The 72,089-nt window shown below is 41.6% G+C and overlaps 1 protein-coding gene across 1 annotated transcript; it reads left to right on the forward strand.

The window, feature by feature from the left end:
- The first annotated feature begins 24,485 nt into the window (after window positions 1-24,485).
- LOC122925822 (lysozyme C-like) lies at window positions 24,486-39,218 on the forward strand. The gene is made up of 4 exons (XM_044277178.1): window positions 24,486-24,662; window positions 29,966-30,130; window positions 32,515-32,593; window positions 38,904-39,218. The coding sequence occupies exons 1-4, from the start codon at window positions 24,521-24,523 to the stop codon at window positions 38,968-38,970; spliced, it is 453 nt and encodes a 150-aa protein (XP_044133113.1). The 5' UTR covers window positions 24,486-24,520; the 3' UTR covers window positions 38,971-39,218.
- The last annotated feature ends 32,871 nt before the right edge of the window (window positions 39,219-72,089 follow it).

A 72,089-nucleotide genomic window follows, 5' to 3' on the forward strand; every position in this document is an offset into this window, starting at 1 on the left:
GTGGGTCTGTTTGATTTTTATGAATTTTAGGGACACAGTAAAATACTGGTAGTCTTTTTTGTGTTCTGATAATATATCTGTATTCTTGTTCAAATAGAAAATCTTTATCACGCCCCAATTGACTATAATAGACATTCTTTATAAAATTCTATAGTTGGATCTTTTAAAAAAAATTGTATATGTCGATTGATCCGCCAACTGTATCCTACATTCTTTGTTAGAATTTTCATAGTCTAGAATCACAATGGCACCACCTTCATCTGCAGGTCTGGTAACTATATTTTGTAAGGTTTGTAGTTCTTTAATTGCTTTTATTTCTTCCTTATTAAATTTCTTATGTGGGAGTATTTTTGATTCTCCTAATATCTTTCTACATGTTTTTTCGAAAAGTGGCTATTTTGGGGCCCGTTTCTTGTTTAGGGTATTTTTTTTATTTTTTTCTCTAGGTCTGATGTGTGTTGCTACTTAGATATATTTGTCATTTCTCTAGTAACTGGATTTTTTATAAAGTATTTTTTCAGACATATGTTTCTTACTAATTTTTCTACCTCTATAAATGTGTTAAATTTATCTAGTTTAGCCGTCGGAGAGAATTTTAGTTCCTTGTTTAACAGATTGATTTGTGCAGCTGTTAACGTGATATTGCTGAGATTAATGGTTATATCATCTGATATCGTGCTCTGCAATGTCTGTGTTGATTTCTTCTTTCGTTTTCCTCTACTTGTCTTTCTATAGAGTTGTATCCCAGTGTCCTTGTTGTCTCCAATCTCTGATTCCTCTCCTGTGGGTGTTCCCATGATAATAATGATTGTGCCTGGTGTTCGGTGACCGTGTCTCTGGTCTGTCTCTCATCTGTTTCTCTGGTTGAGGATTGTGTTTGTGTCTCAAATTGTACCTGTGTGTGGGGGATTGGGTTCTCAAATGCCTTCTGGGGATTGTGAGTGTCGTCTGGTTCTCGTTCTGTGGTGAGGTGAGGTGTGGTCTAAAAAAATGTGGTGATGAAAGTGTCTCAAATCGATTTGTGATCTGGATATTATATTGATTTTGAATATCAACTTCCAAATTTTCATTCTTCTTTTCTTATGATCTACTTTTTTATGTTTCATTCTGTGTCAAATATGTCATTTGTGCCATATTCTTTTGGTTATAAAATTAAAAAATATATATATATTAATAATTTCACGTTCTAGATTGTCTAGATTTTTACATATTTTCTCTTGCCAGCTCATAAACTCAGCATCTTGTGGTAAAATGTCAATAATTTCCTTCAGTTTAGTGATTTGAGTGATATTGTCTTCTAGAATCTGCGTACGTCTCTTTATTATCATCTGTATGAGGACACACGATTGGGCCTTCAGAAAAACATCCCATTCTCTGTTGAATTCTTCATTACAGAGATCTTGGGCTGGGTGTCAGACCAAAATGACAAACTAACATGCAATCTGCAACAAAATGGCAGTCCTGAATCAATGTTCACTAATTGCGCTGCGGTCTTTGTTGTGAGGTGGGCGCCTTTCACAATTAACTGAAAACCAAACAAAAAGAGAAAACCACGCTGCTCAGAATTGGTATAAGTTCTCATTAGGAGTAAAAAAGGAGTATCTTTGCAATGTTATTAATCAGTATCCTGCATGGATTATCACAAAAGTTGATACTCTTATCTCCTAAATAAATAGCCCGACATAGTGAAGTACTGCCAACTGAGTTTAAATACAAGGATTTATTCTACTCACAAGATCCATAAAACAACAATCATATAAAATGTGCACGTCCTCTCATCAAATGCCCGACCCGGGTTTCACCTCCACTTCGTCAGGGGCACTTGTGGACTCATTTAGATTGCTTCTTTTTCAAGATAATGTGGGCGTTACCACAACGTGGATTCACATTATTATAATATAACAAAATTCCCCATTCCCCATACCCTCTGTAATAAAATCCCTTTGTGTCGGCGATGTGTCCATGCGTGTGTGCCGATGTTAAATGACATGTGTGGAACGCCAGCCAATAGAATCGCAGCGCACCACACAGCCGTCTGGACCTCCCACATCAGCGCGCTGCTGGCCAATACAAACACGGTACACCTCAGGCCTCCTGAACCGCCCATAGCAACAGTGAGGTTACATCAAAGCCACCCCACACGCCGCAGGTACCACCCACAATTGCACCGGCCGCCCAGACCGCCCACATCAGTGCGCCGGCGGCCAATAAAAACACGGTGCACCTCAGGCCACATGGATATTTATGTCAGCTGTTTGTCCCTACAATTACATATTTATAAATAACTAGACAATATGCCTGTTACAATTGAGGGCATTAGAATTGGCCGGCGCGCAGAGCGATCACTCCGGCCTATCAATGCCGCCTCTTTTAGTCATATGGTTGATTACTCCCACTCATCTTCTACTCCATTATTCTCTCCTACACCACAAAGATTTTACCTATACTCCCCCACCGTCATCTCAGCTCCACTTATCGTTCACCACACTAGAGTCAATATGGACTTTAGTTTTTACATTTTTCTACACTTATCTCCTTCTAATAGATATCCAAATATACATAACTCTACATAAAATATACATAACCTAATTTTCTTTTTTTATTGCATAAAATAACCCACATTATGATATCTATCTTGCAAGTAAGAAAATTTCACATCAACTTCCCCATATTGTTGCCAAAGTTTTATATTTACAGTCACAGATTCACAATTCTTGAATGTGCTGCATATCAATGGCAAACCAATATTTTATTTATCTATTATACAGGCTTTATATCAAATTTAACATTCAAACCATCAGGCTACAAAGTCCCCAATTTATAGATCCATTCTATTTCTTTTCTATTTATTCTTTTCAATGGATCACCCCCTCTCCAGTTTTTATGGACTTGTTCAAGTGCAATAAATCTTCTGGGTTTTTGTCATGTATTTTTTTTAAATGTGCAGAGACACTGTGTGTATCTAATCCTTTTTTTATATTTCGTATATGATCTTGAATTCTGACTTTTAGTTTCCTAGTAGTCCGTCTTACATACTGGAGGCCACATGGACACTCCAGCATGTAGACAACACCCATATGTTCACACGAAAGTTCTTCCATTATTTAGTGTAGTAGTACCATTGCTTCTAGAAACCACTGTCTCTTTTTTGCACTGTTTATTTTCTTTCAGACGATTCTTACATGGTAAGCAAAAGCAGCACCATGTGAACCGATGTTTATTAGTTTTACCAGATTGTGTGAATATGAAACTATGTACAAGTTCATTCCTTAGATTAGGTGCTTTTTGAAAATAACTGTAGGATTTTTGGGGATAATAATTCCTAATATGGGGATAGTTTTAAGGACAAACCAATTCTTTCTCACAACTTCCTTTATTTGCCATTCATTATTGTTGAATTGTGTAATAAAACTCAAGCAAAAGTCTTTTTCTTCCTTCTTCCTTCTATTCATTTGCTGCATCTTACCCTGTTCCAAATTAACACTTTACTCAACCACCTTCTGTGAAACTCTCTCTAGTCCTTCCTTCTTATAGCCTTTTTCTAAAAACCTGATTATTATCATGCTACTCTGCTCCTCATAGTCATGCAAATTGGTGCAGTTTCTATATACTCTCTTAAACTGTCCCTTAGGGATATTCTTAATCCTGGGTTTGTAATGACAAACTGGTCGTAGAAATATATGCATTTCTGTCTGTAGGTTTAAAATATGTTTTTGTTTTTAATCTCCCTTCATAAACAAAAATGGTAAGGTCCAAAAAATCAACACACTTGTGGCTAACGTTCCATTCGTTCATATTTTTTGTCCATCACAATCTCTTTTACATATCAGCAGGCAATCATCAATATATCTTTTCCACATAATCAGTTCTCCTTTTCTATCTTTCTTACTCAACCTTGGTTTTATAAATTCCTCTTCCCATGAACCCATAAATTGGTTGGCGAAACTGGGGGCGAATTTCGCACCATCACTGTCCCGATGCACTACAAGTACCAGCAACCATCAAACCAAAAAAATTGTGACATAAACAAAATTCTAAACATTCTAATATAAATGTCCCCTGTTCAATTGTAATTTCTTGATCTTTATCAAGACAGTCTTTAATAGCAGTTTGATAAAGGCAGATTGTATGCCGAAACACGTCACTGGAATGTGACAATAAATCAAAACAAGATTATCTACTAACAGCGAGTGCTGGTCCTTTTTTCCTTTTAGTCTTTAATAGCATTTATACCCTTGTCTTTGGGGATAACAGTATACAAAGATGCAACATCTACAGTGGCCAGTATCATATATTCTGTACATTGGCCCAAACCCTTTATAAGTTTTAACACATCTCCTGTATCTTTAAGATAAGAAGGGGTTTTGCTCACATATTTTTGCAGGACATATTCAGTTAGCTGGCTAGTCAGGGAATTGATCCCTGATACAATAGGCCTAGGGGTGGGGGATCCATAACATTTTTATGAACTTTGGGCAGATAGTAGATCACTGGCATAGCTGGGTATTTAATCTGAAGAAATTCAAACTCTTTTACATTCAAAATACCCATTTCCTTGCCCTTCATATATATATATATATATATATATATATCTTTTTGTTTTTTATATTCCAGGGTAGGATCCTTCCTCAATTCTTATACATGGTTTTATCCTGCAGTAGTTTATACATGACTTCCTTGTATCTTCTTTTATTGAGGATCGATAACCCCCCCCCTTCTTATCAGCCGACTTGATCACGATATGTTCATTTTTCTCTAGTGATTTTAATGCCTTCCTTTCTTCATGGGTTAGATTATAATGAACAGGTTGAGAATCTATTTTTCCTAGTTATTTCAAAAGGCCCTTTTTAAAGGCTTCAATACAACGAGAGAGAGGTTCCACGCTTCACATTTGGTGGGGCTGTCCTCTGATAAGTCCTTTCTGGGAGCAGGTTTTAAAGATATATGCTAGCTACTCTAGTACATCCATACCTAATACACCACAAATCACTCTGCTCTCACTTCTTCTGGGATCCATTTCGCAGGTCAAGAAGGGGGCTCTACGTCTCTTTTTGGCTGCGGCGCGTATGGTAATTCCAAGACATTGGAAATCCAGTTCCTCCCCCACTTTGATTGAATGGGCGAGTGAATTGAAGCTCATCTTGAGGATTGAAGAGTTGATAGCAGATTGACAAGAAAAAGGGGAGTTGTTTCAGAACAGATATACCCCACTGACCTTATTTTTGGATTCTCAGGGATTTAGAGATATGTTATGAATCTGTGGATATTGTACTGCATTTTTCTGCCAGTATGCTTTGGTACCCCTCGCCCCCCCCCCCCCCCCCACTCCTCCCCTCCTTACCCTCTTTCCTTCTGTGTCCTATATGTTTTGTTTGTTCTGGGCGTTAGCTATATTGAAGCAGAACAATGCCTGGTGCTTTCATACCCAGGCTATGCAAGGCTTGTGACAAGCCTTTTGTTGCTACAAGTTATTATTTCTTCCTTACTTAAGGTCCCCTGTTGCACACGGGATGATAATTGTTTTCTTTAGCTCTATTATACACTTATAGTATGGCTGTATTATGAGGGTCCTGCGAGACCTACTGTTGGGCAATAGCCCTTACTCTGTTTTCTAATGTCTTTTTCTGTAAATTGTCATTTGAAAAAGGAAAATGAATAAAATCAGATTACATATAAAGGCTTCAATACACAAATTATTTTTGGGCTGGGGAAAATTTTTTGATTTATCTCGCAAGTTGGTACGTATAATACCTCCAATACCTTCATCTGTACTCTTCATTATAGGGTTTTAAGTAACATATTTGGCTATATTGAGCTTTCTTATAAAGCTATGAATATCCAAAAAGGTCTCAAACTTGTTAAGTTGTTTTGCGGGTGCATATTTTAACCCATTAAAACCTTATTTTCGTTATCACTCAAAACATACGAACTAAGATTATAAATCCCCTTTAGTTCCCCTTTACCTTCTTGTTTCTGGGGCTGTTCCTTTCTTTTATCCCCCCCTCTACATCCTCTGTAAGATTTCTTTTCTGGGGGGTTCTGGGGGGTTCTTGTCTTTTCTACCTGTGACTTTATTTTGAATGCTTCTTCTCTTTGGATCCCCTTTATTCTCTGATGGGGAAAATGTTGTACCTCATCATCTGAAGACCTGTTGGGATTATTCATAAGTTCAAATAAATTCTCCTTTGCACGTGGGTAATGCTGATAATATTGAGGTTTATAATTACCATATCTATGATAACGCGGTCCTCTTGGATGTTGATTATTTGGCGAATTAAACATATGTGATCTATATCTCCCTGCTGGATACATCCTTTGTTTATAAGGGGGATAACGGTAACTGGAGGGATTACGTGGTCTGGAATAATAACAATACCTTGGGGTCTAGTTGTTTGTTGATAATTATCTCTATGTTCATAGGATCTCTGCTGAGGAGGAACCCTTTGATGACTCTTACTGTGAGTATGAAAATTCTCCTTGTTGGATCCCAATATCTCCTTTTTTGGCTCCTCATCATGTGAACCCTTCTCTAGCATTACTTTAGATTTCCATTTATATACCTTATTATGTCGATAATCTTCAGATATTTTGATATATTTCCTATGTTTTTTGTTTTTACATCAATTTTTTTACCAGATTTTTTTTACATAATTTAGATAATAACTTCTCTTGAATCTAATTTATCGCTTTGTTAATACATTTCAATTTATCTTTTCTTCTTCTAATAATAATAATAATAATCATAAAATGCATAGCATTAAAGCCACACTGATTAATTAATTTATCCTATTCTTCCAAATCATTAGCATCCTCTGAACTCAGAGGCAATTGCCATCTTAAGCCTTCTAGAATTTTTTCCTCGGCTAAATATCTCTCCAATGTGATCACATCCCAAGTAGTTTTCACCTCCTTAATCATATGTTTCTCTAATTCTGAAAAAATACCCTCTAAATAATTTGGTTGATTGCTTTTATATTCTAATGTGAAAACTTCCTCAGTGTTACATTTAAAACTTGCTCTAAATTCAAAAATATCCATTAAAAACTTGATCAGGAATCCCACCAAAACACCTTACAGATAAAATACAGTGACAAATACACCCAATCCTAACTAAATAAACAAAAAGAAAAACTGAATAAAAAAAACAACAAAAAAACAACACAAAAACAAAAAACAAAATGACAAACTAACACGCAATCTGTCGCAAAATTGCAGTCCTGAAACAATGTTCACTAAATGAGCTGCAGTCTTTGTTGTGGGATGTGCACCTTTCACAATTAACTGAAAACCAAACAAAAATATAAAACCGCCCTGCTCAAAATAGATATAAGTTCTCATTAGGAGTAAAAAAGGAGTCTCTTTGCAATGTTATTCCTCAGTATCCTGCGTGGATTATCACAAAAATCGATGCTCTAATCTCCTAGAGAACAGATGAGATAGCCCGACATAGTGAAATACTGCCAACTGAGTTTAAATGCAAGGATTTATTCTACTCACAAGATCTATAAAACAACGATTATATAAAATGTGCACGTCCTCTCATCAAATGCCCGACCCGGGTTTCGTCAGGGGCACCTGTGGACTCATCTAGATAGCTTCTTTTTCAAGGTAATGTAGGTGTTACCACAACCTTGATTCATATGATTATAACAAAACAAAATTCCCCATATCAGTTATAATATTCCAATACAATCATATTCACATATTCACCACAAAGATTTTACCTATACTCCCCCACCGTCATCTCAGCTCCACTTATCGTTCACCACACCAGCGTCAATATGGACTTTAGTTTTTACATTTTGCTACACTTATTCCCTTCTAATAGATATCCAAATATACATAACCCTACATAAAATATACATAACCCAATTTTCTTTTTTCATTGCATAAAATAACCCACATTATGATATCTATCTTGCAAGTGAGAAAATTTCACACCAACTTCCCCATATTGTTGCCAAAGTTTTATATTTACCGTCACATATTCATAATTCTTGGATGTGCTGCATATCAATGGCAAACCCATATTTTATTTATCTATTATACACTCCTTTTTTACTCCTAATGTGAACTTATACCTATTCTGAGCAGTGCGGTGTTCTCTTTTTGTTTGGTTTTAAGTTAATTGTAAAAGGTGCCCACCTCACAACAAAGACCACAAAGCAATTAGTGAACATTTATTCAGGACTGCAATTTAGTTGCAGATTGCGTGTTGGTTTGTCCTTTTGTTGTTGTTTTTTTTAATTCAGTTTTTGTTTTTTGTTAATTTAGTTAGGATTGAGTGTATTTGTTTATTTGTCACTGTATTTTATCTGTAAGTTGTTTTGGTGGAATTTCCTGATCAAGTTTTTTATGGATATTTTTTATTTTAAAGCCAGTTTTAAATGTAACACTGAGGAAATTTTCCATTAGAATATGAAAGTAATCAACCAAATTATTTAGAGGGTATTTTGTCAAAATTAGAAAAACATATGATTAAGGAGGTGAAAACCACTTAGAATGTGATCATATTGGAGACATATTTAGCTGAGTAAAAAATCCTGAAAGGCTTAAGATGGCAATTACCTCTGAGTTCAGAGGATGCTAATGATTTGGAAGTATGGGAGAAATTAATAAATCAGTGTGGCTTTAATGCTATGCGTTTTATTATTAATAGAAGAAAATATAAATTTAAATGTATTAACAAAGCGATAGATTAGATTCAAGAATAGTTAGATGACTACAGTATGTGGAATTATCTAAATTATGTAAAAAAAAAAGGAGTGCTAGAGAAGGGTTTACATGATGAGGAGCCAAAAAAGGAGATATTGGGATCCAACAAAGAATTTTCATACTCACAGTAAGATTCATCAAAGGGCTCCTCCTCAACAGAGATCCTATGAGAGGCTTTTTTCTCTCTCAGGCTATGAGCTGAGCGCTGTGATTGGCCAGCGCTACAGCATGGGAGAATGAGCCGACGGCAGGTTCCCCTGGGTGGAGCCTAACTGTGAAGATACCAGAGGCAATAACGGGAGAACGGAGCGGCGCCCAGGTATAACAGTAAGTGCAGGGGGGTCCCTGGGTGCCGCTCTACATGCCTGTATAGTTACTTTAGAAGTTTTATTCTGGTGAAAGGTCCTCTTTAAATATACAGGAGATGTGTTAAAACTTATAAAGGGGTTGGGCCAATATACAGAATATATGATACTGGCCACTGTAGATGTTGCATCTCTGTATACTGTTATTCCCAAAGGGTATGAATGCTATTAAAGACTGTCTTGATAAAGATCAAGAAATTACAATTGAACAGGGGACATTTATATTAGAATGTTTAGAATTTTGTTTATGTCATCATTTTTGGGGGGGTTGGATGGTTGCTGGTACTTGTAGTGCATCGGGACGGCGATGGGGGTCGAAAATTCACCCCTAGTTTCGCCAACCAATTTATGGGTTCATGGGAAGAGGAATTTATAAAACCAAGGTTGGGTAAGAAAGATAGAAAAGGAGAACTGATTTTGTGGAAAAGATAAAGTGGGATGCGAAAGTTTAGGCAACCTTGTTAATCGTCATGATTTTCCTGTCTAAATCGTTGGTTGTTACGATAAAAAATGTCAGTTAAATATATCATATAGGAGACACACACAGTGATATTTGAGAAGTGAAATGAAGTTTATTGGATTTACAGAAAGTGTGCTATAATTGTTTAAACAAAATTAGGCAGGTGCATAAATTTGGGCACCACAAAAAAGAAATTAAATCAATATTTAGTAGATCCTCCTTTTGCAGAAATTACAGCCTCTAAACGCTTCCTGTAGGTTCCAATGAGAGTCTGGATTCTGGTTGAAGGTATTTTGGACCATTCCTCTTTACAAAACATCTTTAGTTCATTTAGGTTTGATGGCTTCCAAGCATGGACAGCTCTCTTTAAGTCACACCACAGATTTTCAATGATATTCAGGTCTGGGGACTGAGATGGCCATTCCAGAACGTTGTACTTGTTCCTCTGCATAAATGCCTTAGTGGATTTTGAGCAGTGTTTAGGGTCGTTGTCTTGTTGAAAGATCCAGCCCCGGCGCAGCTTCAGCTTTGTCACTGATTCCTGGACATTGGTCTCCAGAATCTGCTGATACTGAGTGGAATCCATGCGTCCCTCAACTTTGACAAGATTCCCAGTCCCTGCACTGGCCACACAGCCCCACAGCATGATGGAACCACCATCATATTTTACTGTAGGTAGCAGGTGTTTTTCTTGGAATGCTGTGTTCTTTTTCCTCCATGCATAACGCCCCTTGTTATGGCCAAATAACTCAATTTTAGTTTCATCAGTCCACAGCACCTTACTCCAAAATAAAGCTGGCTTGTCCAAATGTGCTTTAGCCCACCTCAAGCGGCACTTTTTGTGCTGTGGGCGTAGAAAAGGCTTCCTCTGCATCACTCTCGCACACAGCATCTCCTTGTGTAAAGTGCGCCGAATGGTTGAACCATGCACAGTGACTCCATCTGCAGCAAGATGATGTTGTAGGTCTTTGGTGCTGTTCTGTGGGTTGACTCTGACTGTTTACACCATTTGTCGCTTCTGTCTATCCGAGATTTTTCTTGGTCTTCCCCTAAACCATGATGGTGAACAATCTTTGTCTTCAGGTCATTTGAGAGTTGTTTTGAGACCCCCCATGTTGCTACTCTTCAGAGAAAATTAAGAGGAGGGAAACTTACAATTGACCCACTCTTTCTCATAATTGGATTCACCTGTGTATGTAGGTCAGGGGGTCACTGAGCTTACCAAGCCAATTTGAGTTCCAATAATCAGTTCTAAAGGTTTTGGAATCAATAAAATGACAACAGTGCCCACATTTATGCACCTGCATAATTTTATTTAAACAATTATAGCCCACTTTCTGTAAATCCAATAAACTTCATTTCACTTCTCAAATATCACTGTGTGTGTCTCCTATATGATATATTTAACTGACATTTTTTATCGTAACAACAAACGATTTATACAGGAAAATCATGACGATTAACAAGGTTGCCCAACCTTTAGCATCCCACTGCATATTATATTATAAAAAACAGGTTTATAAGAAGGAAGAGCTAGAAACAGTTTTGCAGAAGGTGGTTGAGGAAAGTGTTAATTTGGAACAGGGTAAGATGCAGCAAATAAATAGAAGGAAGAAGGAAGAAAAAGACTTTCGCTTGAGTTTTATTACACAATTCAACAATAATGCATAGCAAATAAAGGAAGTTGTGAGAAAGAATTGGTCTGTCCAAAATAGAGATTATAATGTGGGTTATTTTATGCAATGAAAAAAGAAAATTGGGTTATGTATATTTTATGTGGGGTTATGTATATTCAGATATCTATTAGAAGGGGATAAGTGTAGCAAAATGTAAAAACTAAAGTCCATATTGACGCTGGTGTGGTGAACGATAAGTGGAGCTGAGATGACGGTGGGGGAGTGTAGGTAAAATCTTTGTGGTGTAGGAGAGAATAATGGAGTAGAAGATGAGTGGGTGTAATCCACAATATGATTAAAAGAGGAGGAGACAGAGGTATTTTCATGAATTTTAAAGTTATGTCAGAAAAACGTTTTTTAAATGCAGTATTTGTTTTTATGTATGTGAATATGATTGTATTGGAATTTTATAACTGATATGGGGAATGGGGAATTTTGTTATATTATAATCATGTGAATCAAGGTTGTGGCAATGGGCATATTATCTTGAAAAAGAAGCAATCTAGATGAGTCCACAGGTGCCCCTGACAAAGCGGAGGCGAAACCCGGGTCGGGCATTTGATGAGAGGACGTACACATTTTATATATTCATTGTTTTATGGATCTTGTGAGTAGGACAAATCCTTGTATTTAAACTCAGTTGGCAGTACTTCACTATGTCGGGCTATTTATTTAGGAGATTAGAGTATCAACTTTTGTGATAATCCATGCAGGATACTGAGGAATAACATCGCTAAGACACTCCTTTTTTACTCCTAATGTGAACTTATACCTAATCTGAGCAGCGCGGTTTTATATTTTTGTTTGGTGAAAATTATAATTCCCCTTTTCTCCACATTTCAATTGGCATCCTAATATAACCCATAACAAAGTTCAAATTTCTCATTACACCCCTAAATGAATACCTTGACGGGTGTTGTTTTATAAAAGGGGACTAGAACTTTGTTCTGATAGCTCAGAGCCTCTTTAATGTGATGACATATAATATACAACATATTTATTTTATATAATTTGAGACCCTTGTTTCTTTTAGCTGCTATATTTAGCGACTATGTCCTACCATATAAAGCTTTTACATCTATATATATATATTTATATACAGTACAGACCAAAAGTTGGGACACACCTTCTCATTCAAAGAGTTTTCTTTATTTTCATGACTATGAAAATTGTAGATTCACACTGAAGGCATCAAAACTATGAATTAACACATGTTGAATTATATACATAACAAAAAAGTGTGAAACAACTGAAAATATGTCATATTCTAGGTTCTTCAAAGTAGCCACCTTTTGCTTTGATTACTGCTTTGCACTCTTGGCATTCTCTTCAGTGTGAATCTACAATTCTCATAGTCATGAAAATAAAGAAAACTCTTTGAATGAGAAGGTGTGTCCAAACTTTTGGTCTGTAGTGTGTGTGTGTATATATATATATATATATATATATATATATATATATAATGAAAAGATGGCAGCACCGGGAAAGTAAAACAAAAAAAGGAAAAATATGAAAAATACTAAAAGCAGGCAGCACTCCAAGGTAAAGATGAAAAAATATGCAAGACTTTATTCACCCATGTGACAAGGCAACGTTTCAGCTCAGTATGAGCCTTTCTCAAGCTAAATTACAAAACCAAGTGAGCAGTATATATAGGGTGAAAAACATGTGACACAATTGGATCAACCTGTGTTCAATTATACAAATGAGATAAATCACTCCCAAAATTAAAATCCAGACCTTGCTCATACATATATGCACAAACATAGTGGTAATACATGCAGTAAAAATAAGATTTTTTATTTTAGCAGTTTATATAAAACAACAAATATCCAATAGATGTATACATTGCTGTGTAAAGTGCATCAGTGCAAATAAACATGATTAGGTATCATAAAGTGTCAAATGTGATCAATAAAAACAACGAAGGGGGAAGGATCGGGGATACAATATAGACCTGCTGATCAGATGGGATGCGGCCTCATGTAAACAAAGCCACCATTCCCGGTGTACCTGTGATTGCATCACGCATGCCCAGAGTTGCATGTATGACAACCGAAGTCATCCGATCTTAGTGCGCCCACCACGCATGCACCATGTCTCCCAGCGCGCACGTCGGTCATCGACACACCCAATGGCCCCACAGAACATCCAGGCCGATCCACCATCAGATGCTGGATAGTGGATCATGCCCATGCCCAATGCCCAGAAGAGGGGGCAATAGGATTTATCTCCTCCAGAGAAAAGAGTTACAATGGATTTATAAACTAAACGGCCTTAGGCCTAATGGCCTCAATGTGGATTTTAGGATCACAAGGGTATAGGGATTGTGTGGCCTGCCCTTTTCTCCTGGCATTTGGTCAACATGCCCACTGGTGATATAGGTAGTAATACTAAGATGAGTATATGTTTTTAACATGATTTTTATTTATTGGCTATACTCATACTCTTTTTCTTTCTTTCCCTAGATGAACTATGGAAGAGGGATGGAGATCGTGAATGATCGGTGTTTTATGCTGACAGATAGTGAATGTGACTCCCTTTAGTTATGTATTATTTGTTTACTGTATAGCATGCCCAAGTTGCGTTATGAATATATTAGTACAATCTTATGATGAGTTGATATATGTCATAGTATGATTAATTTGAGGAGAACCCTCTGGGGTGCTATGGGACTGGACGTCCGGGATGTAGCGGCTCTGCCCCTTTTTTCTCGGGTGGTGAATGGACCACACCTGGCGGTGTGCTCTTTTACCATTATGTCCATGTAGTCCTTTGGATATGCATGGTGGCTCAGCCTGGATGTTCTGTGGGGCTATTGGGTGTGTTGATGACCGACATGCGCGCTGGGAGACATGTTACCCGTAGCCCTCTTCCAATATGGCCACTGGAATGAAAAATACACTATGGCACATGCACGGTGGGCGCACTAAGATTGGATAACTCCGGTTGTCATACATGCGATTCTGGGCATGCGTGATGCAATCACAGGTACGGCGGGAACGATGGTTTTGTTTACATGAGGCCGCATCCCATCTGATCAGCAGGTCTATATTGTATCCCTGATCCTTCCCCCTTCCTTGTTTTTATTGATCACATTTGACACTTTATGATACCTAATCATGTTTATTTGCACTGATGCACTTTACACAGCAATGTATACATCTATTGGATATTTATTGTTTTATATAAATTGTAAAAATACATTTTATTTTTACTGCATGTATTACCACTATGTATGTGCTTATATGTATGAGCAAGGTCTGGATTTTTATTTTGGGAGTGATTTATCTCATTTGTATAATTAAACACAGGTTGATCCAATCGTGTGTCACATGTTTTTCACCCTATATATACTGCTCACTTGGTTTTGTAATTTTGCTTGAGAAAGGCTCATACTGAGCTGAAACGTTGCCTTGTCACATGGGTGAATAAAGTCTTGCTTTTTTTTTTACCTTTGCCTTGGAGTGCTGCCTGCTTTTTGGATTTTAATATATATATACCGTATTTTCCGGCGTATAAGACAACTGGGCGTATAAGACGACCCCCAACTTTTCCAGTTGAAATATAGGGTTTGGGCTATACTCGCCGTATAAGACTACCCCTCCAACAACATTTACTTTGGCATCAAGATCTGCAGGTAATTGTTGTGCAATTTTCGTCTTTTGCCTCAGTACCATACTATGCCTTTCCAAGAATCTAGAACACCAGGATGCAGTGGCCTTAAATCTGTTGCTGTGATCTGGGTTAGATTTGGCCCACTGAAGTGCAAACAAACGTATTTAATTTTGTGTCACTACGTGCGATGCTCATTCACCATGTCTGCTACATGTTTTTCGAGTTCTGGCCAATGTGGGGTGCCTCTCCTTAATGCACACTTACCCCTTGGCATACTCTTTAATGCTTTTAATTTGCATTCCAGTCGCAAACCATCTTTTCTGTTACTCCATATTGTCTTGCAGCAGCACAGTTATTATGTTCCATGGCAAAGTTTACAACTTTAAGTTTGAAACTGGCTTCATATTTCTTTCTTCTTGCTGGTAGAGCCATGATGGGGTCTTGACTGTTAGCCATTTGTATACTGTACTGTATGTACTGGCGCTATACTGTATGAACCGATGCAGATACTGGTGCTGTACTGTATGTACAGGTACAGATACTGGTGTTGTACTGTATTCACCACCACATGTATCTGCTCCCCAGATAGACTCTGTTTTTTCACCACAGATAAGATGCACACCAAACTTCATTAGAGATCCGCCAACATTAGAATTGGCTGAAGTGCATATGCTCCTGCTCCCCCCCTGCCTTCCCTCAGAATCGCCAATCCAACCCAGTATACAACAACCAGCCAATCACAGCAAGCGATGTACCGGTATTTTCTGTGCACACTGCATACAAAGCCTGCTTGGATTGGGTGGGTCAGCTATCCCTGCCCAGCCCTCCCTGTCTTCAAAACGATCTGAGCGGTAGTACGCAATGTGATACTGCCGGCATGAGAACACCACTGAGAGCAGGAAGAGGGGGCTGCTTCAGGAGCGGCTGGCCGGGATGCAGCACACGGTGGCTCAGCTAGAGGGCACCTGTCCCTGAAGCTGGAGAAGGACAGCTTCTCCAGTCTTGCTAGGAAGTAAGTTTCAGAACGCTGTATACCGGCATATGAGACGACACCCGGCGTATAAGACAACCCCCGACTTTTGAGAAGATTTTCATGTGTTAAAAAGTAGTCTTATACGCAGGAATACACAGTATATATATACATATATATATATATATATATATATATATATATATATATAATTTGTAGGATACCGAATACATAAGCTGTTGCTTATCAGTACACTGAACTTTACAGTGTGCCCATACAGCAGTTCACGACCACATGTGTAAAGTGTTGCCATATTCAGAAGAAAATGGGTAACAAATTGTGGGGGTAATTTACTCTTTTACCCCTTGTGAAAATGAATAATGTGGGTCTAAAGCGACATTTTCTTGTAAAAAAAGAAATTTTTCATTTTCACAGCCAAATATTTCTAAATTCTATTAATCGCTTGTTGGGTCAAAGTGCTTGCTACACGCCTTGAAAAATCCCTTGGGGGTGTAGTTTTCAAAATGGGGTCACTTCTTGGGGGTTTCCCCTGTTTTCAGGGTGTTCTCAATTGAGACATGGCACCTGAAAATTATTCCAGTGAAATCTGCCCTCCAGAAGCCATATCGTGCTCCATCTGTTCTAAGCAAAGCAGTCGGCAACCACATATGGGGTGTTTCTGTACACTGCAGAATCAGGGTAATAGATATTGAGTTCAGTTTGGCTGTTAACCCTTGCTGTGTTACAGGACAAAATTGACTAAAATGGAACATCTGCCAAAAATTTTGAAATTTTATCTCCATTTTCCTTTAATTCTTGTGGAACACCTATAGGGTTAACAAAGTTTACTAATTCATTTTTGAATAACTTGAGGCGTGTAGTTTCTAAAATGGGGTCATTTTTGGGTGGTTTCTACTATGTAAGGCCCACAAAGTGACTTCATACCTGAACTGGTCCTTAAAAAAGTGGGTTTTGGAAATGTACCTAAAAAATATAGGAATTGCTTCTAAAATTCTAAGCCTTCTAATGTCTTAAAGAATTAAAATGACATTTTCAAAATGATGCCAACATAAAGTAGACATATTGGAAATGTAAAGTAATAACTATTTTGTGAGGTATCACTATCTGCCTTAAAAGCAGAAAAATTCAAATTTCGAAAATTACAAAGTTTTCCAGATTCTCTGTACATTTTGGATTTTTTTTATTATAAATAAAGGTAAAACATATTGTTACTCATATTTACCACTAACCTGAAGTACAATGTGTCACAAGAAAACAATCTGAGAATGGCCTGAATAAGAGAAAGCATTCCATAGTTATTACCACATAAAGTGACACAAGTTAGATTTGTAAAAATCAGTCTGGTCATGAAAGAGGCAAAATGGCCCGGTCATTAAGGGGTTAAATAAACACATAGTATAAAGCAATCCCTTTGACCTGTGTACAAACCAATGAGCAAGCTTCACTTGGCCACACTACCAATGTAGCTACTAATGTCTCCCATCTGAAGCAACCAAAAGGCGCTCTACAGTGCAAAATTGTATGAACTTTAAAGTATTAACGAGAATAATATTTCTGACCACAATGTTACCTGTATCTGTGGTTTTCCCCTCTGCAGTCTCCATCTCGGTCAGTTTTATCTGGGCTTAGCTGCAGAAGGGGTTAAGACTAGGTGCTGTAATGTCTCTCATACACAGCACATATACAGGAGACAAAATCCTGCTCCTCTCTCTCACACAGGAGCAGCATGTAGGACATTTTACTGCAGTAATGACCAGTGTTGCTATAAATACAGTATCGGCTCTGATAGCAGAGTAGTACCATATCTGTATGCCTCTCTGAGCATTTCCAGTGCCACTTTCTTCAAAATGTATAGGACTAATGAAGACATCTGTGCATTTTACTTGGCTATCTCTCTCAGTCCCATAGACTTCAAATTGATCAGCAGCCTTCAGCTGCATTCACTCCATGCCTTGTGATCAGAGGGGCACCAGGTGTGGGGCCTGCAGAGATAAGTCACATCTCCAAAAGCAACACCACTTGTCAAAAGAGAGTGGATGGTGGGGGGGTGTGGCCTCAGAGCGCATGGAGTAAGTCGCACCGCTCTTAGCTCCTGCCAACATCCTGAGTAATAGTGTGGTAGCAACCCCTGAATCGCTGTTTTTACCTTACCTGGTGGGTGAGAGGTGACCGGAGGGTGCGGCGACGAATCTGTGTACAACGACATGCCGAGGAAGTCCAGCAAGGGGCCGCGATCCGACATGCCCGAGGTGAGCCAGCATGGCGCCGAGGAAGAAGAGGGACCGGCCTTACAGCCGAAACTGAGCCAGAGTGCGGCCGCAAAGCTGAGCAGGTTCGCTCGCACTGACAGTGGTGGGGGCGAGGGAGCCGAGGGAAAGGAGGCAGACGCACATACCTCCTCTGAACAGGAGGATGGATCCGTTGATGGAGAGGCCCTGGATGCGGTGGACTGGCCGCCATTGACTGCTGCACTTCCAGCTAAAAGCGCGGTAGGCCCTAAAGCTGTGGCCAATGAGGAACCTACTTTAAAAGATATCATGGCTGCTGTGGCCAGCTGTAACAGCACCCTGAAGGTGCTTACAGTGCAAGTTGGCAGCCTGAGGTCGGATGTGTCTATAATTAGGCACGACCTACACAAGATTTCTGAGCGCACCTCTGAGTTGGAGAAGAGGGTGTCCACCATAGAGGATGATATTCAGCCTTTGCAAATGGCGGCGAAAACGACTGCTAAAGACATAGCTGCTTTATATGCCAAAACAGATGATTTGGAGAACAGGTCCAGAAGGAATAACCTGCGGATTGTGGGAATGCCAGAAAAAACGGAGGGGGATAATGCCACTGAGTTTGTGGAAAACTGGTTGCGTCAGCTATTTAAAGAAAAAGGTTTATCTTCCCTGTATGCGGTGGAGCGGGCGCACAGAGTCCCCATGCGGCCGCTCCCGCCGGGCAGGCCTCCCCGTCCTATACTGGTGAAGATCCTGCATTTTAAAGACCGGGACACTATCCTGCGGCAATCAAGGGACAATGAGGAGATGGTCCTGAATGGGGTTAAAGTGTCCATATTCCCGGATTATTCCAACGAAGTGCAGCAGGGGAGAAGTAGGTTTCTGGACATAAAGAAAAGGCTGAGAGGATTACAAGTCCAGTACGCTATGTTGTTTCCTGCTAAACTGCGTGTGGTGGCCCTGGGATCCACCAGATTTTTTGAGGATCCGGAAGAGGCCGCGCAGTGGCTGGACGTCCACGAGCGACAATTGAGAAGTGGGGCCCTGGACACTTGAAGGAGGCAAAGATATGGTTCTTATGTTTACTTGATATACGCATTTGCACTCTGGGGTTGTTTTTAATGTTGCACCAGTTAAGGAGTGTATTATGCAATGCTACCAATAGGTAGATCCTGTGGAGGGAGTAGGTGGATGAGAGGGGAGAAAATGTTTTTCTCAGATGTGGGGAGGATTCTCTACTTGAGGAGTTGTGTTATAATCTGTTATGATTACTATATGTTGGGGGACAAGGCGCTCTCGGATTGCCCTGTTTTAAAGTGTGAGGTTGATGTCAAAGGGATAGTGATCACCAGTTACAGCAATCTGATTATGAGAGGGAGGGAGGGGGGTGGGAGGGTAGGGGGACAGTTGGGGGGAAGGGTTAAGGTCTTAAACTATGAGCAGAAGAAATATGAGTGGGATGTGAGATTCAAGTATGGTTTAAAGTTCTATCATGTCACAGGGGATTAGAGTTTTAAGTTGGAATGTGAGAGGAATGGCAGATGCATTCTTCAGTACTTAGGGCGGTTTCAGCCGGCTATATGTTGTCTCCAGGAAACGCATCTGATTGGAGATAATCTACATTGGATGAGTAAAAATTGGGTGTCCTATGCGCTACATTCAACTCATTCCTCTCACTCTAGAGGTGTGAGCATGATTGTGCACAGTAGCATTAGGTATGAGCATATGCGGGACTGTGTGGATGCTGATGGTAGGTATGTGTGTGTTGTGTGTAAGGTGGATGGAATACAGGTGGTGCTGGTGTCTGTGTATGTGCCCCCGCCATTTGCATCCCCATTGATGAGAGAGATTATGGACTTTGTGGTGGACTTCCCTGGGTTGCCGTGGCTACTGGTTGGGGACTTCAATTGCACGCTGAATGACTCCCTGGATAGATGTAGGGTGGAAGGAGCTGGTGGATCACCGGGGAGCGTGGCCCTCAGGAATATTATGTGTGAAATAGGAGTACATGATGTATGGAGATTGCGTAACCCTGATAAGCGTGAATTCTCATGCAGATCAGCCACGCATCACTCGCTATCACCTATTGATTTGGCCCTTGTTAATGATATCATGCTGCCACTGGTGGGGGATGTTGTCTATCATCCTCGGTCGTTGTCTGACCATTCTCTGGTGCAGATTGACTTGTGCCTGGGGGTGCTCAGACAGGGACCTAGGCTGTGGAAGTGTAACTCGCATTGGCTGAATGTGTTGGGGGACTTATCTGGGATTTCTCTGGAGCTTAGGGAATTTTTTGCTATCAATACTGGGACGGCTTTGATATCGGGGGTCTGGGATGCCATGAAAGCATTCCTGAGGGGAGTCTTGATGAAAGAAATTAGCAAGCATAAATCTAGGTCTAGGGAAGCGGATGTTAAGGCACATGTATTAGTGGCTGAGGCTGAGAGAGAGTTTGGTAGACTCCCCACCCTGGGTAATAGTGAGGCGCTGGCGGTAGCTCAGGAGCAGCTGAGGTGTCATTTAGTGCAGGCCGCAGAAAGAAAGAGCAGTTTTTATCGTCAGAGATCCTTTGAAGAGGGTGAAAAGGTGGGGCATCTGTTGTCGGTGGTTTCACAGGCCCAGAGAGGCTCCTCTTGTATTCAGGAACTGAGAGATGACATGGGGAATAGTAGTCAGGACACAAAAGGAATATTAGATATTTTAAAACGTTTTTATATATCTCTATACGCTTCCACCGGCTCTAGTTCTGAGGAGGCGCTGAATGACTTCCTGGTGGGGGCACAGTTAAAGGGGCTGTCGGAGGAGGATAGAGAACGGCTGGAGGAGCCGATTGCTCTTGAGGAGCTGGAAGCTGCGCTTGGGGGTATGGCGAATGGTAAGGCGCCTGGAGCAGATGGCCTACCTGTAGAGGTATATAAAAAGCTGCAGGGGATATTACTTCCGGAATTACTTAAGGTGCTTGGGCACTCATTGGAGGCAGGTTCGCTACCACGTTCAATGCAGGAAGCTATAATTGTGGTTCTACCTAAACCTGGGAAGGATCCTAAAATGCCGGATTCTTACAGACCAATTTCGCTTCTCACAGCTGATGTTAAGCTCCTGGCGAAGGTGTTGGCGAACAGGCTGTCCAGGGTGATTCTGACTATCGTGCACCCGGACCAGACGGGTTTTATGCCTGGGAAGTCGACGGCTATTAATCTTCGTAGGCTATATGCTAGCTTAAATATTCCTGCGGATAATTGTGGAGACAGGGCCTTGCTCGCTCTTGACGCCGCCAAGGCGTTCAATAGTGTGGAGTGGAGCTACTTGTGGGGGGTCTTGAGAATCATGGGATTTGGACCGCGGTTTGTTCAGTGGGTGAAGGTCCTATACTCTAGCCCCAAGGCGAGAATCAGAGCTAATGGAGGGTTGTCAGACTGTTTCGCCCTGGCCAGGGGCACCAGACAGGGATGCCCATTGTCGCCCTTATTGTTTGCTCTTGCAATAGAGCCGCTTGCGGCTTATATCCGCTTATCAACAAATATAGAGGGGTTTAGATACGGTGGGCTGCACAATAAAGTGGCTATGTACGCGGATGACACTCTGCTTTTTTTGGGCGATACTGGTGCATCCCTGGATGCGGCCATGGCTTTGATTGACAGATTTGGTGGCTTCTCTGGGCTTCGGATAAATTGACAAAAGTCCTCTTTGATGCCAATTGATGGGCAGGCCCTGACGGGTAGACATGTAGATAGTTTGGTTCCTTGGGTGGATAAATTTAAATACTTGGGACTGTATATAACACCTAGACTGTCGGATTTTGAGGACCTTAATTTGTCTCCGTTGCTGGCTGCTTTTAGGCTAAAGGTGAGGTCATGGTGTAGGCTCTTTCTTTCGGTGGTGGGTAGAGTGAACCTTTTAAAAATGGTTATGATGCCCCAGTTGCTCTATGTACTGAACAATGCTCCCGTGTGGATACCCCTGGACAGATTTAAGAAAATTCACTCTATATTCAGGGATCTTACTTGGAAGTATGGTCAGGCTAGGATTAAACTAGAGACATTGCAGTACCCTAAGTCTGAAGGCGGCCTGGCTGTTCCTAATGCATGGATTTACTTTTTAGCTTCCCAATGTCAGCATTTCAAGGGTTGGATTAGCTTCCAAGTGCCGGATATGACAGGGCAGATATTGCAGCATTGGTTGGGCAGTCGTGACCTCATGGGTATTCTGGAAGGGTCAGGTATGCATGCTGGGAGGGAAAAACTCCCTCTTATTGAACTTATGAAAAAAGTTTGGGCAAGGGTGAAGCAGCTGAGAGGTGTAGGTGGAGTCAGTGAGCTTTCCCCTATTAGAAATAATCACCTATTGCCTGAATTTTTTGCCATGTCAGGACTTCGGAACTGGGAAACTCATGGAGTGATGAGAATTGGCCAATTGATGGAGGGTAAGGTATGTAAGTCGTTTCAGAACCTGCAGCAGGAATTTAATATACCTAGGGGATGGTTTTATAAATATCTTCAATTGAGGCATGCTCTGGAAGTCACGCTGCGGAAAGGTTGTGTGATAGCCCAAATGGAGACGGTTCATAAGCTTGTTCTGCCGACAGGGGGGGGGGGGGGGGAAGAGGGCTGATATCACAGGTGTACGCTCTTTTACTTGATAAATTCTTAGAGGGGTTTCCGCTCTTGAGAATGAAGAAATGGGAGGCTGACTTGGGAGGTATGTCTAAGGATAAGTGGGATGATATACTGGAAGGAGTCCCCAGGGTGTCCTTGAGTGAACAAGGTAAATTGTCCCAACTATTTATCATACATAGAGTATACAAAACACCGGTGTTCCTAAAAAAGGTTGGAGTAAGAATTGATGACAAGCGTCCAAAGTGCATGGAAGATGGTGTGGATTTGTTACATATGCTGTGGGCTTGTCCAGTAATTGGTAATTACTGGGATGCTGTAAGGAATATGATTAACAGTAAAATGACTTTGCAAATTCAAAATGACCCCAAGGTGTGTGTATTGGGGTATGTGTCTGAGATTGGAGGGACTGAATCGGCTAAGGTAGCAGTGGGGAGGTTGTTGTATGTGGCCAGGAAGTTGGTGGCGATGAGGTGGATCCAGGGAAGTCCGCCTACACTGGAAGAGTTTGAGCGGAAGGTGCATGACATGCTGATATTGGAAAAAGGGGTGTATGTGAAGAGAGGGTGTCCTCAGAAATTTGATAAATTGTGGAGTGACTGGTTATCTCATACTCACGTCGTTATATAGGCCTTCGATGGTTCAGGACTAGTTTGTAGGGTGGGGAGGGGTTAGGGAAGGGTGGGGGGGGAGGTTGGGAGGCGGTCTGGGTTTGTTAGGTCTTATACAAATATTTGTCTCAATATTTGATTTTACATGTGTACCAGCTGTATACAGATATCTGATATTAATGTGTGTTGGTATTTCTATTAACACTGCTGTATACTGATTCCACAAGGTGGATAAAGTAAGGAAAAGCAATGTATTGTTTTTGTGATATTCTGCATTTATTGGTTTAATAAAAACGATTTGATTTAAAAATAAAAGAGAGTGGATGGTAATGGAGCCTAGATGCAATGTCACACACAACCCATGTGTGGCAGTATTTTTGGAACAAAGCCGCCCTGCTAGTCTTATTCGAGAAAGATCCTTGAAGGCATCATGCTGCACATCAGGATGATTTTGGCGACAAAGAAGTTCTGCATTTGTGATCACACATGATAGAGTGGCTGTAATTAGCATGTTTGTAAAAAAAAATGTAATCCCAGTAATTTAAAGGGTATCTAAACTTTTGTAAAACAAAGAAGGCAGATGGAGGCTCTGAGTACTGTACGTCTTTGGCTTTCATCATCTTTGCTTGCTGTTCGGGAGTGTGGTGCACGGATCCATAAAAAGTATATGGTGGCCATACTCTATACACTCGGCGGGCGGAGGAAAGCTGAGCAAGGCCAATGAAAGCCAAAGAGGCACAGCACTCGGAGCAGCATTTCTGCTCTTCTTTTATAAAAGTGTAGCTGCCCTTTATTAACTTAGATGCCATGACACTACTGAATAAATATTGAATACAATGACTAGTTTCATGCTAACTGCTAAAGGAATTCAGGGCTGTGCTGTAGTAATACTACTGGGATAGATATTCCAATACTGTACTGTTAAACAGTTATCAAATTAAAAAATACTAATAAATATAATATTAATAATTGCAAAATTAATAGAAAAAATAATTGGGCCATATTATTCAGGGAATTTCTCAACAAAATACAAAAAAAATCACTTCACTATTGGATTAATAAAAAATAAAAGTAGGTGCATGGGTAAATCCTATTTCACACAGGAACTGGATGAACTGAAATTAATTATTGGTTTCTCTTGAGTAATATGCGTTTACTTTGGTCATGAATGAGGAAGTTGTGTGTAACGCCTGCAATATAAAGGGCATTGTATCTGACTGGCATACCTCAGTCTCTAAGCTTAGCTATGAAGTGGCAAATACATATCTTGGGAGGACTCCTGCTCCTACTTGCAATTGCAAGTGGAAAAAAGTATGAAAGATGCGAACTTGCTAGGGTTCTGAAAAAGGGAGGACTTGGCGGCTTCAGAGGTTACAGTCTGGAAAATTGTAAGTATATTTGCATTGTGGAATTTTAACCTGTGCCCATCACAGTTCCACTACTTGGAGGGGGGGCATGGGTGCTGCATCAAATGCCTTGCTCCTGCTGCTGCTGCTCTCCGATGGTCCAAACCTGTTGGCTCTGGCGCCAGAGTTTTGTGCCCTCATCCTCTGGTGCATTTTGAATTTTTAATAGAGATACTCCCCCCCCCCCCCCCCCCCAAAGCGTACTTTCCCTTGTGCGCTTAAAACCGACTTTTCTGTACAAGTCAGCTGTGTACGGACTCCGGAGTATGGGCTGTACACTTTATGAAGGGGGCCGCAGCACATGGAGTATGGGGAGGAGCACACATTGCTGCTCTTGCCTGGGCCCCCCAGAGGTTTACTAAATCCTTGCATAGCACATGGATACCTTGTACTCATGTGCTATGTCAGGATTAGCTGAGCGGAGCGGGCTCCTGCCTGTGCCTGCTTCGCTAAAGCTAAAAACTGACATGACATGCGGGACTCTTAGCGAGGCAGGCACAGGCAGGAGCCCGCTCCGCTCAGCTAATCCTGACATAGCACATGGGTACAAGGTATCCATGTGCTATGCAAGGATTTAGTAAACCTCCGGGGGGCACAGGCAGGAGCAGCAATGCCCCTACCCTTACTCCGTGCGCTGCAGCCCCATTGAAAAAGCGTAAACTCCGCATTCTGTACACCGCTGAGACGTTTAACTGGTTGTACACTATTGGTGCACCGAAGTGTGAGTTTTTAATTTAGTTTATTTTATTACACTGTTAGATCATGTAGGGATAATAGGCTGAAACTATGTCATAGCTTTAGAGACCGAACACAGCAAGGTCTTCTCCAAAGGCACACTCATTTCCATCACATATCTTGGATCTTGTGCTTGTAGCATGCCTTGTGTGGTTCCAGATTCCTTGAGAGGCATATTGCTCCTGCTCCTGACACTTTTGTTGGTAGTATACATCAAGAAGATTTCCTAACATATATACCTCTGATATCCAATGTATGCCACTGTCTAGAAATACATTGAGATATGTTGCCCCTATGGTCGCATTTTAAAACAAAAACGTAGGGCTCTGGTGTAATATTCACAGAGCTTTTGGTTGGCTGTATGTGTGGGAAGGATTTCCTTACATATACCTCCATTGTATGCTACTGTATAGCCATACGTTCACCTTAGTGTCCCATTGTAAACAAAAATTTGGGCTCTGACATAATGTGCACAGAGCCTAAGGGCTGTTTCAGACAAGCGTGTGCAGTGCGGGAATCATGCTCCTGCCCCAGGAGAAAATCGCAGCATCCTGCTCTGATTTTGCCACAAGACTCAATCACTCAAGTTAATGGGTTTATGAGAAAAACAGATCACACACAGATGACACCCATGAGCAGTGTGTTTAAAAACTAGTCTGTGTTCAATGTCGAGAACACTGCCGATTTTACTATTGCCTATTTGCATTTGGCTTAAAGGGGTTAATAGGTGATAAACGTATCATCGTATCACCAATCACTAGAACATGGTTCCCATTCATTTCTATAGACATTGAATAAAGTGGCACAGCGACTGGGGGACCACCACTCCATTCAAGATCCTTTTCACTGTTGTACAGTGAGGAGGAACGTGGGTTTAATTCATTTACATCTACTGTACCGTATATATGTTTGTGTGTGTATATATATATATATATATATACAGTCATGTGAAAAAATTAGGACACCCTTTGAAAGCATGTGGTTTTTTGTAACATTTTTAATAAAAGGTTATTTCATCTCCGTTTCAACAATACAGAGAGATTAAAGTAATCCAACTAAACAAAGAAAACTGAAGAAAAGTCTTTTCAAGATCTTCTGTAAATGTCATTCTACAAAAATGCCTATTCTAACTGAGGAAAAAGATAGGACACCCTTGCCCCTAATAGCGAGTGTTACCTCCTTTGGCTGAAATAACTGCAGTAAGACGGTTCTTGTAGCCATCTACCAGTCTTCGACATCGGTCTGAGGAAATTTTACCCCACTCCTCAATGCAGAACTTTTTCAGCTGTGAGATGTTTGAGGGGTTTCTTGCACGTACAGCCCTTTTCAAGTCACCCCACAGCATCTCAATGGGATTCAAATCTGGACTTTGACTTGGCCATTCCAGGACTCTCCATTTCTTCTTTTTCAGCCAATCTTTGGTTGATTTACTAGTATGTTTTGGGTCATTGTCATGTTGCATGGTCCAGTTCCGCTTCAGCTTTAATTTTCTAACTGATGGTCTCACATGTTCTTCAAGCACCTTCTGATACACAGTAGAATTCATCGTGGATTCTATGATGGTGAGCTGACCAGGTCCTGCTGCAGCAAAGCAGCCCCAAACCATGACACTTCCACCTCCATGCTTCACAGTTGGTATGAGGTTCTTTTCTTGGAATGCTGTGTTTGGTTTACGCCAAACATGTCCTCTGCTGTTGTGTCCAAATAATTCAATTTTGGACTCATCTGTCCAAAGAACATTATTCCAGAAGTCCTGGTCTTTGTCAACTTTATCTCTGGCAAATGTCAGTCTGGCCTCGATGTTTCTCTTGGAAAGCAAAGGTTTCCTCCTTGCACACCTCCCATGCAAGTTAAACTTGTACAGTCTCTTTCTGATTGTAGAGGCATGTACTTCTACATCAACAGTAGCCAGAGCCTGCTGTAGTTCTCGAGATGACACTTTAGGGTTTTTGGAGACCTCTTTTAGCATCTTGCGGTCTGCTCTTGGGGTGAACTTGCTGGGGCGACCAGTCCTGGGCATGTTGGCAGTTGTTTTGAAAGCCCTCCACTTGTAGACTATCTTCCGGACAGTGGAATGGCTGATTTCAAAATCTTTTGAGATCTTTTTAAATCCCTTCCCAGACTCATAGGCTGCTACAATCTTTTTTCTGAAGTCCTCTGACAGCTCTTTTGCTCTCACCATGGTGCTCACTCTCACTTCAACAGTCAGGAGCACACCAAACTAAATGTCTGAGGTTTAAATAGGGCAAGCCTCATTCAACATGCAGAGTAACGATCTACTAATTATGTGCACCTGGTGTGATATACCTGTGTGAGATCTGAGCCAATTTAAGAGGGAATACATGTGAGGGTGTCCTATCTTTTTCCTCAGTTAGAATAGGCATTTTTGTAGAATGACATTTACAGAAGATCTTGAAAAGACTTTTCTTCAGTTTTCTTTGTTTAGTTGGATTACTTTAATCTCTCTGTATTGTTGAAACGGAGATGAAATAACCTTTTATTAAAAATGTTACAAAAAACCACATGCTTTCAAAGGGTGTCCTAATTTTTTCACATGACTGTATATATACAGTACAGACCAAATGTTTGGACACACCTTCTCATTCAAAGAGTTTTTTTTATTTTTATGACTATGAAAATTGTAGATTCACACTAAAGGCATCAAAACTATGAATTAACACATGTGGAATTATATACATAACAAAAAAGTGTGAAACAACTGAAAATATGTCATATTCTAGGTTCTTCAAAGTAGCCACCTTTTGCTTTGATTACTGCTTCGCACACTCTTGGCATTCTCTTGATGAGCTTCAAGAGGTAGTCACTTGAAATGGTCTTACAACAGTCTTGAAGGAGTTCCCAGAGATGCTTAGCACTTGTTGGCCCTTTTGCCTTCACTCTGCGGTCCAGCTCACCCCAAACCATCTCGATTGGGTTCAGGTCCGGTGACTGTGGAGGCCAGGTCATCTGGCGCAGCACCCCATCACTCTCCTTCATGGTCAAATAGCCTTTACACAGCCTGGCGGTGCATTTGGGGTCATTGTCCTGTTGAAAAATAAATGATGGTCCAACTAAACACAAACCGGATGGAATAGCATGCCGCTGCAAGATGCTGTTGTAGCCAGGCTGGTTCAGTATGCCTTCAATTTTGAATAAATCCCCAACAGTGTCACCAGCAAAGCACCCCCACACCATCACACCTCCTCCTCCATGCTTCACGGTGGGAACCAGGCATGTAGAGTCCATCCGTTCACCATTTCTGCGTCGCACAAAGACACGGTGGTTGGAACCAAAGATCTCAAATTTGGACTCATTAGACCAAAGCACAGATTTCCACTGGTCTAATGTCCATTCCTTATGTTCTTTAGCCCAAACAAGTCTCTTCTGCTTGTTGCCTGTCCTTAGCAGTTGTTTCCTAGCATATATTCTACCATGAAGGCCTGATTCACACAGTCTCCTCTTAACAGTTGTTCTAGAGATGTGTCTGCTGCTAGAACTCTGTGTGGCATTGACCTGGTCTCTAATCTAAGCTGCTGTTAACCTGCAATTTCTGAGGCTGGTGACTCGGATGAACTTATCCTCCGCAGCAGAGGTGACTCTTGGTCTTCCTTTCCTGGGGCGGTCCGCATGTGAGCCAGTTTCTTTGTAGCGCTTGATGGTTTTTGTGACTGCATTTGGGGACACTTTCAAAGTTTTCCCAATTTTTCAGACTGACTGACCTTCAATTCTTAAAGTAATGATGGCCACTCGTTTTTCTTTACTTAGCTGCTTTTTTCTTGCCATAATACAAATTCTAACAGTCTATTCAGTAGGACTATCAGCTGTGTATCCACCTGACTTCTCCACAATGCAACTGATGGTCCCAACCCCATTTATAAGGCAAGAAATCCCACTTATTAAACCTGACAGGGCACACCTGTGAAGTGAAGACCATTTCAGGTGACTACCTCTTGAAGCTCATCAAGAGAATGCCAAGAGTGTGCAAAGCAGTAATCAAAGCAAAAGGTGGCTACTTTGAAGAACCTAGAATATGACATATTGTCAGTTGTTTCACACTTTTTTGTTATGTATATAATTCCACATGTGTTAAATTATAGTTTTGATGCCTTCAGTGTGAATCTACAATTTTCACAGTCATGAAAATAAAGAAAACTCTTTGAATGAGAAGGTGTGTCCAAACTTTTGGTCTGTACTGTATATATGTAAAAACTAAAATGAAGTTGCTTTGAAAAAAAATCTTAAACAAAATTAACTTAAAAAAATTAATAAAAATACTTTACCTGACATCTTGTGACCCAGCACAGCTCTAAATATGAGATTTTTTATCTCCTTACCAATTATATGTGCAATATGACAAGAGGTGAAAATAAGTTCACTTCATTTACCGGCCAGTGCAACAAAACGAAAAAGAATGTGGTTGTTAGGGTTGACAATAATTTTTTGTATAAAGTGGTTAAATAATTTATATAATTTTCTTTCAGCGCTGTAGCTAATAGTTAAATTAATAATGCCGTATCAACATTTTGCTCTTTGAACTAAACCCTCTACAGGGATTTGTACCGCATACTATGAGAGTGGCTTCAACACAGCCAGCACAAACTACAATCCACCTGACAAGAGCACTGATTATGGCATTTTTCAAATGAATAGTCGATGGTGGTGCAATGATAACAAGACCCCCGGAAGTAAAAATGCTTGCAATATCAACTGCAAAGGTAAGTAAACTGAAGTGAGACAACTTATTCTATTTTCATCAAACAGGGGTCTTTTCTGGACCATTGTATCTGGAAACCATATTCAATATATAATGCCACAAGTACAGCAAATGAGCAAAGGCATCTGACTGATAAAACTGAAGTGCATGCACTAATACGGTATCTAGTAGCACCTCTCTACTGTACTAGTGTAATACTACATGTCCTGTACTACTCTCTACCTGTGTCGGGATGAGCTGGCCCATGGGACACCATTTTATTTCTCTGATACACTGTGTGAAAAAGCTCCTGCCCTTAAAGGGGTTCTGCACTTTCAGTTAACTGATTATCTATCCTCTGGATAGATCATCAGCTTCTGATCGGCGGGGGTCCGACACCCGGGACCCTCGCTGATCAGCTGTTTGAGAAGGCAGTGGCGCTCCAGCAGTGCTGCGGCCTTCTCACTGTTTACCGCCGGACCACTGACGTCACGACTAGTATCAACTAGCGTGGGCGGGGCTAAGCTCCATTCAAGTGAACAGAGCTTAGCCCCGCTCACGCTAGTTGATACTAGTGGTGACGTCAGTGGGCCGGCGGTAAACAGTGAGAAGGCCGCAGCACTGCTGGAGCTCCGCTGCCTTTTCATACAGCTGATCGGCGGGGGTCCCAGGTGTCGGACCCCTGCCGATCAGAAGCTGATGATCTATCCAGAGGATAGATCATCAGTTAAATTAAAGTGCAGAACCCCTTTAAAGTTGACCTGTCTGTTTTAGTAACTACTGTACATGCATTCCCCATGTAATAAAAATTCTGGAGCATCTATTCTTATGGCTCTGTGTTGTGCTATTCCTTTATTATTTCTACTATATGTTATGAATGGATTAATAATGAATTGTAACAAAGCTCTCTAGGGAGTTTAATATTGATGACCTATCCTCAGCTGATATGTGGGGTTCCAACTCCTAGAGCCCGGGTTGACTACCCATTAGAAGAGGTCAAGGCACTCCAAAGAGTCATTGATCACATGACCTAGGAGTAGCTAAGTCTCATTCCAGTGAATGGGCCTGGTCTACAATCAGCGGTGCACCACCGAGGTGAGGCGACTGCCTAAGGAAGCATCAGGTGGGGGAAAGAGGGGGGCAGCGGAAGGGGGATTATCTGTTTCTGCAGTATACTATTAGGAAGCATAGTGGGCACAATATGTGGTGCTGTATTACCCTGTATGTTTTATAGCTTTGTATGTAATGTTTTCCAAGTATGTCTTTAACAGTAGGGCTGGAGGGAAGGGGTTCGGTTAAGAAATTAGCATTGGGGGGTTAGGGTGCCATTTCAGGTTGATGTGCTGAGACTTGTTGTGCCGCAATACCATTGTGAAAAATGCAGAATCAGACAACAATCAATGTGAAAAGCTGTCATAGCACATTTTATGGAAGTAGTGAGTGCCATGAATTCTCTTTACACTGATTGTGGTGACTTCCATTTTCCTGTGTCACATGCACATGATATTATGATGTAATGAGTCATGCACAACAGTTATCGCCCCTGTTGCCACAGCCTAAATAATGCCTTTACAGTGTCAGAGCAATTCAATGCCAGGTGCTCTCCCATCCTGTCATACAGACATGAACATAAGTCATATGGAGGCACTCTTGTAAGCGTATTCTATGTAGTCCCACACAGTAGTAGTCCTACTCAGTGAGAACGATGAATTATCACCATACTACTGCCAATCCGGACTCTGAGAAGCTCCGGCCAAGAGAGTTACCAAACGACCACTCATGCCAGATGAGTGACGGGTAACAAAAATAGAAAACTAATTAAAGAGGACCTTTCACGGGGCCAGACATTATAATATAACTAGTGCATTCTGTGGGGCATACTTATGGCATATTACAGCGCTTGCTATTTTCTGTATGCGCCGCTCTGCTTGCCCGCTGTGCCTGCCGTTCACTTTTTCCACCTGGTATGAAAATTCATACCATTGGTACAGGGAGGAGGAGATGGTCCTGTTTCTCAATGGGTGTCTCCTTCTCTCAGGAGACGCCAATTGAGAAACAGGGCCATCTCCTCCTCCCTGTACCGATGGTATGAATTTACATACCAGGCAGGAAAAGTGAACGGGAGGCACAGCGGGCGAACAAAGTCTATCCTAGAAAAATCTAAGCAATAGTCTCTGCTATTTCTCACAAAAGAACTCCAGAAGAAATTGTTCCCTCAACTGCAATACATTTAGTTGAATACATAATGTCAGGAAACGGATAATGGGCAATAGTAGGTAATAATTTGAAGTGCAGGTTAGGATAGAGGCTAATGAAAACTGGAAAGTTTGCTTGGAAATGTTACAGCTTTTAACAAAGTCATAATGTGATTTGCAAAGTCTAACTTTTCTTTTTACTATTTAACAGCACTGTTAACTGACAATATAAGTCAAGCTATAAAATGTGCAAAGCGTGTTGTGAGTAATTCCAATGGCATGAATGCATGGTGAGTATAAATCACTGAACACTAAGGGGTAGATTTATTCATAGCCTAGAATGCTGCAGGCAGGGGCAGATTGGCCATAGACTCTACAGGCCACCCAAGCCATCCTCAGGGCCGTGAGCCGGGTACATAATGATCTGACTGTCTCCTGAATTCAAATTTGCGGCAGGTCACAGTATTTTGTGCTGCACCGTGGTATTTGGTTCAGCTAGGGCAGTATATTGCTTTGTACTATGGTATTGCTGGCCCTGCCTAATTATGCTGCCCCGCTTTCTGTCAGTTTGGACCTACCTACAACATGGGGCCACTTTTAAATGTTTTTTCCATAGCCACTTTTAGTTCCCAATCTACCCCTGGCTGCAGAATGCCCGCCTGATTTATGATGAGGTGTACGCCTCCTAATAAATTAGGCACAGCATCCAGCACTCCGTGCGCCTGAACTGTAATCTGTCTGACAGAGATGTCGGTGTTCTTCTATGTTAAATGTGATGACAAATGTGGCTGGGCCACTAGTCCTGCCCACTCCCTGCCCTTGTCACGCCGCCTTTTTGGGAAAGTGGCAAGGCCGACAGAGTAACGGCACTTGCGCAAAAATATTTGCACAAATGCCATTGAAAAAGTCTCAAACATGCAGTTGGTCTTTTTTTTTAAGGGTGCATTCACATGACAATATGTATTTTGTAGTCCGCAAAACGCAGATCCACAAAATACGGATGCTGTCCGTGTTGCATCTGTTTTTTTGGAGGACCCATTGTTACAATGCTTACAGACAAAAACAGGCAAGAATAGGACTTGTATCTTTTTTGAACGGGTCCGCATCTGATCCACAAAAAAGGCTGATTAGCTGTGGACCAAAAATATGGTTGTGTAAATGTGAGGCCTAAATTGGAAAAATTGCTTTTTTTTCTTGGTATCAGTGTTGTCATTTCATCACATTATATATCATTACAGTCAGGCATTATTTTGACCCCATCATAATGGTGTACAGCCTATGAATATATACTAATACAATACAGTAACTACAATAGTGCATAGATACACAAACGCGTATCTATATATTGTGAAATCATAATACAGGGTGGGCCATTTATATGGATACACCTTAATAAAATGGAAATGGTTGGTGATATTAACTTCCTGTTTGTGGCACATTAGTATATGTGAGGGGGGAAACTTTTCAAGATGGGTGATGACCATGGCGGCCATTTTGAAGTCAGACATTTTGAATCCAACTTTTGTTTTTTCAATAGGAAGAGGGTCACGTGACACATCAAACTTATTGGGAATTTCACAAAAAAAACAATGGTGTGCTTGGTTTTAACGTAACTTTATTCTTTCATGAGTTATTTACAAGTTTCTGACCACTTATAAAATGTGTTCAATGTGCTGCCCATTGTGTTGGATTGTCAATGCAACCCTCTTCTCCCACTCTTCAAACACTGATAGCAACACCACCGGAGAAACGCTAGCACAGGCTTCCAGTATCCGTAGTTTCAGGTGCTGCACAGCTCGTATCTTCACAGCATATCACCGAAGAATGTAACCTCTAAATACTCCTACATTATTGTGACGTCACAGTACAACACAGCCTATAAATACACATACAGTGCTGTAATATCACAGTGAAGAGCATTCAGTAAACACCTTGTGTGCCTCAATGTGCCATCATTTCCCAAATATTGTCACAGTGCCCTTTGATACCAAATAGTACCCTTGAAACTACACCAATCCTCTTATTGCATTAGTGTCCCACTTATCTATTCTTACCCTAATTACAAGAGTTTTTCATAAAATGATGTCATATCGCTTGGATGTGACATGGCTTTTATGATCAGGGGGTCAGAACTTTGCTTCCCCTTCTAAGTTTTCCTTGCACTGTGGCACTCATTCTGCTGTTACCGGGTACTGCAGCATGGCCCTGCTCACCTAGATGGGACTGTGCTGCAGTCCTCCACACGTCCAGTGGCTGGAGTGCTGCTGTACAGAGGAAAAACTGTGAAGGGTATACAGCGTTATAACAGAGCTGAATCTCCATGTTAAGGGCCAATAAAGATCCTAGATGCCCCCTCGCCCGATCATTATTATAGCGGTATGTCATTCATTTAGAAGTTTGAAATAATAACTTAGAAAATTGTGTAGAAGTTTGCGCCTATCTGTATTTAGAACTATTAGCTTTATTGATTAATAGCGCTAAAATAGAAAAACAAAAAACTTTATTAGTCTCAGTTTAAAACATCAATATGAAATGGCTATCTGCCTCTTATAATCATATTACTCTAGGTGTGGGGGGTGGGGGGCCTCCACAATATCTACTAATCCTACAATCCCGCCAAAACAGCATGGAGTGTTGTTCAGTAGTGTGGTTCTTTCGGTCCCCACCTCTATGGGGGTAGGGATACACGGCGCACCAGGACCCCGTGTAGCTGAACTGCCAATACTAGTCAAGCTATGATCACCCGATCCTATACCTTTGCTCACTTCAATCAGCGGCAATATTAGCTTGCTACCTCTAACCTAGTGCTGCCCTGTAATGAGTCCCTACTGCGTTCCCCTCAGCACATATTACAGGCTACATACCTCTCCTTATGTACAGATAACCACTCCCTCTGGGTGGAGCCTCACAGCGGATCATGCAATGGACGGGGAGGCATATCCAAGTACTCCTCCACCCGTTGTGTTCATTCATCACAAAATCCCAGAAGGTAAGAAAGGATACATAATTATCTGGTGATCTCAAGGCGGCTACTATATGTCCTCCTGGGAGACATAGTACATTACTCAACTAGGTCCACTTATCAATAGATATATTTACTTAGCTGACAGCAACCACGCTGCCAATGGATGGATGTTATATCACATGGCTGGGTATCTTTACATCCCTTTAGAAAAATGAAATAAACAATAAAAGGGTATCACTGTGCGCGCAAGTAAATCATAGCCCGCAATGACAGATGAAAGCATGGATCAAGTAACGACATATACAGAGTTGGATACACCAATGTTATGGCATGAACATAGTTAAATACATCAGGGTCATAGGCAAATGTCCCATGACCCAGAACTATATAAACCAAAAGTCACTCAGATAAGGAGGTCTCTTATGAGATGGGTATGTACCCGCCAATCACCTAATTACATGGCCCCAGATCCACTATTATATAAAATAAGTATATGATATAAACTGATTTAATCCATTAGGTTTGCCGGTCTGAAGCCTAAAGTCCATTCTGTCTCTTTTAGCAGCAGGAGGTTATCAATGTCCCCCCCTCTTGGGGGCGGCTTCACGTCCTCCATCCCCTGAAAGCTGATGCAATTATGCATTTCTGCATTATATTTAAGCAAGTGTTGTGCAATCGGGGAATCATCCCGCTTACTGATGTTAGATAGGTGTTCCCCTATCCGTCTCCTAAACTCCCTCTTGGTCTTGCCTACATATTGCTTTTAACAGATACATGTGGCTATGTACACTATGCCTACAGTTTTGCAATTAATAAATGATCTAATACTTTAGCTGCATCCCGTCATAGAGCTGGTTACTTTATTGCCTTTTTTTTATATCTTTACATGCAATACAGCTAACCGCACTTTTTTTAGGGAGCCAGTTTTCCTTTGGTGGGGGTCTTGAACACACTATGGACCAGTCTGTCCCTCAAACTGACACCTCTCCTGTAGGTGATCAAAGGATAATCACCCACCAGGTCTCCAACATCCGGGTCCGATTTCAGGATTCCCAAGGAATCTCACATACCTCTTTGTGTCCCAGGTCAAATGTCCCAATGATCCGTATTTTCTCATTCCCAATCTCCCGTTTCTTGGGATGTAGCAAACTATCCTTATTGCAGCCTGACGCATGCTGGTATGCTCTCTTAAGGGAAGACAAAAGATAGCCTATTTGCATGAACCTCCTTTGGAGGTCATTTGCGGCCACCTTAAAGAGGACCTTTCACCGACCCTGACACTGTGAAATAAGTATACAGACATGGAGAGCGGCGCCCGGGGATCTCACTGCACTTACTATTATCCCTGGGCGCCGCTCCGTTCTCCCGGTATGCCCTCCGGTATCTTGTCAGTCACTAAGTTATATTAGGCGGAGTCTGCCCTTGTTCTGCTGTAGCGCTGGCCAATTGCATCACAGAGCTCACAGCCTGGGAGAAAATAACCTCCCAGGCTGTGAGCTCTGCGATGTGATTGGCCAGCGCTACAGCAGAACAAGGGCAGACTCCGCCTACTATAACTTAGTGACTGAAATCTATGCCTACTATAAGTTAGGGTCCCAAGATACCGGAGGGCATAGCAGGAGAACGGAGCGGCGCCTAGGGATAATAGTAAGTGCAGTGAGATCCCCGGGCGCCGCTCTATATGTCTGTATACTTATGTCAGGATCGGTTAAAAGGTCCTCTTTAAAGTCTTCCCAATCTGAACAATTTCATCGTGCCCTTAAATATTAGCCCTTGAGGATGCCCCGTTTAAGTAGGGTTGGGTGTCCACTATCCTATTGCAATAGGGAGTTGGTGGCTGTGGATTTGCAGAACATCTTGGTGACTATTTTTCTCAACTGGTTAATACTGATGGAGAGGTTCAGAAATGTGAGATGGGTATCACTGATTTCATATGTGAAATATAACCCCAAATCATTCACATTCAACCAGGAAACAAACCCCTCGAATTCACTGCTCGTGCCTCTCCAAACAATGAATACATCATCAATGAACCTCATCCATAACAAAATGGATGAGGTCCACCAGTCCATGACTTCCCCAAACACAATCTCCTTCTCCCACCAGCCCAGGTACAGGTTGACATAAGTAGGGGCACATGGGCTCCCTATCGCCACCCCCCTGAGCTGGTGGTAGATGTCACGATCAAAGAAGAATATATTGTGCCTCAGGATAAATTGTAGTAGCTCCGCCACAAATTCATTATGCATCAAGAGATGTGTTCCTCTTTCGCCAGGAACGCTCTTACCGCCTCACATCCTTTCCCATGCGGGATCGAGCTGTAGTGAGCCTCATCATCTAGGCCCACTAAGAGCGTATGCTCTTCACAGTATACATCATTGAGGCGCCTTAACACGTCCATTGAGTCTCTTACATAAGACGGCAAGCTAACTACAAATGGTCTTAAAATCCTGTCCACGTAAATGCTGATCTTTTCTGTCAGGCTGCCATCCCCGATACAATTGGTCTCCCTTTCCAAGGGGATACCCCCTTGTGGATCTTAGGTAGACTGTAAAAGGATGGTAGCACCGGATATTGTGGTAGCATAAATGCATATTCAGCCTTACTGATCAAGCGCTGCTGCCTTATCCAAAAAGCTGTGCCAACCCCTTTTTGAAGACATCAGTGGGATTGCTATCTAATCTTCTATAGCATGTTTTGTCATCCAAAATCTGTTTACACATGTGTGTGTTTCTGTACATATGTGTGATTATCTGTACACAAGAAGAGGTATGCGGAGGCCGTGCTACGGCCGTCACAGTGCCGCTGGCTACGTGTAGCTACACGCACCATATCAGAGGCATGCAGCACCTTATCAATTTGTTACTTTGTTTCACTTCTGCGCTGGCTCCTGATGAAATACTGGCCATCTGTGAAAAGCGTTGAGGAGAGTGCTAGATAGGAGTCTTTAATGTAGCCTGTAATATGTGCTGAGGGGAACGCAGTAGGGACTCATTACAGGGCAGCACTATGTTAGAGGTAGCAAGCTAATATTGCCGCTGATTCAAGTGAGCAAAGGTATAGGTTCAGGTGATCATAGCTTGACTAGTATTGGCAGTTCAGCTACACGGGGTCCTGTTGCGCCGTGTATTCCTACCCGCAGAGAGGTGGGGACCGCAAGAACCACACTACTAAACTTCACTCCATGCTGTTTTGGCGGGATTGTAGGATTAGTGGATATTGTGGAGACCCCCCCACACCCAGAGTAATATGATTATAAGAGCCATTTCATATTGATGTTTTAAACTGACACCCTAATAAAGTTTTTTTTTCCTATTTTTAGCGCTATCAATCAATAAAGTTAATAGATCCCAATATGCACACAAAAAATGCCTAATATCGAATTTATTAAACACTGGGCCACATGGTGGTCCAGTACTTTTGCATTGAGTTTGTATGTTTTCCCTGTGTTTGTGTGGGTTTCCTCCAGGTACTCCAATTTCCTCCCACACTCCAAAGACATACTGATAGGGACCTTAGATTATGATCCCCATTGTGGACAGTGTGAAGTTAATGTCTGTAAAGCTCTGCAGAATATGTCAGCGCTATATAATCAAGAGAAATGAAAAATAATAATAAACCTATTTCTTTTACAGGGTTGCATGGAGAAAGTACTGTAAGGGCAAAAAGTTAGCAAAGTGGACTCAAGGATGCAAACTTTAATACTGAAGATCTATTGTGGCCGTCTCATAGCTTTTGCTCAGTATATTTTATAATCAATAACTAAACTTATGCAATCGCACATTGTCTACATATTTCATTGATTTCTATAGCTGCAAAGACTCATCACAGTGGATTAGAGGATACAACATTTATCACTGAAAATTTATTGTAATTTTTTCATAGCTTTTGCTCAGTATGTTTCATAATTAATAACTAAAGCTTCTAATAAACTGACTAAAGCAATGGCATATTATCTGTGTTTCTCCATTTATTTCTAACAGCATAAGAATTCCACAGTATAGGGGATAACTATTAGATTGTGGGGGGTCCTACCGCTGGGACCCTCACCGATCACAAGAACGGGTGTCCTATGCCCCCTGGAACCCTCTTGAAATGAAGAGAGCGACCGGACGCTCTGTTCATTTCAGACGGCTGCAGGGGGTACAGGGCACCTGTTCTCATGATCGGTGGTCGTCCCAGTGGTAGGACCCCACCGATCTAATAGTTATCCCCTATCCATAACTTCAAACAACTGGAATACCTGTTTAAAGTCATAACTACTGTATTAAAAACATTTCCATGAATGCAGTTTGTGCTAAAACAGTTAAATGTTCTAGCGTCTAGCCTGTTAAAAATAGCTTGAAGGAATATTATTAGGCCTACACATAGAGTTGGCAAAAAGGCTGGGTAATGTTAGTAGGTTGGTCTATGGTATTTAGCCTAGAACTTCCTGCTACAGTGGTTCTGGTCTGGAGAACCATATCCAACAGCTCCCCATTTCACTGTCCCAGCTCCTTTTCCAGTAGAACGACAGCCTTGACATCTGCACAGAACACTGAAGGACCAGGGCTGCCCCCGCAGTGTATTGCTAGAGAGGAACCATTGTGGAAGGTTTCCTAGAAAAGTTTATTTAAAAGCCTGCCATGCTTAAAATACGTCTATTGTTGAACGATTTGTCTCAAAAGTGACAAATGCAATTATTTATATTGTATTTTTCTTTTTCACAAACCATATACCAGTATTCTTTTTCTTCTTCTCTTTTTTAATTACTCAATACATTTCTTACATATATACACAAAAAAGGAGATAATTATTGACAAGCATTGCCCACCCCCACCTATATTTCTCACAGAAGACAAAATTTAATCAGAAAGGAAAAAAAAAAACTATAAATTAAACCTATCTCTGCCTCTCCCTCCCCTCATCACCAGCCCTAAGATCTATATTCAAATGTTCAGGAGGTGTCTATCAAAACTGTTTAATGAACAGATCCAAGGGTCCCAAAGATAACAAAACCCTTTCAAATTACCTGGTGTATTTTCACAGCTCATGCCAGGTCTAAACAATGGGGCATGGTGTGGACGAGGGAAGGGGTTGGGCATAGAAAATGGTCTAAATTTAAGCCAGCAAAGCCACGTAAGGGGTTATTAAGTCTAAAACGTCTTGAAAAGTCTTAATAAATGACCCCCAAAATCTATATTTTTAAGCATAGTCCTCTTTGTAGCTGACAATGACCTGCTTTTTTTCATCCAGTTTTAGCTATTATTAATCTTGCAAAGAAGGCAATTTTAGATGGTAAGATTTTTACAGAGCCTTTCTAACTAAGTTAAATAATTTCATCAGAATATAATAATTAGCGTTGGGCGAGCATGCTCGGCCGAACACTAGTTCGGCTTGAGCATCACTATGCTCGGCACATCGTGGAGTTCGGCTGAGCACCACGTATGCTCAAGCACAATGCTTAAGTCAGTGTATTCAAATATAATTTAGCCTCTATTTCTGAAGTGTTTCTGCCAGGATTTGAACTCCCAATCCCTTGTACATTAGAGGCAAGGACCTTATCCACTCAGCTATAAAGCTGAATGTTAAACTGTGTCAGAAAAATCTTTCTGTTTCTGATGTAGTGAGTATTCCTATTCAGCAGAAGACTTATTTTATATTTCTGTGCAGGTTAATATGTATCTCTATAGTGTAGTGGTTAAGTCCCTTCCCTCTAATGTACAAGGTTTGGAGTGTAAATCCAGGCAGAAACATATTTATATATATATATATATATATATATATATAGTTGAAGAAAGATTGGACTGCACTCCGGATAAAAGTGAAAATTGTGAAGCTTTATTCACCCATGGTATGGCAACTCTGCGACGTTTCGGCTCACAAGAGCCTTCTTCCAGCATAGAAACAGTGAAAATGACGACATATAAAGGCATGTCTAAAATGCCTAACCTATCCTATTGTGGTTACAATCATGAATAAATTAAACACATGTAATACATATAAATAAAGTGCAAGTGCATGATTATATAAGTGCTTGAGAAATATACACCACAGGAACTTTCTCCCTGTGTGCTAATCATAAATATAAATACTATACGAATTATACAGTGTATACAATAAAGTGAGTAGTACTTTGGATGGAGATCGTAGATGTCGCACCTCACGATGAAATGGCGTCTGCTTACAGCATCGTGTTTCCTTGAGCGTCTCTATTCATTCACTGCGCATGCCCAGGTTCGCGTCATCGTCTCTGTCATACAGCTCTCAGGTGACGCATGCGCTATAGCCCAGTTGCATCAGAGGCACCATTTTAACAAAGGGCAACATTGCCCAACCAGTGTATAATACATAAGTGCCTACGATATGCAAAATGCTTTCTTATATGATATATTATATATTGAGCCGCAGTAGGTGCATCCTACTAAATCAGTATGTGAGGAAGGAGCCAACTTTGTCAAGAAGGATCCCACCCACTACGCGGCATGTGTCAGAGGGGGACACGTCAATGTACCCGACCGGCACCGCCAGCGTAATTACTGAAAAATCGCAGCCATAAGAGGAATTCCTAGAAGAAGGCATTTGCAAATAATACAGAGAGAAAATATTTTTCTTTTTTATATCTGGAGATACGCAGTGCGAAATTTTTTGGGATGTTGCAGCATTGTTCCATTATCATCGAAGAGGGCCAGATCCACGATCTCAATCCAAACGTCTTATAAAATTGCAAAATAGTTCTAAAAGGCAAAGAATATTAACAAATTAATAACAGAATTGAATACTCCGTATAATGTACTTTTTCAGTATTATCACTGTTTCAAGGCACAAAATACTAAGCAGGGGAGGAAGAACAACACATGCAGAGAAAATACGGTTCAACTTCAATACAGGCTTTTTATCTAAATTCTACATTAAGTCCAATTGGATGCAAGCTATCCAAGATGTAAATCCATCTTAATTCTCGTTTTTTTAAAATAGTCAGACGGTCGCCACCTCTCCTGGGCATTGCAACATGATCAATTATCCAGCATCTTAGATCCCGTTCACCATGATGAAGGGATGCAAAATGTCTGGAAACCGGTAAATCGGTGCGACTTTTTCTAATTGAATTTCTATGATTATTTAACCTGACTTTTAATTCAGTAGATGTTTCTCCTACATATAGTAGATTACATGGACATGATAAAACATAAATTACATATGATGACGTACAGGTCAAGTGAAATTTAATAGGGTATTCTTTGTTTGTAAATGGATGTACAAAAGATTTTGACTTACAAATATAGCGACAATTGACGCAGTTGAGACACGGGAAACATCCCAGTCCCGCTTGCGTCAACGGTCGCTGAATGACATGTCTTTTTGGACCTACATCTGCTTTAACCAGATAGTCTCTCAAATTTTTATTTTTTCGATAAGATAAAAGGGGAGGATTTTTAAATTCAGGGACATCTTTAATTCCTTTACTAAGAATATTCCAATTCCTTTTTAGAATTTGTCCTATCTCTACACTATAATTGGAATATGTAGACATGAATGGTACCCTCTGAGTTTTTAAAGGAGTGGATTGTACACGTTCTGTATTACTACCAAGGATTCTATTTTTCTGTTCATTTAACAATTTACGTGGATAGCCACGTTCCCTGAATTTACCAACCATCATATCTAATGTGGTTGGCAATTCGGTGTGGTCAGATACAATGCGTTTTGCTCTCAGGAATTGGGATTGTGGAAGATGTTTGATAAGACTACGTGGGTGATTGCTTTCAAAGCGTAGAATTGTATTTCTGTCCGTCGATTTGACGAACAGACCCATACTGATTCTGCCTTCGTCTAATTTAACATTAGTATCTAAAAATGACAAATGGGTTGTAGAATATGATATAGTGTACTGAAGATCGGCATCCATACTATTCAAGTACTCATGAAATTGAATCAACTGTATTTCAGTACCAGTCCATAGGAGGAAGACGTCATCTATGTATCTCCACCACCTCAAAACATGTTGAAAGTGGTGGGATACATAGATAAAGTCCTCCTCCACATGGCGCATGTATATATTCGCGTACGTTGGGGCCACATTTGACCCCATTGCAACGCCGCGTTTTTGATTAAAAAAGGTGTCTTGGAACAGAAAATAATTATTTTCAAGAATTAATTTCAAAAGAGAAATAATAAATCTCAGCGTACAACAACAGGACCAGAGACAAATATCTCAAAACCTGGTCACCATGGCGTTCTTTTCGTATGTGAGCTGGCGAGAAGTTTACAACCGTTAGACAACTAAGCCTGACATCCCCCCCCACCCCCCTATAACAGACTGGTCAACCCCCCCCCCCCCCCCTCTCTTTACTCTCTCCTGTGCGTACGACTCTTGAAGTCACATCTTTTATACGCTTTATTCTGGATATATGCTAATGTTGAAACTTAATTGTAATATGTCTTTTATGTTTATTGAAGCATAAAAAAAAAAAATTAAATAAAGAATTTACAAAAAAAAAAAAAAAGAGAAATAATAAAGTGTTTGGTCTCCATAGAGATATTTGTACCTTCAAGATATTTATTGACCGCTCCAATACCTTTCTCATGTCCTATTGATGTGTATAGAGATACTACATCAAAGGACACAAGAAATAAAGATTTTACATTACTGATATCAACAGATCTTAACTGTTCCAAAAAGTGTCCTGTATCTTTAATATAGGATTCTCCAGTTGTTGAAAAATGCCTCAACATTTTGTCCAAAAAAATGGCTATTCTACTAAATACAGAGTCTGAGCCTGATACGATGGGGCGGCCAGGGGGATCCACAAGACTTTTATGCACTTTAGGCAAAACATATATTACAGGGGTAACAGGAAAAGGTACCTCCAAATAATCTCTTAAGTCCTCATCTATAATACCTGCCACCACCGCATCAGACAGACTCTTTTTAATAGTGTTCATTATAACAAATTTCGGATCATTCTGTAGGATACCATATACATTGGTGTCTTCCAATTGACGCTGAATTTCTTTAATATATTTAGATGTATCAAGTACAACTACCCCCCCGCCCTTATCTGCGGGTTTAATTGTTATATGGGAGTTGTCCTTGAGTTGCGCCAAGGCCTCTATTTCTGCAGTAGTTAAATTAGGGTTTTTCAACACATTTGATTCCCCCAAAGAGGACTTCAAATTTTTTATGTCTCTTTTGACCGCAGAAATGTAGGCCTCTACTGCTGGCTCATTGACAATCGGACTAAAAGTACTTTTGTTTGTCAAACCTAATTTTTTAAGTGTTAGTTCACTAGTACATGTTTGTAAATTAGTGCTAGTACCCCTGAAAAAACTTTTCAATTTTACAGAGCGAAAAAAACAATTTAAATCAATTTCTAAATCGAACCAATTTACCTTGGAGCTAGGAGAAAATGAAAGTCCTTTAGACAGAACACTATGTTGTGCTTCAGTCAATTCCATTGATGACAAATTGAAAACTATAGTTTCTTTTTGTGTGAAGGTGCTTTCATCGACTGCAATCTGGTCCTGTTGTAACGTTGTTTTTGTCTTCCTTCTATATCTGGAGCCACCTCTTCTGATTCTTGTTCTTTTTTTTTCTTTATGTCCTGACTGCTCCCTAAAAAAACGGCATTATCTTCATCTATAGTTGGTTGTGTATTTTTCCTTTTCTTTTTATTATCACGGTTAAATCCCATGTTTGAAAAATCTGAATGCCACGCGTAAATGTCCCCTTTTCTGTAATCCTCAGTATCACGTACCCACTTGTTCCTTTTTCCTTCTTCCAATTCAGTTTGCAGTTTAATTAATTGATCTTTCATTTCATCTTTATATTGTAAAAAATCATCTTCAGACAACAGCGTTTGTAATAAACGTTCCACCTCAAGTAAATCAACAGAAAGCGTAGCCACTTCAATTTGTAGAAATTCAATATTTAGTAAGATATAGTCCAGTGAATATCTATTGGACAAAGTTTCAAATCTTTTGCAAAATGTATCATTTGTAGGGAAAAGGTTAGGGCGCAGGTTGGAGCGCATGCCCCTTGGTATCTTTTTCTCTTTGTAATATTGTCCCAGTGTGGCCATATGCAATTTCATGGCAATAAGACGTCTAGACACAGTAATATACTTGCGTTTAAGTTCTTTAGAGGTGGGAGCCTGTAAAAAGGAAGCGTCGCTTTCAATCCCCTGCATGATGCGATCGACCTCCTCAGCCGTATATGTGCCGCCATAGGGTGTATCATTTGAAGACATTGTAGAAATTTTCAGGTGTGCTCACCAGCAGTGCCAATATAAATAGAAGAAAAAATCCTGAGGGAGCACCACCCTCAATGTGGGTGCAAAATCCACAAGGGCAGCGGCAAAGCCCCAATATTATAGTTGAAGAAAGATTGGACTGCACTCCGGATAAAAGTGAAAATTGTGAAGCTTTATTCACCCATGGTATGGCAACTCTGCGACGTTTCGGCTCGCAAGAGCCTTCTTCCAGCATAGAAACAGTGAAAATGACGACATATAAAGGCATGTCTAAAATGACTAACCAATCCTATTGTGGTTACAATCATGAATAAATTAAACACATGTGATACATATAAATAAAGTGCAAGTGCATGATTATATAAGTGCTTGAGAAATATACACCACAGGAACTTTCTCCCTGTGTGCTAATCATAAATATAAATACTATACGAATTATACAGTGTATACAATAAAGTGAGTAGTACTTTGGATGGAGATCGTAGATGTCGCACCTCACGATGAAATGGCGTCTGCTTACAGCATCGTGTTTCCGTCACCTGAGAGCTGTATGACAGAGACGATGACGCGAACCTGGGCATGCGCAGTGAATGAATAGAGACGCTCAAGGAAACACGATGCTGTAAGCAGACGCCATTTCATCGTGAGGTGCGACATCTACGATCTCCATCCAAAGTACTACTCACTTTATTGTATACACTGTATAATTCGTATAGTATTTATATTTATGATTAGCACACAGGGAGAAAGTTCCTGTGGTGTATATTTCTCAAGCACTTATATAATCATGCACTTGCACTTTATTTATATGTATCACATGTGTTTAATTTATTCATGATTGTAACCACAATAGGATTGGTTAGTCATTTTATACATGCCTTTATATGTCGTCATTTTCACTGTTTCTATGCTGGAAGAAGGCTCTAGTGAGCCGAAACGTCGCAGAGTTGCCATACCATGGGTGAATAAAGCTTCACAATTTTCACTTTTATCCGGAGTGCAGTCCAATCTTTCTTCAACTATAATATTGGGGCTTTGCCGCTGCCCTTGTGGATTTTGCACCCACATTGAGGGTGGTGCTCCCTCAGGATTTTTTCTTCTATATATATATATATATATATATATATATATATAGAGAGAGAGACATATATATATATATATATATATATATATAAGGTTTTTAGCCATAATATATTTACATATATTATTATATGTTTAGAATATATAATATATAATAATATATGTAAATATATTATGGCTAAAAACATCAGTAGTAGTTTCCCACATATTATGCATTCATATATATCAGAAGTATGATTATATATTATAATTTTTTTTGTAATTACACATTTATTTTGTGCCATACATTTTTTACAATTACAAAAAAATATAGAAAATATAGAAAATGTCTACTTTATATCTGAAATATTTCAACTCCCAACCTTGTACATTAGAGTGGAGGATGTTAACCCCTACTATAGAGCTACATGTGAACCTACACAGAAATATAAAATAAGTCTTCTGCTGAATAGGAATACGCACTACATCAGAAACTACTATGAGTTTTTTCTGACACAGTTTAGCATTCAATTTTATAGCTGAGTGGATAAGGTCCTTGCCTCTAATGTACAAAGTTAGGAGTTCAAATCCCAGCAGAAACTTTGCAGAAATTTGTTTTAAATACACTGGGGTGTCCCCAAGCACTGACTATATATATATGGATATAGCTATATATGAAGTCAGAACAGGGACTCCTTAGCCGAACTAGAGTCCCGACACTCTCCCTTCTTCAGAGCAGGGGGTGCCTGTGGTTCTCCCATTAACTTCCATTTTGCTTGTGTGCTCGGTAGATTGCGAAGTGTTCTACTTGAGCACACAAGCACTTTGGTGCTCTCCCAACACTAATAATTATTATATAATAGTGCATGATCTATTGTGTGTTATTTTACTAATCCCAGTAGATTAATTATCCATCTCAAAATAGACCCTTATAAAAATCCTTTATCCATAGCTGTGATAACAGCGTGACACAGTTGAATATTTTGATATTGCATTTTTAGAATTGTCTCATGCCATTAAACTAATGACTAAAGAGTCCTCAGTCTCTCCTCATGATAAAATGTGGTATTAATGTCAACCCCTTTCTATACCAACTAGTTACTCCTAACAGCTAGTTATTGTACAAATAAAACACATAGGTATGGGTCCGCGCTAATTGTTTTCCCCTAGAGGAATGTTCACAAGCAGTCATTCTCCTGGAGCCAGCTCTTCTTACTCCTGGCTTTTGGCTTCCTCGATCCCTGAACCGACCGGCAACAGAAACCTTTTCTTCCATCAAAAGGACATAAATATTGTACAGACCTGCAAAAAAACAGGTTCGCAGACGAAGCTGGTAGCGAAACCCGGGTCGGGCAGAGATACACAAAAACTTTGTATATGTGATGTGGCAAGAAATGGTCTTGTAAGTACAATAAAAGCATGGTGAACCTGTTTCTTTGCGGGTCTGTACTATATTTATGTCCTTTTGAAGGAAGAAAAGGTTTCTGTTGCCGGTCGGTTCAGGGATCGAGGAAGCCAAAAGCCAGGAGTAATGAGAGACGGCTCCAGGAGAGTGACTGCTTGTGAACATTGCTCTAGGGGAAAACACAGTGGAGCCATCCAGGTCCTGGGAGTGCAGCGCTCCTGGGAAAAGAGCACTTTGATGCTGTGGTCGCAGGTCCACGGAATCTGAAGGATTAAATGTCTTCAGGTGTCTGCTTTGTAAAACAGCAGGCACCTGGCAGCTACGGTACCCTCTTAGCTTCTGAGTGGCCACCATGTTTAAAGACTGGACTTCAGTCATACATGTACGGCAGCAGTCCTGAAGGGGTTAATATTAAAAAATGTTAATATTAGTGCCTCTCTATAGCGTTTGTGCAAAACTGTTGCCAATATATATGTTTTATATGTGCATATATTTGGTCAAATTCATATGAAAAACCATCTGGGCCATGGTGACTTTGCTCCTCTGAATCCTCAGGAAGATCAGTCTATTCCAGAATAGCTAATTCTGACTCTTTCAAATCTGAGCTATACAGGACTTGATAGTATCAAGATGTTGATTCAGTATCAAGATGTTGATTCACTATGTTCCCCAACATGGACACAGAGGAGGCACCGTCGAGGCCCAAAGCAGCTGAGAACAGGTAACTATGAATATTATGTTTAGAGGGGCAGGCTGCAGGCACTTTCTAAAAACTTTCTAAAAACTGGTACGGTAGTGTTCTGCCCTTACAGTGGTAAGGGTGAAACATAGTGCACATCTCTTCACCCTGCTTAATTGTCAAAGCAATACACCTACCAGTGAAGTGGTGTTTTTTTTTTGTTCTGTTTAAGTTCAATTAAAGAGTGCACCTCGCATACACTTAGCATTTAGGTTTTACTTGTATTCAAATAAAAGTGAAGTATTAATTTATACCTGGGTCAAGACAGGTTCTATTGCCTGGATAGGCATTTGTAAATAAACTAGTAAAATTACCTTATCCAGGTCAGGTCCTAATTATATTCACCTCTGGGACCCACACCTACAAGAAGAACAGAGCAGGGGAGAGCTGTGGCTGGAGGACCCCAGATTTCCCGGGGTCCGTCCACCACCAAGCGCTGCTCCCCGCTGCTCCCATAGATGTGAATGGGAGCGCACCGCACATGCACGGCCCCTGCTCCCATTCATTTCTATGTGGCAGACGGAAATAGCCGAGCCAGCGCTTGGCTATTTTCGGCAGCCCCATAGAAATGAATAGAGGACGGCTGCACATGCGCAGTGCGCCCTCCATTCTTTTCTCTTTTCCGTTCTCATTGTAGGTGAAAGTCCCAGAGGTGGGACCTGCACCTATCAGACATTGGGGGCATATCCTAGCAATATGCCCCCATTGTATATGATGAGAAAACCCATTTAAGTCTAAATTTGCCTACTAGCCCATCCTATTTCTGCTGTCGTAAGAATTAAAGGGTAATGGCCACTTTCTGGTTACTGTTGACCAGTGTGTTTCTAAGATGATTATATGGCACTTACGAATATAGGCTTTGTAGAAGTTCTGCACCATTTCTATATAACATCAGGTATTCTACAATATTTGCCAAGTCTTTTGTGCTGTCCACACAGAGGTCCTGTCCATAAGATAAATATAAGTGATGGCTGGCACTCCACTAAATGGTATCTTCGGTGCTCAATGATGGAGATTGCCTCCAATAATATCATAGAATAATTCACGGCACTCGAATTGAAATGAATGAAATAATAGTATTTATTGTATAGAATTTGCCACCAATAGACGTCAGTTATATGGGCCAACGTTTCGGTCCTCCCGGACCTTGGTCACGGCCTATTAATTATAATAGCATACAGTCAGTACAATGTGGAAATAATTTGAAAAAATAATATTAGGAAATTTTGGCAAAAAAGAAAATATATACAAACATCTAGGGGCAAGTCTTACGTATATCTATATACATAGTATAATACAATACTGATATCAAGGCTGCAAGTGCATATCAAAAAATCAATAGATCAATGAACTGATAGTGGGATAGTAATCACAGAAATTAATCAATGAATAGTCTATTTCAAAAACATTAAGGAACATCAAAGTGGTAAAAGCAAATACATGAAACCACAAGAATTCACATCAGAGATATTCACAATAGAGATATAGTATGGTTATGGGTGTAATGAATATAGTATCAGGTATAAAAGCTCCATGGAGCAATCGCAATCTGAACATTTGTATATAAGGAAAAAAGAGAGGCTACAGATAATTAGATCATTGAGTCTATATGGGTGTCAGTACAACAATAGTTTAACTTGCTAGATGAAACTGATTCAGTAATTGATTTAAGAAAGAAAAAGGTACTGAACCCACATAGAGAATAATACACAAAGTAAACTGCATACGTGCATGTCACTTACATACCTTGAGATAAACTGATTAGAGGAAAGTGGCGTTGCGCTGAGTGGCCTGCGCATGTCCGGTATTTATGCTGAGTCTGGTCTCGCGATACTGAGAAGACGTCATAGAACCGGATGTCCGCATTCGCAATCGGAATAGCGGAAGTCCGGTTATCGTAAAAAATTCGCAAGAAAATTCGCAAATGAGAAAAATTCGCAACTGCATAAAATTCGCAGGTGAGAAAAAAAATCGCAATCAGTAAAAATTCGCAAATGGTGAAAAATCGCAACAAGTGAAAAAATCGCAAATATACAGAGAATTTTTTGAAAAATCCAAAAAAGGAAGAAATCGGGTAAAAAAAACAGGACCATCGATTCCTAATGCAAAAATTACACAAAGTTCATTTAGAACACTAGGTCAGAATATATATAATTAGATATCATCCCAGTATCGGAGGGCAGACTACAGACAAAATCAGTAAATCAATAGACAAATAATAATAATTACAGACATGCAGTTATATTGGTATATTAGATGTTCATATTTGAAATATATTAATTGACATTAATATTAATAGATTAGTTAATTAAATCTAATGAGCATGATCAGGAGACTGTAGTTCCATAAAAGATAATAGATAATAATCCTACCTTTGGACATTATCATTTAGTCTGCAATAGTCATATAGAAAAGAAAGAAAAGAAAATGTTATAGTTCATTGTATATAAAATTCTAAATCACGATTTAAACCTAAGGGAGCTAGTGTCTTTAATTCGTGGATCCAATATGATTCACGATTTTGAAGTATCAGTTTACGATTTCCGCCTCGACGTGATAAGGAAATATGTTCGATAATTTGGAATCTAAGTTGACTTATGTGATGACCGGCCTGAATAAAATGATGAGGTATTGGAAGTTCTGTTTTCCTACAGCGAATATCAGATTTATGTTTACTGATGCGGTCTCTCGCACATTGGGATGTCTCCCCAATGTAAGCGAGCCCGCATGGACATTTAATGAGATAAATAACGAAGGATGTAGCACATGTGAAAAAGCCTGTTATCTTATATGTCTTGCCCGTATGTGGATGCGTGAAAGTACTGCCCTTCATGACATGTGTACACTGCGCACAATTTAAACAGGGAAAAGTGCCCATTTTTGGACTGGACAACATAGTCTGTCTTAATGGCTTCTTCTCAGGACCAATATCCGCTTTAATAAGAGTATTGCGTAAGTTTTTTGGACGCTTGTAACACATTCTAAATGGATTATTGAATTCCTTAATATCAGGGTAGAATTTACTCAATAGCGGCCAATGTTTCTGTATGATCCGCTGAATTTTCGGTACAAATGGATGATATGTCACTACCAGTGGAATTCTAGGTGTACAATGTTGTGTTCTTTGAGGTCTCAACTCCTGGGTCCCCTGGGTAATCAATTTAATCTCCTTCTCTAGGAGGCCACGAGGATACCCACGTGCTTTAAACTTATCCGACATCTCCATCAAACGTTGTTGTTGCACTATTGGATCACTAACTATTCTTGACACCCTAGTAAACTGTGACCGAGGTAATGATGCTTTCGTGTTCCTAGGATGACAACTTGAATATGAAAGTAGCGTATTCCGGTCTGTTGGTTTAGTGTAAATATCAATTTTCAAGGAACCAGTGGAATCCTTGGTTACAGAGGTGTCAAGAAAGTTAATTATGGTTTCATCAATATGAGCGGTAAATTGGAGATCTTTAACCGCATGATTGATATGCGTGTAGAAAGTTTGGAAAGACTCCCTATCTCCAGTCCAGATACAAAAAACATCATCAATAAATCGGCGCCATGTTAGTGCATGGGCTCGAAATAATGAATGTGGATAAACATGATCCTCTTCAAACTGGGCCATAAAGAGGTTGGCATATGGGGGGGCCACATTCGCCCCCATTGCCGTACCCTTCTTTTGAATATAATAATGATCCCCAAACATAAAAAAAAAATTGTAAAACAAATTGTAGTAATCCAATGCAAAAAGTTTGTTGGTCATTGGTAAGGGTCGTGGTCACCAGTGATTTGCGAACAGCCTGTACACCCCCATCATGGAAGATGGAGGTGTACAGGCTGCTGACATCAAGGGTGACCAAAAGTGCATCAAGGGGAATTGTCCCTAGAGAGAGGATAATTTCTAAAAAATGTGACGTATCAAGTAGATATGATTTTGTATTCCGTACTAGAGGAGTAAGGACTCTTTCCAAATAGATAGATAGTGGTGCCAACAAGGAGTCAGTCGACGCCACTATTGGGCGCCCAGGTGGTTGTTGAAGGTTCTTATGTATTTTAGGCAACACATATATAACTGGCATTATAGGATAATCATTATGTAAAAACGTATACGTGGCTTGATCAATTGTGCCAATCCTCAAATGATAATCAAGATATGACTGTATTTCTTTTTGTATAGTAAAAGTTGGATTATTATATGTAAGCTCATATGTATCAGTGTCGGCCAACTGCCTATTAATCTCTTGTTTGTAATAAGATGTATCCATAACTACTATGGCTCCACCTTTATCAGCTGGTTTAATTGTAATCGACTTATCAGTTCTAAGTGATTGTAACGCAAGGTATTCAACGCTTGGAAGATTTGAGTGAGACGGATAATGACCCTTCCTAAAAGAGTCAATATTCGCCTGAACCTCACCATCCACCAAACTGATGAAGGCCTCAACTGCATGTGATACTTTAGGGGGCGTAAAATTACTTTTGTTCCTCAAACCTAAATGAGCAATGGACAAAGGATTAGACACTAGTGGTGATACAGATTCATCAATACGATCATCTTTAAAGTGTACTTTCAAACGAAGAGACCTAAAAAACCTGTTCAAGTCCTGCATAAATGTGAATGGTTGAAAAGAATCTCTTGGACAGAAAGACAGTCCTTTTGACAAAACACTGTATTCAGCTGGAGACAGAGTCCTAGAGGAGATATTAATAACTAGGTTAGTACCTGTGACCTGGTCAGAATCATTGAGGGTTCTGGTTTGTCGGGAGTGTCGTCCCCTGCGTATCCTTGCGTATTTTACTAGGGTGTCAAGAATAGTTAGTGATCCAATAGTGCAACAACAACGTTTGATGGAGATGTCGGATAAGTTTAAAGCACGTGGGTATCCTCGTGGCCTCCTAGAGAAGGAGATTAAATTGATTACCCAGGGGACCCAGGAGTTGAGACCTCAAAGAACACAACATTGTACACCTAGAATTTCACTGGTATTGACATATCATCCATTTGTACCGAAACTTCAGCGGATCATACAGAAACATTGGCCGCTATTGAGTAAATTCTACCCTGATATTAAGGAATTCAATAATCCATTTAGAATGTGTTACAAGCGTCCAAAAAACTTACGCGATACTCTTATTAAAGCGGATATTGGTCCTGAGAAGAAGCCATTAAGACAGACTATGTTGTCCAGTCCAAAAATGGGCACTTTTCCCTGTTTAAATTGTGCACAGTGTACACATGTCATGAAGGGCAGTACTTTCACGCATCCACATACGGGCAAGACATATAAGATAACAGGCTTTTTCACATGTGCTACATCCTTCGTTATTTATCTCATTAAATGTCCATGCGGGCTCGCTTACATTGGGGAGACATCCCAATGTGCGAGAGACCGCATCAGTAAACATAAATCTGATATTCGCTGTAGGAAAACAGAACTTCCAATACCTCATCATTTTATTCAGGCCGGTCATCACATAAGTCAACTTAGATTCCAAATTATCGAACATATTTCCTTATCACGTCGAGGCGGAAATCGTAAACTGATACTTCAAAATCGTGAATCATATTGGATCCACGAATTAAAGACACTAGCTCCCTTAGGTTTAAATCGTGATTTAGAATTTTATATACAATGAACTATAACATTTTCTTTTCTTTCTTTTCTATATGACTATTGCAGACTAAATGATAATGTCCAAAGGTAGGATTATTATCTATTATCTTTTATGGAACTACAGTCTCCTGATCATGCTCATTAGATTTAATTAACTAATCTATTAATATTAATGTCAATTAATATATTTCAAATATGAACATCTAATATACTAATATACCAATATAACTACATGTCTGTAATTATTATTATTTGTCTATTGATTTACTGATTTTGTCTGTAGTCTGCCCTCCGATACTGGGATGATATCTAATTATATATATTCTGACCTAGTGTTCTAAATGAACTTTGTGTAATTTTCGCATTAGGAATCGATGGTCCTGTTTTTTTGACCCGATTTCTTCCTTTTTTGGATTTTTCAAAAAATTCTCTGTATATTTGCGATTTTTTCACTTGTTGCGATTTTTCACCATTTGCGACTTTTTACTGATTGCGATTTTTTTCTCACCTGCGAATTTTCTGCAGTTGCAAATTTTTCTCATTTGCTGAATTTTCTTGCGAATTTTTTACGATAACCGGACTTCCGCTATTCCGATTGCGAATGCGGACATCTGGTTCTATGACGTCTTCTCAGTATCGCGAGACCAGACTCAGCATAAATACCGGACATGCGCAGGCCACTCAGCGCAACGCCACTTTCCTCTAATCAGTTTATCTCAAGGTATGTAAGTGACATGCACGTATGCAGTTTACTTTGTGTATTATTCTCTATGTGGGTTCAGTACCTTTTCTTTCTTAAATCAATTACTGAATCAGTTTCATCTAGCAAGTTAAACTATTGGTGTACTGACACCCATATAGACCCAATGATCTAATTATCTGTAGCCTCTCTTTTTTCCTTATATACAAATGTTCAGATTGCGATTGCTCCATGGAGCTTTTATACCTGATACTATATTCATTACACCCATAACCATACTATATCTCTATTGTGAATATCTCTGATGTGAATTCTTGTGGTTTCATGTATTTGCTTTTACCACTTTGATGTTCCTTAATGTTTTTGAAATAGACTATTCATTGATTAATTTCTGTGATTACTATCCCACTATCAGTTCATTGATCTATTGATTTTTTGATATGCACTTGCAGCCTTGATTATCATATCAGTATTGTATTATACTATGTATATAGATATACGTAAGACTTGCCCCTAGATGTTTGTATATATTTTCTTTTTTGCCAAAATTTCCTAATATTATTTTTTCAAATTATTTCCACATTGTACTGACTGTATGCTATTATAATTAATAGGCCGTGACCAAGGTCCGGGAGGACCGAAACGTTGGCCCATATAACTGACGTCTATTGGTGGCAAATTCTATACAATAAATACTATTATTTCATTCTGTCCATAAGATGGCTGCTGATGGAGGGTCAAGTGAGCAGGCAAATCACCTCCTTGTGATGTCTCCTATATTCAAACACACTGCACCTGTCATCTGTACTTGCAGTGTTGGAAGTTTGGTGGAGGCGCAGTGTGTTTGAATGCAGGAGAGATCACATTGAGATGTTCTGCCTGGCCACATAACCCTCCATCAGCTGCCATCTTATGGACAGGACCTCTGTGTGGACAGCACAGAAGACCTGCCTAACAAGGGGGCATACCTTATAAAATATACCAAACGGCCCAAAATATCAACAAAGGCTACTGTACAGTCGTGGCCAAAAGTTTTCAGAATGACACAAATATTAGCTTTCACAAAGTTTGCTGCTAAACTGCGTTTAGATCTTTGTTTCAGTTGTTTCTGTGATGTAGTGAAATATAATTACACGAACTTCATACGTTTCAAAGGCTTTTATCGACAATTAAATGACATTTATGCAAAGAGCCAGTATTTGCAGTGTTGGCCCTTCTTTTTCAGGACCTCTGCAATTCGACTGGGCATGCTCTCAATCAACTTCTGGGCCAATTCCTGACTGATAGCAACCCATTCTTTCATAATCACTTCTTGGAGTTTTTCAGAATTAGTAGGTTTTTGTTTGTCCACCCGCCTCTTGGGGATTGACCACAAGTTCTCAATGGGATTAAGATCTGGGGAGTTTCCAGGCCATGGACCCAAAATGTCAACATTTTGGTCCCCGAGCCACTTAGTTATCACTTTTGCCTTATGGCACGGTGCTCCATCGTGCTGGAAAATGCATTGTTCTTCACCAAACTGTTGTTGGATTGTTGGAAGAAGTTGCTGTTGGAGGATGTTTTGGTACCATTCTTTATTCATGGCTGTGTTTTTGGGCAAAATTGTGAGTGAGCCCACTCCCTTGGATGAGAAGCAACCCCACACATAAACGGTCTCAGGATGCTTTACTGTTGGCATGACACAGGACTGATGGTAGCGCTCACCATTTCTTCTCCGGACAAGCCTTTTTCGTGATGCCCCAAACAATCGGAAAGAGGCTTCATCGGAGAATATGACTTTGCCCCAGTCCTCAGCAGTCCATTCACCATATTTTCTGCAGAAGATCAATCTGTCCCTGATGTTTTTTTGGAGAGAAGTGGCTTTTTTGCTGCCCTTCTTGACACCAGGCCATCTTCCAAAAGTCTTTGCCTCACTGTGCGTGCAGATGCGCTCACACCTGCCTGCTGCCACTCCTGAGCAAGCTCTGCACTGATGGCACTCCGATCCCGCAGCTGAATCCTCTTTAGGAGACGATCCTGGTGCTTGATGGACTTTCTTGGACGCCCTGAAGCCTTCTTAACAAGAATTGAACCTCTTTCCTTGAAGTTCTTGATGATCCTATAAATTGTTGATTGAGGTGCAATCTTAGTAGCCACAATATCCTTGCCTGTGAGGCCATTTTTATGCAACGCAATGATGGCTGCACACGTTTCTTTGCAGGTCACCATGGTTAACAATGGAAGAACAATGATTTCAAGCATCACCCTCCTTTTGACAGGTCAAGTCTGCCATTTTAACCCAATCAGCCTGACATAATGATCTCCAGCCTTGTGCTCGTCAATATTCTCACCTGAGTTAACAAGACGATTACTGAAATGATCTCAGCAGGTCCTTTAATGACAGCAATGAAATGCAGTGGAAAGGTTTTTTTGGGATTAAGTTAATTTTCATGGCAAAGAAGGACTATGCAATTCATCTGATCACTCTTCATAACATTCTGGAGTATATGCAAATTGCTATTATAAAAACTTAAGCAGCAACTTTTCCCATTTCCAATATTTATGTAATTCTCAAAACTTTTGGCTACGACTGTATATTGGCAATTGCCACATAGTTATCTTACATTACATCTTACACATTTGTCAACAGTAGCCAGAGTGGCCGACCCCTTTAACAAAACAGGTATATGATCAGAAATAGAGCTAGGAAGATATGCAGTTCGATATACGGTACCGATGGAAGAAAGGTGGGCAATATAAAAAAATCTATCTCCCCACCTTATCCAGCCAATTTTCCAATATTGCACAATAAAAGAACCTAGGAAATAGAATATGACTGGTATGTGAGACTGCAAAAAAATTATCATCCTCTTAAAGGGCATCAGCACTCCATTCTCATGAGACAGTTCGGTGGTACTTGTGGATCCCCATTCTCATGATTGCTGGGGGTCCAACCACACTTATCAAACACTTATCCCATATCCTGGTTATTAGTGGCATGTACAGTGTTCATTTTAGGACATGGTCAGATATCATAGTCAAGTATCAAAATAATGCCTATTTGACACCTGACTCTGACACCGACCCTGACACCTGACCCTGACACCTGACCCTGACTGTAGCCATGGCCCCTTTAATCCTATCAGCAAGACCACTCACATTCCAGCATACCATCCTCACTCCCCCCATCCATCCATTTTAATATAAGTGAAGACTGGAAAGGCAGAAGAAGAAGAAACTTAGAAAACCCTTTAACCTCCTGAGCAAAAACAAGGGAGACATGCACTACTATGATCTGTTTTGTGGACCAAGCATACCTATAGAAATGTTTGGCTCCTCGAGAACCAGTGTTCTGCTCAGTTTTCACTGATCCATTGCTTAGATAAATGCTAAAAAGTTTTACAAGTAAGGTTTCCATTGGTGAAAAAACACAGAGCTGTGTCCTGAAACTTTGCAGATGCAAAACTAGGCTGCAACACAGTCCGAGTATTACATCTGCAAGATAGACACCGATTTACTAATAAGACATAACACTAGGCTTGCTTCCAAGAGCCGGTTGGACTTGTACCTTCCCTCTGAATTTCTACCAATCCACTTATACTACAGGACTTAACCTTAAGCAGGATATTGTTCTCATTAAAGAAACCAGTCCTGTATGGAGACTTAAGGCTGTATTACACCAGCCGATTCTGCAGGCAATTGTCGGGAAGGAAGTGTTCCTTCCCGGAAAATGCCTGCTCGCTAGTGGAGGAGACAGCTGCTATTATATGTAGCGATCTCCTCCACAGTATTGGGAGGATTGATCGTTATGCCATTGCTTGTCCCAATGTTGTCTAATTATTTGCTGGCGACAGGTCGTGATTAGACAGCACGATCTGCTGGCAGCAAATCGTGATCTTTCAGCATGCTAAAAGATCTGGCTTGCCCGATGAACAAGCGTTTGCCAGATGCTCACTAACGAGCGTTACTACAAACAAAGGGGTCTGATATGGGGGCCCCATCTCATTCAGAGTCCTGATCTGAGGTCTCACATGTAGGTCTAAAGGGGGTCTGATATGGGGCGGTGGAACCAGTGGTGGATCCAGAGCCTGGTCTCGGATTCTCCTTATAATAGACAGTGCAAAAAATCCCCCCTTGTAATTCCCCTAGTTGAGCTAATGTCCCCATAGTGCCCCCATAATGTGCCAGTATAAAATACCACTATATAGTGCCCCCGGTAAATGCCCCCATAGTGCTCCCCCCCCCCCTTCCTCCTAGTGCCCCCCCATAATGTACCAGTATAAAATTCCCCATATATAGTTCCCCAGTAGATGCCATCAGTGTCCCCCATAATTTGAAAGTATAAAATACCCCTTCCTAGTGCCCCCGTAGATGACGCTATAGTACTCCTCTCCCCCCTTCCCCATAGTACCCACCATAATGTGTCCCAGTATAAAATGCTACTGTACAGAGCCCCCCCATATAAAATACCCCTTCTTTGCATCCTCAGTAGATTCCACTATAGTACCCACCAATAATGTGCCAGTAAGAAGTGCCCCCATCACGTGCTAGTAATAAGAGCCCCCATCATGTGCCAGTAATAAGAGCCCACCCATCATGTGCCAGGAAATTGTGCCCCCAATCAGGTGCCAGTAAAATGTGCCCAAATAGATACCACTGTCATGGTCTTACCTTCTGCTGTTCTCCTTCGTTTGACATGTGCTGGCGGCCATCTTGGTTTCTGGGTTTCTTGTAGCCTCCCACCCTGCGGCTTCTCCTTCCCACTGGGAGGAGCTGGATGCCTAGCTCATATATATAGGAGGTCTGTGGCTTCAGTTCCTTGCTTGGTCCTCCTGTGTTCACATGCTTCTAAGACTGCTGCTGCTTCTGGTTCCTGATCCTGGCTTCGTCTGACTACCCTGCTGGTTCCTGATCCAGGCTTCGTCTGACTACCCTGCTGGTTCCTGATCCTGGCTTCGTCTGACTACCCTTCTGGTTCCTGACCTCTGGCTTCGCAAGACCCTGCTTCGGTTTAGCCATCCGTTTGGACTTTTGCCTTACAGCTTGATTTTCAATAAAGCCTTCTTATTTCCATTTATCTCTTGTGTACGTCTGGTTCATGGTTCCATGACATTAGGACCAAGCCATGAATTCTGACGGTACAGGGCCATCCTCGCTACCTACGCTGGTTGCCAGACTTGATCAGCAGGATCACCTGTTGGGTCGGTTCGCTGTGGCGTTGCAAACCCTGCTTGAACGCACGGCTCATTTAGCTTCCGTTGCCGATGGGTCGGTTGTCGCTCCTGGGCCCGCTCCTACTGCCGCTCCGGTTGTTGCGCCAGAGTCTACCCCGACACCTGTTGCTGCGCCTGCGGTGTTTCGGGGTATGACCGGTTCTGCCCCCCTTCCACAGCGCTTTGGGGGAGAGCCAACTCAGTGCCGAGGTTTCCTTAACCAGGTGGGCATTTATTTCGAGTTGCTGCCACATGCCTTTCCCACTGAGAGATCAAAGGTGGGCTTCTTGATCTCGCTGCTCTCGGACAAGGCCTTGGCCTGGGCCAGCCCTTTATGGGAGAACAACAATCCGGTGGTTGCCGAGTTTTCCGGTTTTGTTGCTTCTCTTCGGAAGGTATTCGATGTGCCGGCTCGTGCTGCCTCTGCTGCGAAGCTCCTTATGTCCATCAGACAGGGTTCACGATCCGTAGCTGAATACGCCATTGAGTTTCGGACCCTGGCAGCAGAGGTGGGCTGGAATAATGAGGCTCTGGTCGCTGCTTTCTCTCATGGTCTCTCGGATGCCTTGAAGGATGAGGTTGCAGCTAAGGACCTACCAGTGGAGCTCAAGTCTCTTATTTCCTTCCTGATTTTGATTGACACCAGACTCAGGGAGAGACCTTCCTTTAAGGAGAGCCTGCGGAGGTCTTCTAACAGATTGGCGCCTACGTTTGCTGTCCCACCCGTGCCTCCCTCTCCTCCCACGCCTCCTGGGGATGACTTGTCTGGGGGTGAACCCATGCAGCTGGGGTTTGCTCGCCTGTCCGAGGGGGAGAGGGTACTCCGGAGACGCGAGGGCCGATGCATGTACTGTGGTCTCGGTGGGCATTTTCGGTTGGCATGCCCGAACCGTCCGGGAAACGCTCGCACCTGAGATCCTGTCGGGGGCAGATCTTGGGTGGAGTCTCCTCGTCCCCGGTTTCCCGTGTTGACAAACCACTGATTACTGTTGTCCTCTCCTGGGTCGGGGGCTCGGTGACGACCCAGGCGTTGGTGGACTCTGGTGCTGGTGGTTTGTTCATTGATAGTGTGTTCGCTGCCGCCAATTCCATTCCTCTGCAGCCTCGAGGTTCCCCACTGGCTCTTGAGGCGATAGACGGCAGACCCCTTCTGCCGCCACACGTGACTCAGGAGACCCTTCCAGTGGGGATGGCCATTGGTGCCGTTCACAGAGAGTCGGTCTGTCTCCAGGTTATTTCGTCTCCACACTACTCGGTGGTCTTGGGGTACCCCTGGCTCCAGAAGCATAATCCGACTTTCGATTGGAGATCGGCCGAGATCCTCTCGTGGTCACCGCAGTGTGGGGCTAGTTGCATCCATGGGCCTGTCAAGTTGCTGTGTACTTCCTCGGACTCTCTGTTGCCTCCTGAATACGAGGAGTACCGGGATGTATTCGATAAGGTGCGTGCGGTTGCCCTACCTCCGCACCGCCCATACGATTGTGCCATAGAGTTACAATCTGGTGCCGTTCCTCCTCGTGGCAAAGTCTATCCACTGTCGGTAGCGGAGAATGAGGCCATGGAGGAGTACGTGAGGGAGGCGCTTTCACGCGGACACATTCGCAAATCCTCGTCCCCGGCAGGGGCTGGATTTTTCTTTGTGAAAAAGAAGGGCGGTGAGTTGAGGCCTTGCATCGATTAAAGGGGTCTCAATCGCATCACGATCAAGAACGCTTACCCTATACCCTTGATTTCCGAGCTGTTCGATCGCCTCAAAGGGGCCACGGTCTTTACCAAACTCGACCTGAGGGCGGCATATAACCTGGTAAGGATCAAGGCGGGCGATGAGTGGAAGACCGCGTTTAACACCAGGACCGGTCATTATGAATCCTTGGTTATGCCCTTTGGGTTGTGCAATGCGCCCGCAGTCTTCCAGGAATTCATCAACAATGTTTTCCGTGACCTGTTGCAGCAGTGTGTGGTGGTCTATTTGGATGACATCTTGGTATATTCTGAATCCATGGAGGCCCACATTCTGGATGTCAGACGAGTGTTGCAACGGTTACGAGAGAACAAGCTGTTCGGTAAGCTTGAGAAATGCGAATTTCACCGATCCCAGGTAACCTTCTTAGGTTACATCATTTCCGCTGAGGGGTTCTCCATGGATCCTGAGAAGGTTTCGGCTGTCTTACAGTGGCCCCAGCCCAGTGGTCTTCGTGCCCTGCAGCGCTTTTTGGGCTTCGCCAATTATTATCGGAAGTTCATCAGGGACTTTTCCATGCTAGCCAAGCCTCTCACGGATCTGACCAGGAAGGGCAGTAATCCCCAGGTCTGGCCGCTCGAGGCCATCCGAGCTTTTGAGGCTCTAAAGTCCGCCTTTGCGTCGGCTCCGATTCTGTCGCATCCCAACCCTGGGTTGCCTTTTGTCCTCGAGGTGGACGCGTCTGAGACGGGAGTAGGCGCCCTTCTGTCTCAGCGTAGAACACCAGAGGGTCCTCTGCTTCCTTGTGGGTTTTACTCCCGGAAACTGTCTCCCGCGGAGTGCAACTATCAGATTGGTGACAGGGAGTTATTGGCCATCGTGCAGGCCCTTAAAGAATGGAGGCACTTGCTCAAGGGCTCGGTGGTTCCGGTTCTCATCCTGACGGACCACAAGAATCTGACCTACCTCTCTGAGGCCAAGAGATTGACACCACGTCAGGCCAGATGGGCTCTGTTCTTGTCACGTTTTAATTACGTGGTCTCCTACCTACCCGGTTCCAAGAACATCAGAGCGGATGCCTTATCACGGCAGTACTCCGAGCTGTCCGGGGAGGAGTCGATTCCGACTTCGGTCATACCTCCGAATCAGATCCTGGCCGCCATTCGCACCAGCCTGACCTCTCCCCTGGGTGAGCAGATTTTGGTGGCTCAATCTGGTGCTCCCTCTGGGAGACCCAACGGCAGATGTTTTGTGCCTGAGGAGTTGCGCACTCGGTTGTTGCGAACCTACCATAACTCCAAGGCCGCGGGGCATCCTGGAAAGAATCAGCTGTCCTGGGCTGTTTCACGTCTGTTCTGGTGGCCTTCTCTACGTTCCGACATCGCCGCATATGTAGCGGCATGCTCCGTTTGTGCCCAGAGTAAGTCCCCTCGGCACCTTCCGTTGGGCCTTTTGCAACCCATAGCCACCGGGGAGCGTCCATGGTCACACCTGGGGATGGATTTCATTGTGGACCTCCCTGCATCCCGAGGCCATACGGTCATTCTCATGATTGTGGATCGGTTTTCCAAAATGTGCCACTGTGTTCCTCTCAAGAAGTTACCCTCTGCACAAGAGTTGGCCTCGATTTTTGCCAAGGAGGTCTTCCGGTTGCACGGTTTGCCCAAGGAGATTGTGTCGGATCGGGGGAGTCAGTTTGTGTCCAGGTTCTGGCGCGCCTTTTGCTCCCAGTTCATCTCTCTTTCTCCTCGGCCTACCACCCTCAGTCCAATGGGGCCGCAGAACGATCCAATCAGGCCTTGGAGCAATTCCTTCGTTGCTATGTCTCCGATCACCAAGACAATTGGGTTGACCTCCTGCCTTGGGCTGAGTTTGCCAGGAACACGGCGGTGAACTCTTCCTCTGGGACGTCTCCCTTCATGGCCAATTATGGGTTCCAACCTGCCGTGTTACCGGAGGTATTCTCTCCCCAGGATATTCCGGCTGTGGAGGATCACCTTTCCGTCCTACGTGCTTCTTGGGTACAGATCCAGAGGTCCCTTGAGGTCTCTGCGCAGCGCCAGAGACTCCAGGCTGATCGCAGACGAGCGCCCGCTCCTTCCTACCAGGTCGGAGACCGCGTATGGTTGTCCACCCGCAACCTCAACCTTCGAGTGCCCACTCCCAAGCTGGCGCCTCGCTTTGTTGGTCCCTTCCGAGTGCTTCGCAGGGTAAACCCGGTAGCCTATGCCCTTGCGCTTCCTCCTGGCATGCGGATCTCCAACATGTTTCATGTCTCCCTGTTGAAGCCACTGGTGTGTAATCGTTTCACTTCCTCGGTTCCTCGGCCTCGTCCGGTCCAAGTGGGCAATCGTGAGGAGTATGAGGTGAGCAATATCCTGGACTCACGCCTGGTCCGCGGTCGGGTGCAGTTTTTGGTCCATTGGCGTGGTTATGGTCCAGAGGAGCGTTCCTGGGTTCCCTCCGCAGATGTCCATGCTCCTGCCTTGCTCCGAGCCTTCCACGCACGCTTCCCTCAGAAACCGTTCTTTACTCCGCGGAGGAGGGGCCCTTGAGGGGGAGGTACTGTCATGGTCTTACCTTCTGCTGTTCTCCTTCGTTTGACACGTGCTGGCGGCTATCTTGGTTTCTGGGTTTCTTGTAGCCTCCCACCCTGCGGCTTCTCCTTCCCACTGGGAGGAGCTGGATGCCTAGCTCATATATATAGGAGGTCTGTGGCTTCAGTTCCTTGCTTGGTCCTCCTGTGTTCACATGCTTCTAAGACTGCTGCTGCTTCTGGTTCCTGATCCTGGCTTCGTCTGACTACCCTGCTGGTTCCTGATCCAGGCTTCGTCTGACTACCCTGCTGGTTCCTGATCCAGGCTTCGTCTGACTACCCTTCTGGTTCCTGATCTCTGGCTTCGCAAGACCCTGCTTCGGTTTAGCCATCCGTTTGGACTTTTGCCTTACAGCTTGATTTTCAATAAAGCCTTCTTATTTCCACTTATCTCTTGTTGTACGTCTGGTTCATGGTTCCATGACAACCACCCAATCATGTGCCAGTAATAAGTTCCCCCCATCATGTGCCAGTAATAAGACCCCCCAATCATGTGCCAGTAAAATGTGCCCCAATCATGTGCCAGTAAAATGTGCCCCACATATAGATGCCCCCCCATCATTTGCCAGTAACAAGAGCCCCCTAATGTGCCAGTAAAACTATTGTACAGGGTGGGCCATTTATATGGATACACCTTAATAAAATGGGAAAGGTTGGTGATATTAACTGTTTGTGGCACATTAGTATATGCGAGGGGGGAAACTTTTCAAGATGGGTGGTGACCATGGTGGCCATTTTGAATCCAACTTTGTTTTTTCAATAGGAAGAGGGTCATGTGACACATCAAACTTATTGGGATTTTCACAAGAAAAACAATGGTTTTAACGTAACTTTATTCTTTCATGAGTTATTTACAAGTTTCTGACCACTTATAAAATGTGTTCAATGTGCTGCCCATTGTGTTGGATTGTCAATGCAACCCTCTTCTCCCACTCTTCACACACTAATAGCAACACCGCAGGAGAAATGCTAGCACAGGCTTCCAGTATCCGTAGTTTCAGGTACTGCACATCTCGTATCTTCACAGCATATGCTCCATGTCAGCGATGCGACGCAGGCCTCTTCCGGCCTGTGTACCACGCTGTATGGCTCAAGCGGCGCAATGACGTCATTGCGCCACCTGCGCCGGGCTCTGACAGGCTGCAGGCACTAGGTCGGCAGCCTATCAGAGGAAGGGGAAGGGACACTCCTCTCCCTCCCCTGCCCGTTCGCACTCCCAGCACAGCCATCTGTATCGCTGTCCTGAGGACGGCGATACAGATGGCTATAAGGATGAGCGCAATGGAAGCGCTCATCTCCCTGTGCCCTGTGGCTGCTGCCCCCACTTATGAGCAGCTGGGGGGGGGGGGGCAATTGCTCCGTTGCCCCCCCCCTGGATCCGCCAGTGGGTGGAACTGACATGGAGTCCTGATCTAAGGTCTGATATGGGGATCTTACATGGAGGTCTAAAGGGGGTCTGATCTGACGTCTGATATGGGGGTTGTCTGACATGCAGATCTAATGGGGGTCTGATCTGAGGTCTGAAATTGGGCTCTGATTTGAGTTCTGATATGGGGGTCTGACATGGAGGTCTAAAGGGGGTGTAATCTGAGGTCTAATATGGGAGGGTCTAAAATGAAAGTCTGATGAGGGGTTCTGAGATTCTGACCCCCATAGTGTAGTGACGCACAATATAAAGGGGTATTTTTTGTACTGGCACACATGCTCTTTCTATTGTATTTGGCAACATCTATAATACATGCAGTTTTATTGCTGCATGCGTTGCCCAAAATGCCACAAGGGGTCAGCTAAGAATTTATCACCCAAGGGCCCACTTGAACCAGGAGCCAGCCCTGCCCACTGACCGAGGAAAGTCTCTCTTTACTAGCTCAGCAACTCTTCTTCATTGACAACAATTCTGAGTCTAAGGTTATAACGAGGACTCTATACGGAACTATTCATTTCAATGGGTCAGCAAAAAATGCAAGTTACCCCATGTGCATTCCGTTTCCGTATGTCCATATGTCTGTTCCCAAAAAATTTAACATGTCCTATTATTGTCCGCATTACGGACAAGGATAGGACTGTTCTTTTAGGAGCCAGCTGTTCCGTTCTGCAAAATACGGAATGCACACTGACGTCATCTGTATTTTTTGCAGATCCGTGTTTTGCGGACCACAAAATACATACGGTCGTGTGCATGAGCCCCAAAGCGGAGGAATCTAGAGGGTAAGAAGCAGCGGAAGCCCAGGAGTCTGCGTTCTGCAGCATAGCTGAACATATTGTATGTTAGTGCAGCAAGGACAGAGTGACATAAGATCCTGGGCAGGTATGCAACAGCTGTTAGTAAATACTTGCATTCAGAAAAAAATTACATTTCTGAAACATCTTTTCTTAGAACTCTGCTTTGTGTGATTCCTCTGTTATTACTGTTGTAAATTGACAAGGGTTACCATTCTCCTTGACAATAGGGCTCGTCTTTATACAGTCTACAAATTAACCTCCCTGCAAAAAAATAAAAAATAAAAGCTGTGCCTCTGGCGCCATCATGTGTTAGGCAGTTAACTCTCCTGACATGTCTGTTTTGGTAACTACTTGTATTCCCTGTGTAATAACAATTCCTGATTATCTATTCTTATGAATAGAAGCACTGATTGGATAATGTCAGACTGTCAAGGAATACATCCCATCTGCACCTTCTTCACAGACCGCTAGCAATTCATTCATTACTTCTAGCAGGAATAATAAAGGAATGGTACATTATAGAGTAATAAGAATAGATGATCAGGAATTGTTATTTCATGGGGAATACAAGTAGTTGCTAAAACAGACAGGTCTGGAGAGGTGACAGGTTCCCGTTAAACAGGCCTTGAGACATAAGTAGTAGTGTTGATGACGAATATTCGAATTGCACATTTTTTTGGTGAATATCGGCACTTCGAGAATTCGCGAATATAGTGATATATATTTGTAATTTCGAATATTCGAGATTTTTTTAATCAGTACACATGATCTCTCCCTGCTTCTAGCTTGTTGGCGAATGAGAAGGCTGCATTATTTTTGACTTTAGGAGTAGTGTTGATTGCAAATTTTCATAATGCAAATTTTTCAATTGCCAATTTCCGCAATCCCAAAAATAATGATGGCAGATAACGAGTTCTAAAATATATGGCGAATATTTGCCCAAATATTCGCGAAATATCACAAATTCGAATATTGCCCCTGCCGCTCATCACTAATAATAAGGGTTGATCGAATTGGGTTTGGATTTCTGTATCCGAACCCGATTCTTCTAAAAACTTCGTTAAGAATATGGGCTCTGTCCTACTGTAAAATGTATGTCATCCGCGGAGGTCTTTCCAAAGTTTCTGCAAGTATCGCGAGACTTACTTTCTGTGGCCTCTATCACTTGTTACTTCATTTATTCACATATATTACTGCATCAAAATACTACAGTGAACTCTACTTCGTGTCTCATTAACGAAGCCGAATTCAACTTCGTATTTTGATACAGTAAGGGAATAAACGAGGACATACATTTTATAGTAGGACAGAGCCCACATTCTTAACGAAGTATTTAAAAGAATCGGGTTCGGATTGCTGTATTCGCTCAACCCTAGTAAAGTCTCAATGCCTGTTTAAAGAGGATGTATCACCTCTACAGTAAGATGGAGCCCATATTATTAAGGTACTTTTTTTTAAAAGAATCGGGTTCGGATACAGCAATCCAAACCCAATTCACTCAACCCTGGACATAATTTAAGATGATATCTAAGCCAGTACCTCATCTACTTCGTTATATTCCTAACTTATGTCTAAATCCTCTTTAACCCCTTAATGACAGGCCTGAAAAGGCCTTAATGAGGTTAGAAAAAGTTATCCCCTATACACAGGATAGGGAATAACTATTAGATCGGGGGGGTCCTACCACTGGGACCCCCACCGATCATGAGAATGGCGCCCCATACCCTGTGGAGCCCTCCCTGAAATGGATAGAGCTGCTGGTCAGAATGCAAGCTGCTGCTCTCCTGAATAGGACGTGTCACCAAAAAATAAAGACCAATCTGAAAGCACCAAGTTATAGAGCAGGAAGAGCTTAGCAGATTGATATATAGTTGTGTGGGAAAACATTCAGCAAAAGCTGTAATTTATACATTTATATCTTTGCTTTTTCCACTTCCCGTGAACAGCTATCGGTACAGGAGGGAGAGGTTACCAGTGACTGACCCCTATCTCTATACACACAATGCCATCAGTCACTGATAACTCCTCCCTCCTGTATCGGTAGGTATTTACAGGAGGAGTAAAAAGCAGATATAAATGTATAAATTACAGGTGGTACTGAATATTTTCCCACAAAAATATACATCAATCTGCACAGCTTCTGCTGCTCTACAACATGCTGCTTTCGGGTTGTGTTGCATTTAGTGGAGACAGGTCCTCTTTAATTTCTATGGGAACACCAGAAATAGCCAAGTACATGTGTTGAACGAAATAAGCTGATGAATAAATTCTTCAGGTTATTACAGATGTGTAAATACCTAATATGTATTTATCTGTATTTAACCCCTTAAGGACACAGCCTTTTTACACCTTAGGACCAGGCCATTTTTTGCAAATCTGACCAGTGTCACTTTAAGTGCTGATAACTTTAAAACGCTTTGACTTATCCAGGCCGTTCTGAGATTGTTTTTTCGTCACATATTGTACTTCATGACACTGGTGAAATTAAGTCAAAAAAATATTTTTTTTTGCACCAAAAAATACCTAATTTAACAAATTTTTGGAAAAATTAGCAAATTTCAAAGTTTCAGTTTCTCTACTTCTGTAATACATAGTAATACCCCCAAAAATTGTGATGACTTTACATTCCCCATATGTCTACTTTATGTTTGAATTGTTTTGGGAATGATATTTTATTTTTTGGGGATGTTATAAGGCTTAGAAGTTTAGAAGCAAATCTTGAAATTTTTCAGCAATTTACAAAAACGACATTTTTAGGGACCAGTTCAGGTCTGAAGTCACTTTGCGAGGCTTACATAATAGAAACCACCCAAAAATGACCCCATCTAAGAAACTACACCCCTCAAGGTATTCAAAACTGATTTTACATACGTCGTTAACCCTTTAGGTGTTGCACAAGAGTTATTGGCAAATGGGGATGAAATTTGAGAATTTCTTTTTTTTGTCTAATTTTCCATTTTAACCCATTTTTTCCACTAACAAATCAAGGGTTAACAGCCAAACAAGACTGTATCTTTATTGCCCTGACTCTGCCGTTTATAGAAACACCCAATATGTGGCCGTAAACTACTGTACGGCCACACAGCGGGGCGTAGAGGGAAAGGTGCGCCGTTTGGTTTTTGGAGGGCTGATTTTTATGGACTGGTTTATTTACACCATGTCCCATTTGAAGACCCCTGATGCACCCCTAGAGTAGAAACTCCCTAAAAGTGACCCCATCTAAGAAACTACACCCCTCAAGGTATTCAAAACTGATTTTACATTCGTCGTTAACCCTTTAGGTGTTGCGCAAGAGTTATTGGCAAATGGGGATGAAATTTGCAAATTTCATTTTTTTGTCTAATTTTCCATTTTAACCCATTTTTTCCACTAACAAATCAAGGGTTAACAGCCAAACAAGACTGTATCTTTATTGCCCTGACTCTGCCGTTTACAGAAACACCCAATATGTGGCCGTAAACTACTGTACGGCCACACAGCGGGGCGTAGAGGGAAAGGTGCGCCGTTTGGTTTTTGGCGGGCTGATTTTTATGGACTGGTTTATTTACACCATGTCCCATTTGAAGACCCCTGATGCACCCCTAGAGTAGAAACTCCCTAAAAGTGACCCCATCTAAGAAACTACACCCCTCAAGGTATTCAAAACTGATTTTACATTCGTCGTTAACCCTTTAGGTGTTGCGCAAGAGTTATTGGCAAATTGGGATGAAATTTGCAAATTTCATTTTTTTGTCTAATTTTCCATTTTAACCCATTTTTTCCACTAACAAATCAAGGGTTAACAGCCAAACAAGACTGTATCTTTATTGCCCTGACTCTGCCGTTTACAGAAACACCCAATATGTGGCCGTAAACTACTGTACGGCCACACAGCGGGGCGTAGAGGGAAAGGTGCGCCGTTTGGTTTTTGGCGGGCTGATTTTTATGGACTGGTTTATTTACACCATGTCCCATTTGAAGACCCCTGATGCACCCCTAGAGTAGAAACTCCCTAAAAGTGACCCCATCTAAGAAACTACACCCCTCAAGGTATTCAAAACTGATTTTACATACGTCGTTAACCCTTTAGGTGTTGCGCAAGAGTTATTGGCAAATGGGGATGAAATTAGCAAATTTCATTTTTTTGTCTAATTTTCCATTTTAACCCATTTTTTCCACTAACAAATCAAGGGTTAACAGCCAAACAAGACTGTATCTTTATTGCCCTGACTCTGCCGTTTACAGAAACACCCAATATGTGGCCGTAAACTACTGTACGGCCACACAGCGGGGCGTAGAGGGAAAGGTGCGCCGTTTGGTTTTTGGAGGGCTGATTTTTATGGACTGGTTTATTTACACCATGTCCCATTTGAAGCCCCCTGATGCACCCCTAGAGTAGAAACTCCCTAAAAGTGACCCCATTTTGGAAACTACGGGATAAGGTGGCATTTTTTTGGGGACTATTTTTAGGGTAAATATGATTTTTGGTTGCTCTATATTACATTTTTGTGACGCAAGGTTACCAAAAATTGAAATTCTGAAATTTCATCTCCATTTGCCATTAACTGTTGAGGAACACCTAAAGGGTTAATGAAGTTTGTATAATCAGTTTTGAATACCTTGAGGGGTGTAGTTTCTTAGATGGGGTCAGTTTTGGGGAGTTTTTACTCTAGGGTACATCAGGGGGGCTTCAAAAGGGACATGGTGTCAATAAAAAAGGCCATCAAAATCGGCCTTCCAGAAACCATGTCGGTCCTTTCCTTTTGCGGCCTCCCTTTTACTGATACAGCAGTTTACGACCACAAATGTGGTGTTTCTGTGAACTGCAGTATCAGGGTAATAAATATTAAGTTTTGTTTGGTTGTTAACCCTTGTTTTATTACCGGAAAAAACTGATTGAAATGGAAAAGTGCCAAAAATAGCGGTTTTGGCACTGTTTTTTTTTTTTTTTTTTTACTGTGTTAATCTGGGGGGTTAGGTAATGGGATATTTTTATAGAGGAGATTTTTACGGACGCGGCAATACCTAATAAGTCTACTTTTTTTTTACAATTATTTAGGTTTTTGACTATATTATCTTTTTTGATACAAATCTTTTTTTGGGTATCTCTAAAGTCTAAGGGTCATTTTTTTTTTTTTTTTTATCCAATTATCTCATGTGGGGACTCATTTTTTGCGGGATGAGTGGACGGTTTTATTGGCACTATTTTGGGGGCTATATGACTTTTTTATCGCTTGCTATTAAACTTTTTGTTATGTAAGGTGACAAAAAAATTATTTTTTTGCACCTATTTTTTTTTTTTTTTGACCGTGTTAATCTGGGGGGTTGGGTCATGGGGTATTTTTATAGAGGAGATTCTTACGGACGCGGCAATACCTGATAAGTCAACTTTTTTTACAATTATTT

This window comes from Bufo gargarizans, chromosome 2, assembly GCF_014858855.1.
Source record: "Bufo gargarizans isolate SCDJY-AF-19 chromosome 2, ASM1485885v1, whole genome shotgun sequence".
NCBI lineage: Eukaryota > Metazoa > Chordata > Amphibia > Anura > Bufonidae > Bufo > Bufo gargarizans.

What these genes read in the sequence shown, in the direction of transcription:
- LOC122925822 (XM_044277178.1), top strand. Translation starts at nt 24,521, where the DNA reads ATGAAGTGGCAAATACATATCTTGGGAGGACTCCTGCTCCTACTTGCA. An exon ending in AGGTTACAGTCTGGAAAATT is followed by an intron (nt 24,663 to 29,965) that starts GTAAGTATATTT and finishes AACCCTCTACAG; the next exon opens with GGATTTGTACCGCATACTAT. An exon ending in TTGCAATATCAACTGCAAAG is followed by an intron (nt 30,131 to 32,514) that starts GTAAGTAAACTG and finishes ACTATTTAACAG; the next exon opens with CACTGTTAACTGACAATATA.